This window comes from Hibiscus syriacus, unplaced genomic scaffold, assembly GCF_006381635.1.
Source record: "Hibiscus syriacus cultivar Baekdansim isolate YM2019G1 unplaced genomic scaffold, ASM638163v2 tig00110209_pilon, whole genome shotgun sequence".
NCBI lineage: Eukaryota > Viridiplantae > Streptophyta > Magnoliopsida > Malvales > Malvaceae > Hibiscus > Hibiscus syriacus.
The window spans coordinates 406,944-479,032 of NW_024062628.1; the positions used below are offsets into that span (position 1 = coordinate 406,944).

Sequence of the window (72,089 nt, forward strand, 5' to 3'; positions counted from 1 at the left end):
CCCATTCATTTTTCAAGTATGGCAATAGCATCTTGATTTCTTTATTTTCATCATCATTGCTCCAATACTCCTACAAGAGACATTTATTTGGATTTAGGTATCCAAATTGCTTTGGATCCTTGGACGTTAGTTTCAATGCCCCTTGTTCCCTTGGGAACCCATACTTGTCTAATTTTAAAATGTTTTCCTTTCTTCAAATGACAAGTATGTTCCTTGTGACCATGATAATTACAATATGAGCATTTTGTCATTACAGAACTAGATGAATTATTTAAAATGATTTCTTTTTCTTTTGTTAAACATTCAAGCTTAACTTTTAAATCAAAACATTCTTTTTCAAAACTTTCAATTTTCGTTTTTGACAGCTCTAAATCCTTTTTCAAAATTTGATTTTGGTTTTCAAAATCCATTTTAGCTTTCAAAAGAAAATCATTTTCAACTTTAAATTTAGAAATCAATTTTTTATATTTGGAGTTCATGGTCTCAAACTCCGAAAATAATTCATCGTATACATCTTGTAACTCACTAAAAGAATATGAATTTAATCCATTTGAGTTAGAAGATACCCGGGCTCTTCACGAGCCATTAAGGACACTATAAGTTGTTCAAACTATCTCTCATGCATCGAGATCATTGGATAGTATGAATAGCTTCATTAGTTTCTTCCAATGAAGGTGGTTGACTCCATTGAAGTATGGAGGCTTGTTGATCGGTTAGGAGTTGTCCATGTTGAACGAGCCAGAGGTGGAAGCCATCTTCTCGGTTGCTTTGAAAATCGGTAGAGCTTCTTCAAAGATCGTTTTAAGGTGGTTAAACCTTCTAATGAGTTAAGCTCTGATACCAATTGTTGGGATTATGAAAAGGCTCAATTGAACAACCGAAAAAGTGCAAAGGGGGTAAATGGATAAAATTGAATTTAGGGAGTAAGGAGAACATAAAGATAAGACAATTTGGCACAATGATTTAAAGTGGTTCGACTTATCAACCAAGTCTACATCCATTGTCTAAGCTCATCACTAAAGATTTTCTAACAAATTCACTAATTTGTTCTTTCTTTTTTAAGGACAAAGAGATAATATTTACAACTCCCTATCTTTTCAATTGGCTAAGATAGAACCAAAAACCCTTTACAAGGAAAAAGATTGTAAACAAATAAAACATCTAAAGAGGAAGGTGTTTACAAATTAAAAAGCTCACAAGAACAAAATATTTACAAGGGAATTGGAATAAAGAGTGAAAATACTTCTCTTGTGTTTAATTGTTTGGATAGGTGTTTTAACCCTTCTTCAAGTGTCCACAACTTGTATTTATGTGTTGGAATGTTGTTGTGGTCGTTTCTAGCCGTTGGAGGTGGTTTGGAGCCGTTGGGGATGAATTTTCGTGCAAAATAAAACTGCCCAGACCAAGGGGTATCAGTACTCCTAAAGGGAGTATTGGTACTACCTTTGTTTATTTTTAAATCAACTAGCCGTTACTAGCCGTTGGGGCCTGATGATATCGATACTATTGCAATGGTATCGGTACTACTATACAAAGTAGTATTGATACCCCTTTGGGTATCAGTACCATTTTTGCATTCTGGAATTTGAGCAATGCTGGTAGTATCGATACTACCTAGTGAGTATCGATACTTTCCTTTACTTTGGTATCGGTACCATAAGAACAATATTGATATTGTTCATTAGGTATCAATACTGTAAGAACAATATCAGTACTACTTGTACAGAAAATTGTTTTGTGCTCAATTCCAAGCTTTAAGGACTTTGAATTATTTTTGAAAACTTTGAACAAATTCAATTCAAGTCCAAAAATATTTTGTCTTAAATTGTTATATCAAAATATAGTTAAAAAGTTTTCTTGGACTAAGTTGGAACACATTTCAAAGCCCAAACCAAGAAGATGAAAAATGAAAAAGAAAATTGAGCTTTTAAATATCATACACATAAAATATATTTGAATTAAATATATCATAATAATTACAAGAAATATTATACACCAAAAATATGTTAACATGTAAGTTGAGAAAACATAGTTGAACGAAAAGTAATAAGCACATGTCAAAACACTAATTGAAAATTCATTTGTGAATAAAAAAAGTGTCAGTACTACTAATTGATTGAAAAAATAATCGAAGATTATTTATAATATTATATTTAAAGATAGACATACAATTTTACGTTATAAGTGAATTTATAAAACTTTACATGAACCCATAGAATTTTAGAAAAAACGAAATTATATTATTAACAAAAAAAAATTGAAAATATATGAGAGTTCAAAATTTTTAATAAAAATAATAATCTCGTCAATCCTTTTCGGTTATCTCTATTTATATTTTTTTAACATAAAAAAATTCGTTTTCTTCTAATCTTAAAAGGATAGGAGACTAGAAAAGGCAAGTACAATGTAAGAATTTAAACAAAATTAAAGTTCAAATCATATCTCTAATTACAACTTTTCTTTTTTGGACATTTTCTCCAACAAGTCTTTGATTAGGAAAATGTATAATGTATGTGACCCCACGCGTTTTCAATTTTTCCACCTTTTATTTAAAGAAAAAGGTAAAAGCAAAATTCTCAAATGATTTATATGAAGGGAAAAAACATTTTATTAATAAAAATAAATGAATATTTCAAATTATAATGCACTGAAATATATACAGAGAAAAACATAAACAACAGACAAAAAATATATAAAAATAAAATATTAAATAAATATATGGAAAAAAATCAAATAAAAATGTAATAAATCGTGTCAAGTAATGAAGACCGAAAAGGAGCGCTTGTTCAAATGTTGGCAAAAAGAGAAAGCATCATTTATATTCTTCCCAAGTATTAAAATTTAAAGCGACCCTTACAAAAAGAGAAAGATTAAACGCATTAAGGTATTGTTTGTTTTTACTGTGTAATGTCTGCAAAGTTCCTATTTTAATGTGTATATATTGGGCTTCGCAGACCGTTTGTTTTTTATAAGACAGAAGCTCTTCTAACGTCTGCGCGGCGCAGACGTGGTCTTATGTCTGCATACGTCTTCTAACCTCTTCAAAGAGGTTTTATATTTAATTTTATATTATAGATATTAATTTTAATATTAATTTTTTAATATTATATTATAGATATTTAATTTTATATATTATTAAAATTTTATATTTATTTTAATTATTTTGATTTAAGTTTAAATATAATATTTTTTTGGATTTGTTATTTTTAAATTATATTTAAATTTTTTATACGAAATGTAAGTATTTAAACCACATTGTTTAATAAAAAATGATTTCATTGTTTGATAATTAAGATTTTAAAATATAAAAAATTATAAATTATGTTTTTAAAATTTTAAAATATAATCACAATTAAATAAAAAATAATCATAAAATAATTTGATAAATTAAAAAATATTTTCTAAAAATCATAATTATAAAAATAATTATGAATATATATTTAAAAAAATATTAAAAGTATTACATAATTGCATATTTAATAATAGTTTAATGATAATTAATGTTTAAAAAAAGAGAGGTGTATGATTCATTGATTAATAATAGTTTAATAATAATTAATGTTGTTGTGCCATATGATAATAAAATTCAAAATTTAATATTATTATATAACTTTAGATAATTTAATGTTTAAAAAATCATATAATTTAATGATCATTTATAAATTTTATTCTATAAAACTTATAAAACTAATAATACATGTGATTATGTGAGACTTATAATAGAATTAATAAGGTGGTGTTTGTGTTTCTAAACAATTTATTATTGTAGTTGTATGAATTATTTAAATTTTAGTATTGTAAAACTAAAATTATTTAAATCTCGGTATTGCAAAACTCTTTTAAGTTTAAAAAATCAGTTTATTTATATTTCAATTTATTTTAGCAGTCTGCAGACGTTAAAAAACAAACAGTCTTCTTCTTGCATACTGCAAACTTTTGGTCCATCTCTTCTGCTGCAGATGCCTGCAGATGTGGTCCGCAGACTGCAGACCTTTTACCTTTGCAAAATCAAACACCACCTAAATATTTTTCTTCTAAAAAGATAATGTATATAGAAATATAGATTAATTCAATTGACAGTTCTTAAAACTATCTCTTTTGTTATAAATCAGTCCAAAATTTTAAAAAAATTTAATTAAATCTTTTTATATATAAGATCATACTTTGAGGGACCAAATTGAAACGTTGATAAGAATTTAGGAGTTTTTCTGAAATCAACGCTTAGTATATATGTTTATATATAAAGAATTTAGTCAAGTACTTAGTAGACAAATAGATGCCAGAACGAAACAAAGCAAGATTAGGGGTATGCGTTCCATCAAGTTTAATAAAAATATTTTGAGTTATTCGAGTTGATTAATTTTATCTTATAACTTAAAGTTAACTTAAATATTTTGAGTTAAGTCGAATTTATAAAATTCGAGTCGAGTCGAATTTTTGAGTTTGTATTTAAATTTAATTATAAATATTTATAATATTATGATATTATTTGATTTCAATTTAAATGGTTGTTTTATGATTATATATATATATATATATATATATATATATATATATATTCTTATGTGATTTTTGATTAAAAATACAATACATATAATTTTTTTTATATGTGATATATATATTCATACATAATCGAAAGATTTGATTTAAATTTAAAAATACATCCACTGATTATTAAAATTTTCTAATTATTCGAGTATTATTTTACAACCCGATTTGAGTTTAAATTATTTTCAAATTAAGTGTATGAAATTATAACTCAAAATTATTTCGAAATCAAATTCCTTCTAATAAAGTCTAATTGGGAAAAAATGTTTGAACTTTACTCACTCACCCTAAGCAAGATAGCGTAAATACGAAACCCGACAAAAGCGGGTCAAGTAATCCAGGAACATTTGCCGAGTTTATAGACTCATTTATTTGTTTCATTTAACTCGGTCAGTAACTCACTTATCACTACTCTTTTTTCTCTTGCTCTCTCTCTCTCTCTCTCTCTCTCCCATTGAAGCTCTTTCGTACTCAGATCCAGGTTTGTCTCTTCCTCATACTTCTCTTTATCTTTTGCTTATTATTATTAGTAGTAGTATTATTGGTAGTTTATTGTTTTGTCTGCTATTGGGTACTTGAGATACTAAGTGAAGGCCGACACTTCAATGTTTGGGGTTGTGTGTTTTTTGGTTATTTGTAACTCAGCATCTAGCTGAGCAGTTTACTGGGTTGGCTCAATAATTTGTTCTTTTTACAAAGAAATAGCTGTTTCAATTTTAATTACTAAAATGTTCATGTTTTTTCTCCAACTGTTCATTTCTGGAGTGTGTTCCTGCATTATTTTGTTTAGTTATGGAACGGAGTATGGTAAGTTTGAGTTGTTTCAAGCAGACAGATAGTATGTTCCCAGGAGGGAGATCAAGTGGATAGTACTTTGTTTTGGTATGCTGGCAAACATATTGTATTGATGTAGATTAGTGGATTACTGTGATTCTGAGCTATTGATTTCTTGTTTTTTGATTTTGTGCTCCATTGAAGGTGTTGAATTTTATCTATTATCTCCATGGAAGTTGAGTTTCTCTTGATTTTGGTCGAAATGATGAACAATCTTTTGTTTAATTAATTCCTCCTACTGAATACAGGCCGTGGTTTTCAAACTAGAATACCTTTTTTTTTCAAGTAAATTTAAACTCTAACACACTTAATATTAGCTTTTAAGCTTTCTATTTCCTACACTACCTTCTTACATATTTCAGAATCATTGCTTAATAGTTGTTTTCATTTAACAGGTGACATAATGTGGACGGTACAACAATCATGTGTTCGGTTTTGAATTAGTCACATCCCTTAATTATTTAAGTGGGGTGCTAAGAAGCTTCCCAAATATTTTCCAGGGCTGCTTCTACAATTGGAGGAGTTTTAAATGGAAGAAATACAGTCTCAGGCAGACAATTATAGGTCTTCTTCCTCTTCCGCCAGTAGTCCAGCAAGTAGGGTGCCCTCAAGTAATTTTTTCTATCTGCGGAAACCTGGTTCTCTCCGGCAACCTATCTCATTTGAGGATTCACCTGAGTGGGAAGATACAGATGCCGACGTCAGGGTGGAGGAAGGAGGTAATTCTATCAATGCTGCAAATACGCCAGTCTCACCATCTCTCTCAAAACTCAATAGTGGGTCCTTTCCATCACCACAGCTGGCAGAAGGTGCAGCTGTTGTTAGAAAAACTGCTGGTGCGTCAATTGTGTGGAAAGAATTGTCTGTTACTATCAAAGGAAAACGGAAATATTCTGATAAGGTTGTGAAGAGTTCCAATGGTTATGCATTACCTGGCACGATGACAGTAATCATGGGTCCTGCCAAATCTGGGAAGTCTACACTACTGAGGGCTATAGCAGGTCTTTTAGCCTGACACTTGAATTGGCTACTTAAATAACAAGAAGTCTTTTTATGCTTCTGTTGTTTAATTTCAGACTTTAAGGACTAAAATCTTTTTTTTTTGAATATAGGAAGATTACATCCTTCAGCTAAAATGTATGGTGAAGTATTTATTAATGGGGTGAAAACGCGCTTGCTTTATGGTTCATATGTGAGTTTCAGTTACATTTTCATGGAGGGTCAAGTTACTAGATGTTACTTTTTGATGCTTCCTATGGTTCTTATCTTGACAGAGTGATTCTTGTCTGCTGAAAGTGATTATTTTTTATCCTTTTTTGTCCAAAATGATATATATATATATATATATATATATATATACAAACACACGTGCACACACACATATGTATTGTATTTTCTCACATGAAATTTTGGATTTGGTCTTTTACAATTATAATATGTTGGACTGACTCTACGAATATCAAAATATACTTCAAATTGTCAGCACAAATCTCATTCCTGTTTTGGATCATAGATTATAGGAAAATTGATTCTATTTTAGTTGACAGAAATTGCAAGGAAGCATTCAATTCTAGGTTGTTTAATTTTTTCACTTTGAAACATCCAATTTGCAGGGATTTGTTGACAGGGAAACTGCTCTAATTGGTTCACTCACAGTCCGTGAGTATCTACACTATTCAGCTTTGCTCCAACTTCCTGGTTTTTTCTGTCAGAAAAAGAGTGTGGTAGAGGAAGCCATCCAAGCCATGTCCTTGGTTGACTATGCTAACAAACTGATTGGCGGCCACTGCTATATGAAAGGCCTTGCCAGGGGTGAAAGAAGGCGTGTTAGTATTGCTCGGGAACTTGTGATGAGGCCACGTATCTTATTCATAGATGAGCCTCTATATCATCTTGACAGGCATAATGTTTTGTTTATTTTCCTTAATTTAATTCTTAGAAGTGTTTTATTGTTATTTATTCCTTTTCTCCTGCATGCTTTACAATGCTGACTTTATGATTTTTTTAATACAATGCCTAAACTCCCAAACCCCAACCAACCCATAAATCTGAGGATAATACACAGTTAAGCGCCCTTGAACCCACATGCACATCCTCTTGCATGTTGCAATAGTAACTATGCTTACCAAGCTAACATTGATTTTATCATTGGTGTGCCATCATTGACTTTCTACGGAATCCAGATCATTTACAATGTTACTAAATTTTAGCGTTTTATTTATTTTCAGTGTCTCTGCCCTTTTGATGATGGTGACACTAAAGAAACTTGCAAGCACGGGATGTACTCTCATTTTCACCATTTACCAGAGCAGTACGGAAGTTTTTGGTCTCTTTGATCGAATCTGTCTTCTCTCAAATGGGAACACCCTGTTTTTTGGGGAAACATTAGCTTGCTTGCAGGTGAATGATAATATGAGAAATTATTTTTGATCTCGTCTTTGTTTTCATTTTCTGTTATTAGCTTATATGGAAGAATAGGATGGTCATTTAAAGGTTCTTTTGTATATGGTTCCTGTAATGTGGATTGAAGAGAAGAAGATAGAATCCATTAAAACATTCAAATTGTTTTTCTCTTAATTTTCCTTTTGAGTGCACATCTTTCCTTCTCACTATTCTAATTTATCTCCCTTTTCTTCATGAAGCACTTCTCAAATGCTGGATTCCCTTGCCCAATTATGCAAAGTCCTTCCGATCACTTTCTACGTGCCATAAATACAGATTTTGACAGGATCATTGCAATGTGCAAAAATTGGCAGGTATTCGAAGATTCTAATAACGTATAATATAGTTCAAGACCTCAATGGTACTTGCAAAGAACAAGTAAGACCCCAAAAGTAAACGAATAAGAATTGAATCTATAAAAATTGTTATTCGTATCTCAAAAGCTATTGGATTATTTGGCTTGATGGTAAATAGGAGGATTACTTGTATGTTTCTTTATATTATTTGTATTAAACAAACTTTTTTTAAATTGTTTTGCTACTTTAAAACTTTATTTTGTATGAACTGGTACATTGTTACAGGATGACAATGGGGACTTCTCATCTGTGAACATGGATACTGCTGTTGCAATTCGTACTCTTGAGCAACATATAAATCGTCAGCTGATGCTGCTGCAGTTGAAGCTATGATACTGAGACTCACAGAGAGGGTACAATATGTATTCTTATTTGTCTTGAACCATCACCATTTATCATTTCTTGTGGCTTTTACTAATAGGATAGTAGGAAGCTTTAACTATATGTGTCATCATGTATTCGTATTTGAGGCATGTGTTAGATTTCAATCCAACGGTACCCCCAAATCCTTAATGTTTTATTATACACAAGTACACAACAAGGAATAATTGTTTTGGTACAAAGTAGGCCAAGGCCTAGGAGAAATCACGAAAGGGAAATCTGCAAGTGCTGAGGGTTGAACCCGAGCCTTGTGGGGATTCACCTAATGGAGGTCGGAAAATCATTTTGGTTAAGCCTGAGGTTCAATCATTAGTTTAACGTGCCTCAAATGTACAGTTTAAAATTTAGAATGAATGAAGGTAAGTGAATGATACAACAAGATCAACTCTAGTTGATGGAATTCTGACATCAAAAGAGAGAAAAACATATGCCATATGGTAAAAATTCATATTCAGCAAAGTAAAATTTAAGATCTATTAAGCTCCAGAGCGGAAGATTATAATATCTAGTGAGAGAAGTTCCGCTTCTCTCTAGGGCCCAGGTGTTTTTAAATTTAAAAGTGTTGTCTCATTGTCTGTTGCCTGCTGGCCGCTGCCGCCGCCGCCGTCTGCCGCCGCCGTCAGCCGTCCGCCGCCACACTCTGACCACCGTTTGACGCCGCTTTTTCCTAGGATGTTGTCTGCTCACGGTGAATACAGATCTGGTCTTGCATTTGCGAAAAACGCTGTCTTTAGTCGCAGATCTACACTCGCCCTCTGCAGATTTTCGAAGCCTCCAGCCGTCCGAGTTCGCCTCCGCCACTCAACCCAGCGCAGTGCCTAACGTGACCTAATCCCGTCTTCTCTTGTGTCGAGCAGTGGTGTACAGCTGAGTATTCACCATGGAACCCCAACCCACGTCTCAACCCAGCCACTTCGAGGGTTTGACTCACTGGTGCGGTGCGAGTTGAATAAGCGGGTTAATGATTTAAAATGAAGGAAAAGCAGTTCCACGAGGCAGTCTTCTCAAGAAATCTGGATCCGCTGGTGCACCTCTTCATCTTACTCCGGTAAGGACAATCGTAAAATTGAGAATGAAAAGGAGGACAAGGTTACGGAAACCGCAAAGAAGAGTTTTTACCAGACCTTGTGGCCGGATTGAGACAGTTTGGTAACTTCTCTATTCCACCGATGCTGCTAAGAACGATGTTTTGGCAGCCTTGGCACGTGAGGCGGTTGGATAGTTGAGTCCGACGGCACCACTTACAGACACTCTCCTTCAACCCAAAATCAACAAAATTCGAGATCAGTTTCGGCGAGGTCGGGTGAAAGTCCACTATCATCCATCCTTTGAAGAATGCTCACAAGAAGGGAAACATAGGAACGGAAAGTTGTCTTTTGTTCACGCAACACCAACGCTTCCAGTCGCTAATGTTGATCATGGTGGTGCCAAGGAGTTCTATTCGAAAGGGTATTCCGATGCAAATTTTCCGAAGTGGTGGGAAGAAGAAGAATGGGTTTTATAATCGGTCGAAAGAAGGCCAACCAGATTTTCGCAATGGGTCCAGAAAGGATTGTTACACGATTTTATCGAAAACCTTCCAGAGAAGATCCATTGGAAGAAACTTGGATCCTATTTGGCTCACATGGTCAAGTTATTGATGCCTTCATTCCCAAAAAAAGAAACTCGAATGGGGTTCGTTTTGGTTTATTCGCTTTGCTACAATTGAAGAAGCAAGGACATCGATTTCTAAGATGAATGGTTATCGTATTTACGGCAACAAAATTAGAGTCTCTTTAGCTAAACATAAACCCCGACAGTCTTACTGGCGAAGTCCTCGAAAGTTGTTCATAGTAAGTCGGGGCTGAAAGTTTTTCCGACGATTAAACACTGTGAAGTTGAGGGTGTTGTGACGCAGATAAACTTCATGTGTTGTAACTGTCTTGTGGGGTGGTGCAAGAACTTTATCAAGATTGGTAATCTTGCTAACCAAATACAAGCCAAAGGACTAGCGGGTTTCACGCTATGAGAGCTGCTGGAAATGTAGTTCTAATGGTTTTGAAGATTCTAATTCGTTGAGATGCGTGAAGGATGAAAAGTTAGAAACTCTTGCGAATGGTTTTCCAGAGTGGAAACTTGGTCTGAGAGCCTTGTGGTGGAGAGCCGGCGCGTTTGGCTAGTTTGCGAAGGTATTCCTTTTCACGCTTGGAATTGGGTACTTTCAAAAAAATAGCTACTAAGTGGGGCAAGTAATAGCAATCGATAACAGTTGTGAGTTCCCTTCGTCTTTTGATGGGCTAAAATCCAATACTCACAAACGCTCAAGTGAGAATTAATGAGTGTTGGAGTTGAAGGTCGGGGATCATTTATTCAAAATCTTGGTGCATGAAGTTGATCCTTCCTTCAAACCTAATTCTGGGTTCCTGAAGATTGCGATATTTTCTTTAGAACTTGATCCTCCAATTGGGTTGTGATTGTTCGGCTGCTATTCAGAGGCGTTTTTAAGTTTGTGGTTGTAATTGTTGGTTTTTTTGTTATGTTATCTTACATCTTGAGTGATTTAGGGGCTTTTTGGTTGACGATGTAGATTTCTAGGTGATATGGGTTGTATTGGTGTTTATCCCGCATGTGGGTTTGGTGTTACCTCATGTACTTAGTATTATATTTAATAAAATATGAGGCACTCTTTTCTCCCTTCCTTGTTCTTCAACATACTTCTAAGTATGTGGAAGAATACGAAGGGAGTTTTTAATGAGACCTCCAACTTCTATCAAAAAAAAAGAAGGTAAGTGAATGATGGAGTCTAGCTGCCTGACATCTATTTACAATGTGTGTTAAGCATTTTTCTTGCATGCTTTCATGGAGCCCTATGGTGGCTATAAGTCACCCCTTTTAATTTTTGTTCACTTCTCAAAAGCAAGGGAAAGGCTGGCAGTGCCACACGAATTGCAGTTTTGACTTGGAGGTCTTTATTGATTATGTCAAGGGAGTGGAAATACTACTGGCTTCGACTTATTCTTTATATGCTCCTTACACTGTGTATTGGAACAGTTTTTTCAGGCTTGGGGCATTCTCTGTCTTCAGTTGTGGTGAGTACAACCATTTGAGCACAAGTCATTATGTCTGCTCTTATATTTAGGTGAATCTGACTGAAGTTGACTTAAACTTGTTTGATAAGCACTTATACCAATATGATGCAAACATCTATATTTACTAAAGCCGTATGTTGATTATTTTCTGTAGATATTTTTCTTATTGTATCTATTTTCTCATCACAGAAAAGAGTTGCTGCAATTTTCGTATTTGTGTCATTTACTTCACTTTTAAGCATCGCTGGAGTACCTTCACTACTGAAAGAAATAAAGGTGATCCTACCTGTCTTTGTTACCTTTTCTTTTAGCTAAAAGGAGGTATCCAATTTGAAATCCCTTCATTTCCCATCTTAACTAAGAAGTAACAGTTATTTTCTGAACTTTTATTGATAAATTCCTTTCACTTTCTTCCCTCCAATTTTGAAAGTTGCGTGATTGGTGTATTTCTATTTTGCAGATATATGCCAGTGAGGATTCAAACCAGCATTCAGGAGCTTTAGTCTTTTTGTTCGGTCAACCTCTCTCCAGCATTCCATTCCTGTTCCTCATCGCCATATCCTCGAGTCTCGTCTTCTATTTCTTAATAGGATTGCGTGACGGATTCAACTTGCTGATGTACTTTGTACTGAATTTCTTCATGTGCCTCTTTGTCAATGAAGGATTGCTGCTGGCTGTTACTTCCTTGTGGCAAAATGTTTTCTGGAGTGTTTTAACACTTGTAACCATACATGTAAGTTATCACTTATTTATTCGCCATTCGTGTGCATTCTCATAATTGTTTTCCTTTCTACTCTTTAACTTTTACCTAGCTGTTGCCAGTCTTACGAACAAAATACATGATGCATCAGGTGGTAATGATGCTAGCCGCGGGCTATTTGAGAATCCGCAATGAGTTGCCTAGACCTATCTGGAAGTATCCATTATCATATATTGCTTTCCACACTTATTCTATCCAGGTTTGTGTGCATTTTATAACGTTAGTCCATCTATTCGTTATTGCAGACCAGATATGTACGGATCATTTAATTTGGTTACCTATGTTTTCATCTCAGGGGCTTTTAGAGAATGAGTACCTCGGGACCAATTTCGCAGTCGGGCAGGTGAGGACGATATCGGGGTTTCAGGCAATCCATAGTGCTTATGACATCTCTCAAAGCAGCAACTCCAAGTGGGAGAATTTACTGGTATTGTTCCTCATGGCTGTTGGATTTAGAATTCTTGTGTTAGTTTTGCTACATTTTCGTGTTAGGAAAAATGTATCCCTACATAGAATTTTCCAGTGTCGCAAATCAACAACCTGAGATGAATGCAAATGGTACAATCAATCTTTAATCTTTGTTGGCGTTTCGAATCATTCATATATGACAGTGAAAATTGTTTTTTAGTTGTGATGTCCAATTGATGCTACTCTTCATGATAAATGTCCCTCTACATACTTAAATTTTGGATTTTTTTATAAATTCTATACATTTTTTATCTTTAGAAAAATAAATAATTAAAATTAACTGTAAGAAATAAAATTGTAATCTAAAAAAGAAATGGATTATCCTGGCATTTAAAAGTATTTTCAATCACTAAACACGTAAAAGAATATGTAAAACTAAAAAAGTTACCTTATTTTCCTCATCTCTCCGACTTTATTCTTATATTGAAACACAAATGATTACTGTTACAAAGACTATTAGGAGATGGGTTTGATTTGACATTTGGCCTTGATTTCCTTGATGAGGATGTCCATCTTCGTCTCTGATGACACTGTAGTTTCCAGTATTTCCCTCGTCTCTTCGACTTTATTCCTATATTGATCCCCTGATTGTCCACTCATCAGACGGTTGACATTATCCGAAACTTCCTCTTTTGTGATGGGTGTTCTATTGCTCAAATTTATCCCCATCTCCCAATCATCAACCACCAGTTTCCTGTTAGTGAATTGATCAGTTAACAAAGGGTAACACAGCAATGGAACCCCACACCATGTATTCTCCAGTATCGAATTCCACCCGCAATGCGTTAAGAACCCTCCAAATGCAGGGTGAGCCAGCACCGCATTTTAACAGCACCACGGTACGATCATCGCACGGTCATTAACCTCCTCTTGGAATCCAACAGGCAAGGGATCGGCAACATCGGAGCTCACAATATCAGGTCGAAGCACCCAAAGGAAACCCACTTTGCTAAGGGCGAGCCCTTGAGCTATCCCTATAAAGCTCGGTTCTTGTAACGTGGGCGTAGCTACCAAAAGAGACGTACAAAACCGAGCCGGGAGGCTTCTTGTCGAGCCATTGGGTGCAGTTAGACTCGGACCAGAGGCTTGTAGCCACACGGCTCTTGGTGAACCCCAGTGGGAAAATAGGTCCGATTGTGTAAAACGGGACTTTGGCATGTAGAGCTGTTATGGTACCAAGCGCAAGTTCTTGAGCCGTGTTGCATAGAACAAAATCTGCATTCTTGACATCTTGGAACGCAGTGAAAATGATTTGATGAACAAACGATGTTGTATCGGCTTCTTGAAGGTAAGACATCGTGTCCCTCTGTTCAACTGCTGCAACTTCCGGTATGTAGTTTACGGTGTCTTCACGACAATCTGAGAAGAAGAAGAAATCAAAGAAAAAGATAAGTATTTGCAGAACCAATATTTTCACCAGAAAATTTAAAGATTACCTTTATTGCCAAAGTGACCATTTTCCGGAGAAGATCCAAGTGATAGTACAACGTAAACACCAAAGCCGGTTCCGTCCAATACGACACATAAAGCAACCCGAACTTCTTTGCAATCTTCGAAGGCCAAACGAAGAAAGTATCGGCAATCAAGAAATTAACCTTCTGCCCCGACTCAACTATCCAGGCGACCAGCTCATCGACATGGGACGAGAAAATATGCAACAACGAAGCCATGAACTGGTCGTGGTTCAACTACCAGTCGAACCCGAGAGGGAGACCGTTTGACACCGCGGTGTACCTTATGTCGAGGTTCGACTCTTTGACGGCAGCAAAGATATCCGACCCTATCTCAGGGTGAGCCTTGGCGGTCTGTTGGTGTACGAACTGTGTATTGACGAAGGTGATGGCGAAGCCTTTGGATGCTAGCTTTATGTCTAAGTTAACGGATGGGATTACGTGGCCTTGAAGAGGGTAAGGAACTAAGATTGCATGGAGCTTTTGGGTTGAATTATATGTCGAAACGATTTTTTTCTTAAAAGGTGAAAAATAAAGGTGAGATTTTAAAAGCCACATTAATTCATAATTATCTCTTTTTAATTTAAAAATAAATGCGATTTAAAAGACCTCTCGTTTCGAAAATTTTTGGATTTCCTTTACGATCGAAAAATACGGTTCGAAGAGTCGCCACCAATATTTGATTAGGGTGTGATTGGGCACCCAAAAATGCTTTATCATTTTAAATAAAAATTAATTTTAATTAAAACAACAAATTGAGGTCTGCGTTACCAAAATCCGAGTTCGGGAGTCGGTTATGTGTGGGGAAGGATTAACACCCCCACAACGCTCTAAATCGGTACCTAGTCGATTAATTAACGTCTTTGCAATGAACTTTACAAATTCGAACTTAATTTAATTTTTGATCCCATAAAACAATGATGTAAATTTAAAAACATTCAAAAGCACTCAAACAAATTAAATTACCAAGTCGTTTTAGAAAGATAAAGAATGTTCGATTATTTACAAATATCGAGACAAGATCTTAAAGATATAACAACATTTTCTCGATATATTTAAATAAACGAACATTTCTTTTTCTCTCATTCCCAAATTTTAGGTGACGAATCAATTTTTTTTATTTCACTTTCGGGATACACTTTTAATTTAAAATCATTAAAAGCGGACTTCAAATCAGTTATGACAGCCCACTTAAAACAATTTTAAATTAAAAGCATATTACCCTTAATCCAATTATGTAATATGCCGAGTTATGCAAATGAGACTATCATACAAATTATGCAAAAAAATGTATGTCATGTAAAAATTAATGGCATCTAACTATATGTGTATGATCAAACATGCTTGCATAAACACTTCCTAGACCAATTAATTTAATAACATGCCACAATCGTGCTTAACACACCAAAATACAACCAAGATAAATCACATACAAACTAAAGAAAGCAATATAATGGCTAAAATAAACAGAACAAAAATTAGAGGTTACTAACATGAAATGAAGCAAAATATTATGGCCTAAAATCAACTATTTAAAAAAAATATAGGCATTACTATTAAAAAAGGAAACTATGAACATCTAAGGCCAGAACGAACCTATATATAAAAAACGAGTAATAAAAAATGAAATTATAAAACAACAACAAGTCATGCTCAAAAGACTAAAATACACAAGAAATAAAACTAAAGGTTAAATACGGAAATTCATACACAACCCAAAATAACTTTGCTCCAGGACTAATATACAAATTCACAAAATTACAGCTTAAATGTAAAAACAAAATAGAATCAAAGACAACCTAATCTAGGATGAAAAAAGGAAATACATAAACCTAGAGGACACGAACAGAAACCCAAAAGAAAACAGCCTGAGGACTAAAATATAACGTGCGTAAAAGTACAAGTCAAATGTATAAACAAGCAGAAACTAAATACATTACCATTTAGGACTGAAATTAAATACGAGTAAAATACAGAGACAAAATTAGAAATATGAAAACATCGATTTAAGGACGAAACTACATGAAATTGAAAATCTAGATGGCCCATATTAAGAATAAACCATGCAGAAACAGGAAACCCTAAATCCCCTAAACGACACCATTTTAATTCGCTAATATATATGTAATTTCATGTGAAAACTAAACCTAGCTTACTTCATCTCTACCAGCCGCATATCTCTCTTCTCCTTTGCCCTCTACTTCTTCGAACCGGCGACCACACAAGGCCACCGTGGCCTCCGCCCTATAGCCACTCCAACGAAGAGCTAAGGTTCCTAAAGAAATACAAGTGAAAACCCCAACTCAAAAAAAAAACTACGCGACCACCTTGAAGAACCCAAGCCACCATGTCTTCTCCTTCTCTAGCCCTCAACCAAAACGAACGACCACCACCTAGAAGCTCTGACGAGTTTCTAAATCCGTGTAAGATTTACCTAAATAGCCAATAGGACACCATCTAGCCCTATATCCCAACCTAGCCCCGAAGATACAACCCTTGACACCTAACAAAACCCTCGGCTGAACATTAAAAGTATTACCTTTAGGTGGTTGGATGCTCCCTTAAAGCCAAACGAAACCAGCGACAAATCTCACGCAATAGAGGCCTCGAACTCAGGTAGTAACGATCGAATTCCTCCCTCTTCAATTGTGATGTGGATGATTGAGGATGATTTTTACTGTTTGTTTCTGTTTGATTGTTAAGTTTACTCTATTTTGTTGATCTGTGAGGTTTGTGTTGAGAAAGAATTTCAAATGGAATTATTCTTCAATGCTTTTTGTTTTTTTATTCATTCATGAAAGGAAAAACTCCTTTTACAATAATCCCCTGTTTACAATGCTCTCCTTTGATAATGGTTGATCTCCTTTTTTTTTTGAAAATTCCTCCTTGTGTTTTCTTTTTTTTTGTCTGTCCTCAAAAAAACCGACCCCCTTCCTTCTGGTGGTTAATTCCCATTAAAACCAACCCCATTTACAGTTTCTTTTTGCTCATGATCATGACCCCATGTTTTTATAACTCATGATAACTTCTTATTAACTCCTCATAATCGGTTCTAGTTTCCAGGAAATCTTCATGTGATAGAAGCTGTTCTGTTAGATTTGGGCTTCTAAATGGTTTGGGTTTTTTCGACTTAGCCCCGGATAAATCGAGCATCTACAGCTGCCCCTTTTTGCTCATTATCGTGTAACGAGAATAGGGCAAAGATCAAAAGATGATCGAATTTGTCTAGTCATGAGAACCTCAAAAGATTAATCCGTTTCTCTGCTACTTCAGGATAAGCAAGACTTGAAAAATCTTCGAATGACGAGTCCGCTCCCTATTCGTTCAGGGAGTATAAGACTCGAACAATATTCCGTAAACGTGTCTGCTCTCTATTCCTTTAGAGAGTATAGAACTCGAACAATCTTCAACGAACTTGTCTGCTCCCTATTCCTTCAGAGAGTATAGGACTCAATCTTCAACGAACTTGTCCGCTCCCTATTCCTTCAGAGAGTATAGGACTCAATCTTCAACGAACTTGTCCGCTCCCTATTCCTTCAGAGAGTATAAGACTCAATCTTCAACAAACGAGTTTGCTTCACTACTCTTTCGTGAAGGCTTATAGATTTAATTGCTTCACTGCTCTTTCGTGAAGGCTTAAAATTTACTTATTTTGAAGGTCAAACCTGAAAATCAAACATTATCAATCATGAACATATGCTTGCAAATATTATATTCAAAAATTTAGAATTTGAGAAAATTTCTAAAAATTCATCTTTATCATGAAAACTTGTCTGAAAGCCATTGGATATTTGATTCTGCTTTGACTCCATTTTCGTATGAACATCATTCTTGTCAAAATCTCAAGACCAGTTATCTTTATCTCGATACTTCAATATCTTCAATCTTCAACTATCATTGAGAAACCTACAAATGCTTAAGTCATCATGCAATTATGAGTGTCATGATCCTATTCATGCCTAAATGTATGCAAATATGCAATTTGATGCATTTTCTTCTTCGAAGGAACTCTATCTCCTTTTGATCTTGATGGAACTCGGCTTCATCTTGGGCACAGAACGTTTGACCAGTTCACTCCAGTTGACAATCTCAATTCCATATCTCTCGGCTTAACATGACCTTGACTCCTTTCTTTCTTGAAACCCGCCAGTATCCATGACCAACTTCTCGATAAACAACAATCTCTTAGGGTCATCTTTTAATGGCTGAAATTTTCTATGAACTCCAAAGTTTTAACCTCCCATAACCACACAAGCTTACATGTTAGAACCATTATCAGCTTCAGAATATCTGCATTTTCCAAAACCTTTTGCACAATAATACAAAATGATCTTATGTACTTCAAGTTAAGCTATATGTTTTAACCTTTCAAGATAAGATGCTTGCAAAAGGGAAATTAACAAGAAAATACATCTCTTTATTTATATAATGCAAAGAATTTTTAGGTAATTTCATGGCAAACTTTTAACTGGAAACATTAAAAGAACAAAAGAGTAGGCGTCTTCAAATATCAATAATGCAAATGCTTTTGAACTGGCACGCCGTTAGAATGTCTCGAGTGTAGCTTCTGTCAAAAGGATTTCCAAAATTGTGATGCTTAAGAGTATGAAGCTACTTCTAAACTCCCAAATCTCTATCATTAGATGCCCTAAACCAGTATTGAATCTCATGTGCATTCAATTTCTCTTGGTTATTTCAATCGAGACTCATTAATCTTTAGTCTCATCCCTGATCACCAACTGTCATTGTTACTATCCATATCAGGAGCTCTTTCCACTTCCAAAATTGATTCAGAACCTCCATCATGCATGAATTCTGAATTTCAAACTCAACTCAAGTCGCCCTTTGCGAGTTTTCAACTTGAGACATCATTTGGTTCTAAGACGCCCTTTTCGGGTTTTCGTCTTGAAACCTCCTTTTATTTCTTTTTTTTTTCATTTTTCTCTTTTTGTTGTTCTCTTTCATTTTTCTTCCATTTTCTATTTTTTCCTTTTTTTTTCTTTTCATTTTTTCCATCATTTTTCTTTTTTCTCATTTTTCTTTTCTTCTTTTTCTTTTTCTTCTCATTTTTATTATTATTATTTTTTTCTTTTTTTCATTTTTTCTTTTTCTCTTTTATTTCTTCTTCAAGCGAAATATCTCTTAACAGCGTCGAAATTCACTGGATATGGTAATTCTGATCCGTCCATTTCAGTTAGGACTAGAGCTCCCCCAGAAAAGGCCTTCTTGACAATATAAGGTCCTTCCCAATTGGGCATCCATTTTCCTCTGAAATCCTTCTGAATAGGCAAAATCCTTTGAAGCACCAAATTTCCCTCATGGAAATCTCGAAGGCAAACTTTCTTACCATGTGCCCGTATCATACATTTTTGGTACATCTGACCATGACAAATAGCTTTCAATCTCTTTTCTTCAATTAAATTCAACTGGTCATACCTAGCTTGGACCCATTCTACCTCATCAAGCTTTACCTCTGACAAAATCCGAAGTGAGGGAATTTCCACCTCAATAGGTAAGACAGCTTCTATCCCATAAACCAAAGAAAACGGAGTTGCCCCAGTTGAAGTCCGTACTGAAGTTCGATAAGCAAACAGAGAAAAGGGCAACTTTTCATGCCAATCCTTATAGGTCTCAGTCATTTTCTCTATGAGCCTTTTGATGTGCTTATTGGCAGCCTCTACTGCCCCATTCATCTTTGGGCGATAAGTGGTGGAATTATGATGCTTTATTTTGAACTGTTTATAGACCGAGTCCATCATCTTATTATTTAAATTCAACGCATTATCAGAGATAATCCTCTCGGGCAAACCATATTACAAATGATCTCATTCTTCAAAAATTTGCATATTGTAGACTGGGTAACATTTGCGTAAGAAGCCGCTTCTACCCACTTGGTGAAATAATCTATGGCTACCAGGATGAAGCGATGACCATTTGAAGCTTTGGGCGAAATTTGTCCAATAACATCCATGCCCCACATTGAGAATGGCCACGGAGCTGTCATTACATGCAACAGATGAGGAGGAGTATGTATCCTATCTCCATAAATATGACATTTGTGACATTTTCGGGCATAATTGATACAGTCTGTTTCCATAGTTGACCAATAATACCCAAATCTCATAATCTGCCTGGCCATAGCATGCCCATTAGCATGGGTACCATATATTCCCTCATGCACTTCTTCAAGAATCAATTTGGCTTCTTTCGCATCCACACATCTTAACAAAACCTGATCCAGACTTTTCTTGTATAGAGTCTCACCATCAAGCATATACCCTGATGCCATTCTTCTAATGGTTCTCTTATCATTCTCAGTGGCCTGTTCTGGATAACTCTGATACCTTATATATTGCAAGATATCATAATACCAGGGGTTTCCATCTTCTTCCTCTTCGATATTAAAACAATGGGCTGGATATTCATAAGCTTTCATTTCAATGGGAATCATATTCGAATGCTCACTCATTTTAAACGCTACTGCCAGTGTAGCTAAGGCATCTGCCATTTGATTCTCTTCTCTGGGGAGGTAATTGAAAGTTACTTCTTCAAATTCTTCAATAAGTTCCATAACCAACTTACGGTATTCTACAAGCTTAGGATCTTTTGTCTCCCATTCTCCTCTGAGTTGGTAAATTACCAAAGCTGAATCCCCATACACTTTGAGCATTTTTATTTTGCGATCAACAGCAGCTCTAAGACCCAAAACACAAGCTTCATACTCAGCCATATTGTTTGTACAATCAAAATTAAGCCGACTGGTGAAAGGATAATGCTCTCCCTCTGGTGATACCAAAATCGCCCCGATTCCATGTCCCAAGGCATTTGAAGCACCATCGAAGTTCAACCTCCAATATTTGCTAGTGAATGCAACTGCTTCTTCTACCGAAATAGCCATTAAATCTTCATCTGGGAAATCAAAGCTCAACGACTCATATTCTTCCGAAGCCCTGCTTGCAATGAATTCCGCTATAGCACTTCCTTTAATTGCAGTCTGGTTTACAAACTGGATGTCAAATTCGGACAATAGGATCTGCGAACGAGCTAATCTTCCAGATAATGCAGGCACACCCATTAGATATTTCAAGGGATCAAGCTTCGATATAAGCCAAGTAGTATGATACAACATATATTGCATAAGCCTTCGAGTAGCCCATACTAAAGCGCAACACAACTTTTCAATGGGTGAGTATCTAGTCTCACATTCAGTGAACTTCTTGCTGAGATAATATATAGCCCTTTCTTTCTTCTCAGTTTGGTCACGTTGCCCCATCACACACCCCATTGAATTTTCATAAACCGATAAATACAAAATCAATGGTTTGCCTGAGATGGGTGGCGCTAAGATTGGAGTACTCGACAAATATCTTTTCACTACTTCAAAAGCTCTTTGACAATCCTCACTCCATTCCCCTGAGTTATTCTTACGAAAAAGGCGGAATATAGGATCACACTTTTTTGTCAGCTGTGAAATAAACCGAGCTATATAATTCAATCTCCCCAAAAATCCTCTGACTTCTTTTTGTGTTCGTGGGGGTGGCAAGTCTTGAATAGCTTTTACTTTATCTGGGTCTATTTCAATTCCTTTTTGGCTTACTACGAATCCCAATAACTTCCCAGATGTCACCCCAAAAGTAAACTTGTTTGGGTTGAGTTTTAGCTGGCATCTTCTTAGTCTTTTAAAAAGCTTTCTCAAATTCCCAATATGTTCTTCCTCTGTCTTAGCTTTGACAATCATATCATCGACATAAACTTCTATCTCTTTATGCATCATGTCGTGAAATAACGTCACCATGGCCCTTTGATATGTTGCCCCGGCGTTCTTCAATCCAAATGGCATTACTTTATAACAAAGCGTTCCCCACATGGTAACGAACGTCATTTTTTCTATATCTTCAGGGTTCATCTTAATTTAATTGTAACCAGAGAAACCATCCATAAAAGAGAACAAAGAATTTCCAGCAGTATTATCTACTAGCGTGTCTATATGTGGCAAAGGAAAATTATCTTTTGGAGTAGCTCGGTTGAGATCCCTGTAGTCAACACACATTCGAACTTTCCCATCCTTCTTCGGTACTGGGACAATATTCGCCACCCACTCAGGATATTTAGCCACTTTAAGAAACCCGACATCAAATTGTTTCTTCACTTTCTCTTTAATCTTGAGTAGCATCTCAGGTCTCATTCTTCTCAATTTTTGTTGTACCGGTTTACATTCAGACTTTATTGGCAGTTTGTGAACAACCAGTTCTGGATCTAAACTCGGCATATCCTCGTATGACCAAGCAAACACATCCTTGTATTCTTGAAGCAATTCTATCAAATCATGTCGACCTCCAACTGACAGAGTGGTACCAATCTTTACTTCTCTCTTATCCTCATCTGTCCCCAAATTTAAAATCTCAGTAGGCTCTTTATGAGGCAGAATCTGCTTATCTTCATTCTCCACCATTTTCAACAATTCAGAAGGTAGTTCATATCCCTCATCATCATCACAATCCTCGATTTCTCCTTGACATATAGGCTTCTCGAAATCAATCTCCGGGTCAGAGTCATTGGCATTCATATTATTGATATCTGAGCTCCTGAAAAAATAATGAAAGAAAAGATATATATACATATATACATATGGGAGGATCTTTTCCCATATAAATAAATAGAAAGAAATAAATACATACATATATACAACAAAGAATGAATGAATGAAATGCATGGGAGAATGTTTGCCATTTGGAACTAACAGAATGCATCTTTTATTGAATGCAAGAAAAAACAAACAGCTTAACCCTTTACATAAAATCACCTATTGCCCCAGGGTATGAACAACAGGGAGAAAGTTCCAGTGCATTACTCTTTAAAAGATTTGTAAACTACAGGCAGTTCTTCCGCGGTCCAATTGTTCAACACGAAGCCCGGCGGTGCAGGATAAATGCCCATAACTCTCATTTCCTCAAATTCATCATCAGTTATAGCGTTAACGCCTAAATCTCCCAAGGCATCCTCAGCCATCACCTCATGTTCCTTGAATTCCCTTGAAACATATGTACCCCAGATATGAAAATGTTGCCCAACGGCGGGAAGATCATGGGTTCCCAGCTAAGGTCTTCACCAACCAATCTGGCCTTTCTCATTTCCTGACCCTTCTTAATTCCCCTCAGCTTATCCCTCGGAGTTGGCTGATACCCCAAACCAAATCGGTCTCTTTTAATAATAGGGCATATTGGATTCACCAGTCCTTGCAATTGTCGACCTAACCCCTTTCCAACTTTCGCTCTTCTTCCAAGAGTCAATTTGAGCCCCATTTTGGTATAGGTTGACAATCGAGGCTTTGGTATCTTCTTGCCTTCGGCCACAAACGTAGCATTGACAAACTCCAACGATCTGAAAGAACACTCGACGGTTTGCTCATAAACTTCAATATACGGAGCAGTAGTAGAAACAGAAGCAATAATGTCCTCTTCAGCATGAATACATACCAACCTTCCATCAATCACAAATTTCAGTCTCTGGTGCAATGTGGACGGAACTGCACCGGCCTGATGAATCCAAGGCCTTCCCAACAAACAATTGTACGTAGGCATAATGTCCATTACGAGAAATTCCACTTCATAAGTTGCTGGACCAATATTCAGAGGAACATCAATCTTGCCCAACACTTCTCTTTTAGTCCCATCGAAAGCTCGAACCACACTTTGACAGGTTCTCATAAGTGTACTATCTAATGGAAGCTTCTTCAAAGTCACTAAGGGCATCACATTCAAAGCCAAACCATTATCAACCAAAACCCGGGACAACACATGCCCTTTACATTTAACTGTAATGTGCAAAGCCTTCTGACTACCCATCATCCCAGAAGGGATTTTATCCTCAGAAAAAGATAAAAAATTATCAGCTTGTACATTGGAAACTAACCGATCCAACTTTTCAATGGGCAACTCTTTTGGAACAAAATTCTGGTTCAAAACCTTTAACAGAGCATTCATATGGGCCTCTGAACTCAAAAGTAATGATAAAACAGAAATACGGGCAGGCAACTTGTGTAACTGTTCCACAACATTGTATTCACTATGCTTCAGAAACTTCAAAAATTCTACCACTTCACTCTCGGTTACTGGTTCATTGATAACAGGCTTATCTTCTTCTATCTGCACATCAACCTTTTTCCCCTTATCAACTGCAACCTTCTTCTCAGACTCTTTAGGTGGATTAAGATAATAACACCTACCACTTCTAGTAAAGCGTCCCACCTCATCTACTTCCTCATTCTCTTTTGTTACATCTCCCATCTGGCAATCATATCTCCAAGGCACTTGTTTATTATCCCGATATGGGAATAGAGATGGAGGTGTAATAACCACTTTCGGGGCTACCTTCTCAGTAACTCGATTTTTGGGAGTAATAATTAGGGGACAACTGGCATTGTATACCCCTTTAGACGATCCTTCTGAAGCGCAAACTTCCGCTTCCTCTTCTTCAGCAATCTCTCTAAAGAACTCAATTTCTTTACTGTCCATCATGTCTTGTACCAAAGATAGGAAGTCATGACATTGCTGAATATTGTGTCCTTCACTGTTATGATACAGACATACCTCTCCACTGTTAAACTGTTCACCTGTCAAACTGGGCTTCAACAATCCTACCTTGACCATCTGGCACCACACCCAACTCATGGGTGATACCACCTCACTAACATTATTTACAATTCTCTTTCTCTTCTCTTCAGTAATTGCGTTAACTCCTGCCCCTGCATGGCTTGGCAACGGATTCTGAGCTATATTCGGCTGCTCACTGTCACCAAAGTTGATGACATTCCTCGTTCTTAAAGCTTGGACAACCTTCTTAAAAGCAATACAATTCTCAATGGAATGCCCAGGGTTCCTTGTATGGTACTCACACTGAGCACTAGCATCATACCATTTGGGAAAAGGAGGTTGTATTGGTGTCACGTGATACGGCGAAACCACATGCCGATCATACAAAATCTGAAACAATTCCTTATAAGTCATCGGAATTGGATCAAATTGAGGCCTCTCTCTCCTCTGGTCCCTTTCCCCTTGTCTGTTATCATTTTGTGTTGACGACCCTGCTCCTTGAGGACGGGAAACAGTGATGTTATTAGAGTCGTACTGCCTCACATTACTGACTTCGTTTTTCTTTTTCCTCGTTGGTGGCCTCTTACTAGACTCTCCTCCCTCGAGCTTCCCACTCTTAACATCCATTTCAATCATTTCTCCCGCCGTAACTACATCAGCAAAACTTCGATAAGGATTACCGATAAGATGCGAGAAAAAAGGAGCCTTTAAGGTGTTGACAAAAAGCATATTTGTTTCCTCCTCTTCCAATGGCGGGTGGACTTACACTGCTACATCTCTCCATCTTTGAGCATATTGTCTAAAACTCTCGTTAGACTTCTTTTTCATTCCTTGCAATATCATCCTGTTGGGCCTAACATCTTTTACATGTTTGTATTGCTCAAGAAAAGACTTAGCCAAGTCTTTCCATGATTTAATATTAGCTCTACTCAGCTGGTTATACCACCGGATTGCCGAGCCAGTTAAGCTTTCCTGAAAACAGTGTATCAACAATTGATCGTCCCCTATCTATCCGGTCATCTTCCTACAAAACATTGTGATATGCGCAGAGGGGCACCTGGTACCATCAAACTTCTCAAAGTCAGGAACTTTAAACTTTGGAGGCAAAACCAAATCCGGAACTAGACTTAATTCCTTTGCGTCGAATCCATGACACTAGTATCTTCCTTCATGGCTCTGACCTCTCTTTCTAACTGCTTCTATTTCTCTTCCAACAGATTATTTTGGTCATTCTTGGCTTCTTCATCAAGGTCCGGAACTTGATGATATTGATTTTCTTCCTGATACGAACTAGATCCAGGCTGTACGTTAACAGAAGCACCGAATGGATTAATGTGCACCTTCCCGACATGAACAGGGGTCACTTGAACATTCTGAGATTGTTCTGGGGTTAACCCTAGATGATGAAGTGGGTCTTCAGTTACACCTTCTGGCATAGGGCTTTTCCCATGTTCTGGATTTCTTCCTTCCAACATACTCGCAAACTTGGCAAACATCTCCTTTTGGGCATTCATCATATCTTCTTGCATTTTCTTGATATTATCTTGTAACTCCAACTGAGCCTTCTCAATTTGGGCAAGTTTGTCTTCTATAACTTTCTTCCTGGTTCTGTAGATATGCTTGGGATTTTCCAGTATTACTATGTCACAGAGTCATTTTGTTATCACTGATATTTATTAATGAATATGAGATATATGATTATGAATGAATAAAATGCGATGCAAAAATTAAATGCATTAAAAATGCATATGCAAAATGCAGGGTGTTGATCTTGGAACGACTCCTTAGAACAACTCTTTATATTAGAACGACGTTCAATTACAAAGTTGAAACATATCACAAATAAATCTGCACCATCTCTCCTATTTGTTATACATGTGCTAGTAACTCCACGATCTTCTGGTTTTCTTCAGCCTCGGGATCCAGTTCTTCAGTCACATCAGCAGCTTCCTCGGATAAAATGACCAAATATTGAGCTATTCTCCGCTCGTGTCCTAAGTAACAAGCAATAAGGTCTTCTCTTTGCTTAACTCTCGCCTGAGCTCGCTCCCATTGAAAACGCCATTGTATATCCCCCTCATAAGGAACTATCGATAGCTCACTTGATTGCCTCTGAAAATCTCGAACCATGGCTTCAAGCTCACTCACTTGTTTTTTCAAACTTTCAACTTCTCCATGACTTGATCTACCTTCCCTGTTTCGGTATCGTCGTAATGCGGTCTCTAAACTTGAAATTTTCTCCTTCAACTTTTCATTCTGGGCTTGACTCTTTTGTAACCGCTGCTATAAAGAATCCTTTTCTTTCGATAAAATTTTCACTTGGTGCTTACTTTGCTTGAGCTCTTCTTGACTCTCTCCGGCTACTCTTTTGAGGCTCGCCACCTCTTGCCTCCATTCGACAGATGACTTACTCGAGCTAGAACCTGTCTGAGCTTTTACCATTCGCTGATAAGTTGACCGAAGATTGTCAAAGTCTAGCCGAAGTTGTTTCTTTACTTTTTCAATTCGATCTGCTCTACTCTTCTGAATGTCAATCTCCAATCCCTTTTGATACACTTCATCTTCTAGCTTCTGTAAAGTCATTCTCCATTGTCTCCGTTCTGCTTCGAAATCGCGCTTGGCTAAATCTAATGGAGATGGCACCACTCTCAACTATTCCTCCACCGGCTGAATATTTTCAGGATTCACTATTGGGATGTTGTCGTTTACTCGACCGCTTCTCCACTGCTCATATTCTTAAGATAACTCGAGATCATAGGTGAACAAATTCACGCAACGAGTTTGCTTTCAGGCCTCAGCAACCCCTTTAACTTTACCCTTATACTGATCTCCTTTGAATGCAAAATCCGATCCTACTAAGTCCCACGTGGCTGGAATGAACTGCCTCGATCCATACTGTCTGGAAACTAGTAGCGGTGCATACCCAACAGAACCCCATATACCTGACAAAGGAACCCAATCTCGCTCTCCACATCGGTAAAGTATATCCGAAGAGGTATTCCACGAAGCTCGCCACAAAATATCTTCATCTCTGATATCCTTGAAGATGACCATCCATTTTTCTTCGGTAAAACCCCCAGGCCACTCTTTAGAAAGAAAATCCTTCAAAGGTGAGAAACCGTCTAAAAATACTTGTCCTTGTGCCCTTTCAACATGTTTGAAATGACTCAGAATCCACACTAGCAGCAAAGGCGCACATCCTATAAAGCGTCCTTCTCCCTCGCGCCTACAAGAACTCAAAGACCGGAACGTCTCAGCTAGAATAGCTGGAACAGGATCCACGTGCTTGTCTAATCTTTCAAACATGTCAACAACTGATACGTCTACATATCCTAGCACTTTTGGAAAAATAACGAGCCCATAAATCCCTAAAGCAAACAAGTCAAGCTTCTTTCTCTTATCAGGATGATGAGCAATTACTTCTTTCAGAGCAGCCCAAGAGATGCACTCACTGTCTCCCTTTTTCTTAATGTTTCTGATTACCCAATCTTCACTTATTCCGGTCATCAATAGTAATTTCTTCTTAAATGAAGGAGTGACTGGCAGCTTGGTATATATTCTATCTATCTGGGACCTCGGACAATGGACCAATGCTTGATACTCCTCTATTGTTGGTGTTAAATCCACTCTACCAAATGTGAAATAGCCATAAGCCGGATTCCAGAACTGCGCCAATGCTCTAAAAAGATTTCGGTCAATAGGAACATCCAGAAGATAAGGAATATCGCCGTACAACTGATAAAACATCTCCTTATCGGTTGCTTCCCATCTTCCCCATATCTCTCTTAGCTCACTCAGATCATTCTGACGTACGTTGATGTGAGTGTAACCAAATAACTCTGACATATATCCAGGCATCACGCTGTCTCCATTGGTCAATTGGGACTGTTTCGACCACCTCAGAACATCTGCATTGTCCTCAACCTCTTTCTGAACCGTTCGTTCCATATTACTGGCCTTCTATATGGACATCGACCCCAAATCAACACCATGTAATGGATAATGCAATGCAAAACAGAAAAGAAACAAGGCAAAAACAACAAAAGATCGGTTAGTAAACATGAAGCAATTAATTCAGGATAATAATTTATTCAAAAATCCTACCCACATATGCTGACTACCCCATCATGCTTTATCATATCCTACTCAACATGATATCTACCCCCATGCTTTGTTATCCACAAAACGAAATCCTAACCGCATGATATCTAATTCGCATGCTTGTTCAAAAAAATAAACCTAACCGCATGATATCTAGTTCGCATGCATTTATTCGAAAAAACAAAAATAAATGACTCAAAAAAGCTTTTCCTTGTGTACCCTCCTCACGGGATTCTTAAGGTTCGGGTTTGGCTCAACCTAAGTTCAGGCTCTACGTTTACTATATGCCGAGTTAGGTTCTAAAGTAATAGGTTCTCGAATTGTTCTTGCCGGTGCCCCCTTGAGCTGTCGAACCCTCAATCCTGGCCCATCACAGGCTTTAGGGGATCGAGTTCAATTTCGAGGGAACACACCTCCTTATGTCCATGCGGAGGTGATTACCATCACGAGGACCATAAGGCGTGAGCTCCAGGAGCGATCCACTATCCCATGCGGAGGTGAAAACCACACGAGGGCATAGTCTCTCACTCCTACTTAATTAGGACGGAGCGGGGTTTTAGCTCATGTCATGAAAATGCAACTGTGCAGTGTGTGAGGAAAAGCGAAAAAACACAATAAAAACACTCAAAATTTCCTAAATTCACACAATTAATCTGAAATCATTAGCAAACAAATTAGTACAACTATTTAATTGTTAATTGAATTAAATTAAAGAAATCAAAATACAAACGAAACTTATTAAAAACCAAACAAGGGATCAAAAACCAAATTAAAACGAATTTGTAATTTTCAATTGCAAAGACACTTAATTAATCGACTATCGGCCTGACTCTCTAAAAAAAAAAGTCCCTAGCGGAGTCGCCAAGCTGTCGAAACGATTTTTTTCTTAAAAGGTGAAAAACAAAGGTGAGATTTTAAAAACCACATTAATTCTTAATTATCTCTTTTTAATTTAAAAACAAATGCAATTTAAAAGACCTCTCGTTTCGAAAATTTTTGGATTTCCTTTACGATCGAAAAATACGGTTCGAAGAGTCGCCACCAATCTTTGATAGGGTGTGATTGGGCACCCAAAAATGCTTTATCATTTTAAATAAAAATTAATTTTAATTAAAACAACAAATTGAGGTCTGCGTTACCAAAATCTAAGTTCGGGAGTCGGTTACGTGTGGGGAAGGATTAGCACCCCCACAACGCCCTAAATCGGTACCTAGTCGATTAATTAACGTCTTTGCAATGAACTTTACAAATTCGAACTTAATTTAATTTTTGATCCCATAAAACAATGATGTAAATTTAAAAACATTCAAAAGCACTCAAACAAATTAAATTACCAAGTCGTTTTAGAAAGATAAAGAATGTTCGATTATTTACAAATATCGAGACCAGATCTTAAAGATATAACAACCTTTTCTCGATATATTTAAATAAACGAACATTTCTTTTTCTCTTGTTCCCAAATTTTAGGTGACGAATCAATTTTTTTTGTTTCACTTTCGGGATACACTTTTAATTTAAAATCATTAAAAGCGGACTTCAAATCAGTTATGACAGCCCACTTAAAACAATTTTAAATTAAAAGCATATTACCCTTAATCCAATTATGTAATATGTCGAGTTATGAAAATGAGACTATCATACAAATTATGCAAAAATTGTATGTCATGTAAAAATTAATGGCATCTAACTATATGTGTATGATCAAACATGCTTACATAAACACTTCCTAGACCAATTAATTTAATAACATGCCACAATCGTGCTTAACACACCAAAATACAACCAAGATAAATCACATACAAACTAAAGAAAGCAATGTAACGGCTAAAATAAACATAACAAAAATTAGAGGTTACTAACATGAAATGAAGCAAAATATTATGGCCTAAAATCAACTATTTAAAAAAATATAGGCATTACTATTAAAAAAGGAAACTATGAACATCTAAGGCCATAACGAACCTATATATAAAAAACGAGTAATAAAAAAATGAAATTATAAAACAACAACAAGTCATGCTCAAAAGACTAAAATACACAAGAAATAAAACTAAAGGTTAAATACGGAAATTCATACATAACCCAAAATAACTTTGCTCCAGGACTAAAATACAAATTCACAAAATTACAGCTTAAATGTAAAAACAAAATAGAATCAAAGACAACCTAATCTAGGATGAAAAAAGGAAATACATAAACCTAGAGGACACGAACAGAAACCCAAAAGAAAACAGCCTGAGGACTAAAATATATAACGTGCGTAAAAGTACAAGTCAAATGTATAAACAAGCAGAAACTAAATACATTACCATTTAGGACTGAAATTAAATACGAGTAAAATACAGAGACAAAATTAGAAATATGAAAACATCGATTTAAGGACGAAACTACATGAAATTGAAAATCTAGATGGCCCATATTAAGAATAAACCATGCAGAAACAGGAAACCCTAAATCCCCTAAACGACACCATTTTAATTCGCTAATATATATGTAATTTCATGTGAAAACTAAACCTAGCTTACTTCATCTCTACCAGCCGCATATCTCTCTTCTCCTTTGCCCTCTACTTCTTCGAACCGGCGACCACACAAGGCCACCGTGGCCTCCGCCCTATAGCCACTCCAACGAAGAGCTAAGGTTCCTAAAGAAATACAAGTAAAAACCCCAACTCAAAACAAACTACGCGACCACCTTGAAGAACCCAAGCCACCATGTCTTCTCCTTCTCTAGCCCTCAACCAAAACGAACGACCACCACCTAGAAACTCCGACGAGGGTCTAAATCCGTGTAAGATTTACCTAAATAGCCAACAGGACACAATCTAGCCCTATATCCCAACCTAGCCCCGAAGATACAACCCTTGACACCTAACAAAACCCTCGGCTGAACATTAAAAGTATTACCTTTAGGTGGTTGGATGCTCCCTTAAAGCCAAACGAAACCGGCGACAAATCTCACGCAATGGAGGCCTCGAACTCAGGTAGTAACGATCGAATTCCTCCCTCTTCAATTGTGATGTCGATGACTGAGGATGATTTTTACTGTTTGTTTCTGTTTGATTGTTAAGTTTACTCTATTTTGTTGATCTGTGAGGTTTGTGTTGAGAAAGAATTTCAAATGGAATTATTCTTCAATGCTTTTTGTTTTTTTATTCATTCATGAAAGGAAAAACTCCTTTTACAATAATCCCCTGTTTACAATGCTCTCCTTTGATAATGGTTGATCTCCTTTTTTTTTTTTTTGAAAATTCCTCCTTGTGTTTTCTTTTTTTTTGTCTGTCCTAAAAAAAACCGACCCCCTTCCTTCTGGTGGTTAACTCCCATTAAAACAAACCCCATTTACAGTTTCTTTTTGCTCATGATCATGACCCCATGTTTTTGTAACTCCTGATAACTTCTTATTAACTCCTCATAACCGGTTCTAGTTTCCAGGAAATCTTCATGTGATAGAAGTTGTTCTGTTGGATTTGGGCTTCTAAATGGTTTGGGTTTTTTTGACTTAGCCCCGGATAAATCGAGCATCTACACTATCCGCCATTGTTGAAAGCTTGAGAATAAATCGGATAGAGAAAAACGAAAGGCTTTCTTTATATAAAGTTTGAGTTATTGACGGTAGTCCGCTCGTCGACGTCGTAACTAATTTCGCGGTAAATAAATATGTAAATAACCGACTTTTCATTGTTTACGGATATGTTGTATAGTGTACATTATACACCTTTATTTTAGTAAACGAAAGGCTTTTTTTCTTTCTTTCTATGTTTAGGCTTTCTTTTCTTTTAGTTTTGAATTTAATAATTTTAAGTTTCTTCGTTGATTTTGATTTCTTTATTTTTTATAATTTATTTTTAAATTTTTAGTATTTTTTATATTTACTCTCTTAAAAATTTGAATTAGACTTTTAAGTTTAAAATAACTTTTATTAGAAAAAATTGAATTCGACAAAATAAAAATTAAACACTCAATCATATCATCTTTCATCGTATACTGTCACGTCATTATTATGAATCATTATATTAGTTCCTTAACTTTACATTTTATTCAATTTGAACCACATGCTCATATACCACTATAGAATGCTAATGTAAGTTTAATTCTTATATTTTACTAAAAATGCACTCTATTTTAATCCCTTAACTTTGCATTTTACTCAATTTGTTCTTTTTACTGCAATTGTTTACAAATTCTTTCTTGCTATCAATACACTGACTCGTGTATATTCTCATCAATATTTTATCCTCAAAATACTTTCTTTAAAATAGAATATTATTAATATATTTTATAAGTTTAGATTGAGTTTGATATATTAAATAACATTATAATGTGAAAAAAATGAAATATATATCTTATAGGTTAGAGAAAGTCAAAAAATTGAAATCAATTTTTACCATAATGCTATAAATAATTATAATAAAATTAGTGTAAAAACTCGAATAACTCAACTCAAATTTCTTAAACTCGACTCAACTCAAAAAAATTTTAAGTTAAGTTCAAGTTGTAAAATACGACTTGTCAACTCAAATAATTCAAAAAAAATTTACTCGACTCTATCGAATGCTCACCTATGTTAGCATTATAACGGTCAATTTTCAATTCTGTAATAAAAATATTAAATTATTTTTTTCTAAAAATAATTAAAAAATCATTTTATTTTTTAAAAATATTAAAGATTTTATTTATAATTAAATCAAAAATTAAATATTATTACATGCTATCTTAATGGAATGGGAGTAATAGTGAACTGACAATGATATTTTTTTTTGCTAAAAATATTTTATGATATTTTAATCATTTTTATAATTTGTTTTGAATTTTTAAAAAGTAAATATTATTACTAATGGAATAGAGTAGTAGTGAACTAACAATAATCATTTTTTGCAACTTCGAGAGAAAAGGTGATAAAAAAAATTTCTTGAAGGGCCCAAGTAATAAAAATGGACAACTTCAGGTGTGTAATATTCATTTTACCTAATATTTTAAGAAAGTGGGTCCCACGTCCAACGAATTTTGGCGTCAACAAAATGCTACTGGTCTCGGTCTCCGCATTTAAAATAAAAAAAGAAGCTTATCTAATCCTTCTCGTGTAAATTTCCGATTAATCCTCTCCGATCTCCGATGGCGATCTCTTTGGCGAAGGCGATGAACGGAGAGAGAGCCGTGGTTTTCATCTTCGTCCTCCGTGTTATCTCTTCGCTCCCATTCGCCCTCCTTCCCCACGCGCTCTCACTTTCTGTCCTCTCCCTTTTCTCTCTCGTCGTCGAGATCCGCGTCGACGATTCGGCATCCCTCTTCAAAACCAGGTAAGAAACCCACAAAAAAGGGAAAAAAGATTCTCAATTGGAGAATTAGGGTTTTAGAGAATCTCAATTCGTTAAATTTTTTTTTTTTCGTGTTGAAGTTTGACTTTTTGTTTGTTTTTTAATAGGCCGGGTGCGTCATCAGGAATAATGTTAGGAGCAGTTACGTTACCAACGGTAATGCTCTCCAAGTTGATTCAGCTTTCAAGAGCTGTTTCTTTGCAACAAATTGAGATTGGAGGTACTTCATCTCCGCCTGGAAAAATTGTCTCTTACTTATATTAATAACATGTTCTTGATTAACTAATGAATTCTATAAAGAATTGTAGGGGATATATAAGAAAAGTATGGATTTATTTTGATCTTTGTGTCTTTTAAATATTGTTTATAGAGTTTGAACATATGACAATGCAATTTTGGGCCGCATCGGCTTGTAGCTGCGGTGTACTTATATTCCTCTCCATAGTTACATGGTTTGCTGCCAGCAATAAGAATCCCAGTTTCTCCTGTAGTGTTTGGGATGCGAAGTTTAGCTTAAGCTGTGTCATCTTATATTCAGTGGTTTGCTGTATTTCACTTGCCACAATTTCTCATACTGGTAAGTTAGTTCTATGTTATGAATGTGTCATTGTTTTTAGTTTCATGTATTGGGAAAGCTGTGAAGGTGAAAATTAGCATCAATTTCTTGCATTAACTATTGGTTCCGGTTTTATGCATACAGGATTTAACACAGCTTTAAAGTTACTGTGGTTGCTATGTCATGGATTTGCTGCAGTGAAATTAATTCAACATCTTGTCCATACTTTCCCGTTTTGTGCATCAGTTGGTCTGTTTCATTCTACTTTTTCTTTATCTCAAATTTTATCACCCAAATGCTTCTTACTGAGCAAATGAAAATGTTTTTTTATGTCCCTCCTTATTGCAGGGGAAGCACTTTTGGTGACTTCAGGTCTTGTACTCTATTTTGGTGACATGCTGGCATGTACTATTTCAAAGGTTAGGGCTGCTTTATCACAAAGATAAACCATGTTATGGCAGAAAGCTCCAGCACAATTAGCTTTCTAATGTTAACAACATTGTTAGAACAGGTTTGTAGACTGTTGATTCCACCAGAGATGGTATCCATACGATATGGAATTAAAAGAAGTGAGATAGGCATTATTATCCAGGTATGTAATTTCAAGTGGTGAAATTTTCATAAATGGTCTAAGCTGGATAGTGAGAGATTTGTTCTCTTATATGCAGGGTGTGCTGCTTGGACTTCTTATTTTTTCAGTACTCTTTAAATTTCTTATCTGGTTACGGGAATACTTCTGGGGTGCTAACGATTCTGAATCTAAAGAAAGAAAAGAAATTAGGAGGTCTCTGATATTCTTTACATCCCTTGTGTTTATCATGATTGCCATTGCGCCATCTTGGATGATGATCGTCCTGGATTTTGATGTACATCCTGTATTATGGTAACTTTTCTCAATGGTTTTCTCAATTTGACTTTTAGTAAATTGCTATCTATTAGTATCTTGTTTCCTTGAATTTTATCTATCACCTTTACATTTGGTTTTTGTAATCTAATCTGATATGGAGGTAAGTAAGTGTATGAAGAGGTTTATTTGTGGATATAGATGTTATTTATGGAATTGGCGTTTTTCTTTCATTGGTATTAGATGATACTATGTTGCTCTGGTGCTGGATAGAGAAAAAAAACTGACTATGGCTAACATGTGACTTTAAAGGAATTATTGTTAGAGATGTAGATGGTTTTCTTACTATTCTACCATATTTGGTTCACCTGTTCTGTCTGTTCTCCCATCAACTTTCCAAGCATCTTGCACATCTTCTTTTACAGGATATGCCGGTTTATTTTTTCTGAACCATTTAAAAGACTTTCACTATGTGTATACTGGTTGGCTTTGATACATACATCTGTCTTGAGATTCTACAACATTTCTAAGAATAGTAAGATCGAGAGGATTCTTCTTCGAAAGTACTACCATCTGCTGGCTGTTTCAATGTTTCTTCCCGCCCTTATTTACCAGGTGATTATAGACTTGAGTATCGCATGTCAAACACTTTGCAACCTTTTAGCTCCTTCATTGTGGTAGTTGTTTGTTTAGATATTACATTGACTTCATCTGATCCTGTTTCCAGCCACAATTTCTTGATCTTGCATTTGGTGCAGCTTTGGCTGTTTTCTTGGTATTAGAGATTATTCGAGTAAGTTGGCTAAACTTTTAGATATTTTGTAGATGTTGACAATATATCAAGTAATCATGTTGAGTGAAGTTGCTCTACTTTGTCCAAGTGTTGACTAGTTAAGCATTTTAAAGGATGGTATTTTTGCAAGTATAACAACAATTAATGACCATATCGCAATGATTACAATATACAGGCTAGGTTTATGTTCTTGAATGTACTGGAGTAGTGCTCATTTTTTTAGAAGTTTCTTGGTTGATGTTGCTGAATCTTTCCTTTGTATCCAGGTTTGGAGAATTTGGCCTTTAGGGCATCTTGTACATCAATTTATGAGTGCCTTTATAGATCATCGTGACTCGGATCTTATTATTGTCAGGTATTACATTTGGGCCATTGCTGGAAACTAATATGCATATAATTATTTCAAGCAATTCCAATTAAGGTCCCTGTTTTACTTTTGTAGCCACTTTTCACTCTTGTTGGGATGTGCACTTCCTATCTGGATGTCCTCTGGGTTCAATGATCGACCTCTTACCCCTTTTGCTGGAATTTTAAGCCTTGGAATTGGAGATACGATGGTAAGTATGCTTATTTTTGCCTTTGTGGCCTAAATTTCTTGGATTTGTTCTTTTCTACTTTGTCTTCCATCTCCCTTTCCAATAATTTTGCTAGAGGGCCCTTTACCCGTTTTAATAAAGAATAAAGAAAAATTCACATTATGATCTTAATTTTCACTGTTTGTTGATACCGTGCTTCATGTCACAATGGTTATGTTTTCACTTGCTGCTCTTTCAATTTTCTTTGATGTCAAAAATGGGCGATGTTTTTAAACCTAGACAAGCATTATGAATCCCATGGGAGTCCAGCTTATGAACCAAGCCAGTCCAGAAAGATTGAGAAGGGTGAAGTCTTAGGCTTTTAGCTATTTTTGTGTATTAAGGATTAAAAAAACAGACATCACTCCACCAGTAGTGCCATTATGAACCCCATTGGAGTCCAACTTATGATTGCTGTATTACAGAATAATCTGAAACACTGAATAATTGAGAACTAGTAGTGGAATAAATATGAAAATGTCTACAAAGTGTGATAGAATTGGCCGGCTGCCTGTTACTCCTTCCAAGTGGCTCATAAAGTTGTAATAATCTTGCTTTTATGCTAGGCGTCAATGGTTGGTCACAAGTATGGTGTCCTTAGGTGGAGCAAAACTGGCAGTAAGGATTTTCCTGTCTTCCTTTCTTTCTGTCTACTTTGATTGATCTTTAAGGCTTAAGCTTTCCTTTGAGGACATACCTGCTAATTCTAGCAAATTTCTTACACTTCAGAGAAAACTATCGAAGGCACTGCAGCTGGTATAACATCTGTCCTCGCTGCTTGCTTGGTTCTGGTTCCACTTTTGGCATCCACTGGATACATTCTAACTCAGGTCTCTCTCTCTCTCTCTCACACACACACACACACACATCGCATACACGCACACACATCGCATTCTTATGTTGACTGACATATTCATCATTAGCACGTCTGTGAGAACTTAGCCTATAATGAATTTGTTCACTTAAACATCCTATGTTGGTACTTAATGTTGTTTCTGTTTTTTTTTCTCGTTTTCTTTTAAACGATCTTGTTAAGTTATTTGAATTGGTTTCGTGGGCCTAATTTAATGTTTGGATTATTGTTACATCGCATGTATTTGATTACGTAAATCTCAATTTCCGCAGCACTGGCTCCCTATTTTAATAGCTGTGACCACAAGCGGTCTGTTGGAGGCCTACACAACGCAACTTGATAATGCTTTTATACCACTTGTCTTCTACAGCCTTCTTTGTTTGTAAATGCACACTTCAATCCTTCCAGAAAGATTATTACACGGATGAGAATTCCCCCTCACATGCTTTTCCATCTAGAGGATTTTTTTTTTCTTTTTTATTGTTTTAGTGGATATGTTACTAACAACCATCAGGGAATACAGAGAGCCTGTTGTATACCATGCCAATCGTAGTTTCGAAGAATTGCTTGTAAGACGAGCCTTGATGTTTCATACCTTGTTGTACGTGGCTGTTATGAGCCCTCAAAAAGAGGTAAGATTGTTTAATGTAGTTCATTACATGAATGGAATTATGTTCATTCTTAAGTTGTCCTTGTAATCATATTCTAACATTACTTGAGTAATTCATCTTGCGGTAATCTTGCTGGAATCTACAGCCATTGTAGTAAATCATTGTGCAATGTTATTCATAACATGTATGAAGTTGTGTTTTCATTTATTTGAATCCAACTTTTGCTTCGCTTCCTGCCTTCCATTGGATATCCAAGATGTGCGAAGCCCTGCATCGTGGCATTGGCATTTCACACCCAACCCCTCCATAATAGAGGTAAATAATAAGTCTCCCGTTAACATGAATGCACAAATTTAAATAGCAAATAGCGAATGATTTTGTACGACTTCCGCTGTTCTTTTTATTAAATTAATACATTATAGGATAAACCACTAATTATTTAAAATATCAATTTTAATTTATTTTAGTATCTAAACTTTCAGTTGTTTTAAAATTATATCTAACGTTTAATTTTTGTTTCATTTTAATACTTTAGTGATTTACACGTGACACATTTTTAAGGGTTAATTGCATCACTCATCACTCAATTTTTTTTTCTTATTTTGGTCACTAAAATTTAATTTTTTTTAATTAAATTACTTAACTTTCAAATTAGTCCTAATTCAATCATTATAGCTTTCAAATTTTTTTAATTTTATATTAACAAAACAATAATAAAAAATGTTGTCACAAAATTATTAATAATTTAAAGTAATTAAAATAGGAACAGTTTGAAAATTGAATAGTTAAATTGAACTTTTTTTAACTTTAGTACCGAAATAAAAGAAAAATAATTAAGTGGTGAATGATGTAATTTACTCATAAAAACTATAGTGAAACAAAAACTAAATATCATATATATTTTAAAAAATTAAAAGTTTAAATATTAAAACGAACTAAATGAAAAAAAACATTAGAAAAAATTTTAAAAAAATTAAAATTTTAAGTATCAAAACAGATATAAACATTTAATTAACCTCAAATCATATGATGATAGATAATGCCTACGTCACCCTGTCAAAGTTCAAAATGTTTCAGATAATCTCTAAACTAAATTAGTTTTTTTTTTATCGAACTTCAATCTAGTTTGTCTATAAACGCCAAGACATTGCATTCGTCTGAAACAACACCAAAGTTGAGAATAAAGATAATGAAAAAGAAGCGACTGCAAAAGTAAATATAGATCGAAGATGGAATTCAAACACTACAGAATTTAAAGAGCATAGATATTTTTTTATTGTTCAGAAAACTAGAAACGGTATAAGAAACGAATGAAAACTCGAAATACAGCTTAGGAATGTTAAAAAAATATATGTATGGATCCGACCGACTCACCAGCACAAAGCCTCTATAAAGCTTTTTAAACCCCAAAACAAATAAACCCTCGGTGAACAGAACCCCGAGAAGGTTAAAAAAATAAGCCACGAACACTGATGGCTTCGAACAATAACAAAAGCCCCTCGCTACCCCTGGCTCCATAGGTAGGCTATATAGATTACTCGGCCACCACCACAAGAGAGGTGGCAACTATAAATTGAAAGACATGCTTTTAATTAATGCTTGTTTCAATCAGATAAACCAGCTTTACTCTTGAGATGCTGCTTGAAGTCCATAATGTCACCTCCCCACCGTGTTACAGCTTGATTTTCACACACCCAAATCTCCTCAGCTACCTGGTTTATCAGCCGGAAATCATGACTCACTAGTACCATGCCACCATCCCACTCATTCAATGCCTCGGCCAGCGAATCTATTGTCTCAATATCCAAATGGTTAGTGGGTTCATCCAGCAGCAGTAAGTGGGGTTGTCGAAACGCTAACCATGCAAAGATGACCCGACTCCTCTGTCCATCAGATAGGTTCTTCATTGGCATCACTTGTGCTTTCCCTGTCAATCCAAACTTCCCGATTGAACCTCTCATTTTCTCCTCCTCATTTCCAGGGTACTCTTTTATCATGTATTGGAGCGCAGACATTTCCATGTCGAGTTTCTCTGCCAAATGCTGATGGTATTGTGCAATTCGGAGATGATTATGGCGTCGGACCATACCATCAGTGGGAGTCAATTCACCAGTCATCAGTTTCAGCAGTGTACTCTTCCCCGCTCCATTAGGCCCAACTAGTGCTATCCTCGAGTCCAAGTCTACCCCAAAGTCCAAGTTCTTGTAGATGAGACTATCAGGTGTATACCCAAAAGCCACTTCCACAAACTGCAGTACAGGTGGAGGAAGTTTTCCAACATCAACAAATCGAAAGACCAGAACCTTATCCCTGGCTACCTTCTCCGTGAGTCCACCTCGTTCCATCTTTGCCAATGTTTTTTCTTTACTTTGTGCCTGTCGAGCTAGTTTTGCCGACCCATGACCAAAGCGAGCTATGTACTCCTTCATTGAAGCAATCTGTTCCTGCTCCCATTTGTACTGTTTCATCTGGTTCTCCTCCAACTCAGCACGAGTTTGAACATACTGATCATAGTTCCCAGTGTACAACTTAAGAGTTTTGCTCTGCATATGGATAATATTTGTACAGACTCCATTCAGGAAATCCTGGGAATGGGAGATCACAACAAGGATACGATCAAATTTCTTCAAATTTTCTTCCAACCAGACACAAGCTTCTAAATCTGTTTCAATCAAGGCAATTGTACACATCAGAGTTGAGAAATATAGAGAAAAAGTTCTCTATGTCAAAAAACTTCAATAAGTGAAAGTTGAAACACGGCGCTAAAGACCTACATAAATTATTCATGGGCTATGAAGAAGAAAAAAAAAGAATAATGGGAATCATGAATAATGTCCATGAACTAACCGTATAAATATACATATAAACATAATTTGTACAAAATACATACCTAAATGATTGGTGGGTTCATCAAGGAGAAGAATGGTTGGATTAATGAATAGGGCACGTGCTAATGCAATCCTCATTCTCCAACCACCAGAGAAATCTTGTGTTTTCTTTGCCTGCATCATCTTGTCAAAACCAAGACCAAATAGGATTTCAGCAGCACGTTTCTCAGCAGTTGCTGCATCCAATGCATCTAACCGCTCATAAATGCGTTCAAGTTGCTCTCCACCACCATCATCCTAAAACAAACTCAACATAAACAAGGAAAATGTTATAAAGCTATGTTTTTTATGAAAAATATCATGATTAACACATGGTTAGCTGAATAAACCTGTGCTGCCAACATTTCTGCTTCTTTCTCCAATTTCAACCTCTCTTCATCACAACTCATGACAGCCTCCAAAGCAGACATGTCCGAAGCTTCAATCTCCCTCGTGAGATGATAAATATCCATGTGCTCCGGAATCGGAAGTTCTCGCAATCCTATTGCAGTCAGCAGCGTGGATTTCCCACAACCATTTAATCCAAGCAAACCATAGCGCCTGCAAAGATCATATGAAATAGGAAGTGATATCATGAGATAAAACTCCCAAACCGAATTATACTACGAATATTCCTAAACGAAATGCGAAGGTCATCATACCTGCCATAGTTAAGCTCCAGAGTTGAATCAACAATAAGATCGTGTCCATGGAAAGTAACTGATAAGGACTCTATCTGCAACAAGAAAATATGTTCAACATCAACATAAACTATTCTTTTTTGACACGGTCCCACGGACAAATGACCTTTTACCTCCTACAACGGAACTCATCAAAGATACCAAAAATGTTTACTAATTTGTCTATATTCATAAACAGAAAATCAAATATAAAAAATTCATTCCAACAAAATAAGCCAAAAAGACGAGCTTTACACATTTTTCTACCCCTTAAAATAATTTAGCATAAAAAGAATCAAATACTAACACTTATTCCAATAATCAAAAAACAAATAATTAAAATAACATTTAATCTCACAGATAATGTATCTTTCGACTTACACGAATATCTCTGGAAAGAGGATGCGAGCAGAGAACACCGGTACAGGTCCGATCAGATATCTGGAGCATACTAACTTTATCAGAAACCTTATCAACGCCGTTGTCTGCGATCGCGGTTGCCGCCGCCTTGGAAGATGCAGCGGCTGCGGCCGCCTTCCCACCTCTCTTAGCAGCCGCAGAAGCCTTCTTCTGAGCTGCCTTCTTCTTGCTGGCGTCCGAGACCATCTTCAATCTAACCAACACAACAGATCAAGAGTCACGTAATTAAATGAAATAATAAGTTAAATCTGGAACAATATATCCGTCAGTTGAGGGAAGAAAGGAGAAGGTGAAAATAGATCTGGCGTTTGAACTTACGTATTTTTGGTGCTACAGTGCGTTGCTGGATAGAAACAATTGGATGCTAAAAAAAAATAAATTAGGGTTTGATAGATGGTGAAGCTTTCGGAAGAGAACAGCTATAAGTAAGGTATAGGGAAGGAGCAGGGGACACGTGTACGGTGTATTGCCACCGACTTTGTTTTTAAGCCGACCAGAATCTGCCTCTCATAGCTTCTACCAAACGTTGTCGCTTCAAGGTTAACAATTTCAGCACGTTTTTAGGTCTCACTCTGAATTTAGACGCTTGCTTTAAGTTTATTTGGTATAATGGCAAAAGGCCCTAAATGTTTGTCATATTTTTCAATTACACTCTTTAAAGTTTTTACTCTACTAATTTGAACTTTAAATTTTAAATAAATTCTTTGTATATGGTCAACTAACAGTAAATATTTTTTACTGATTCATAATAAATAATAACATAAAGGATGCAACTGAAAAAAATAAATATTAAGGATTTTTTAGTACTAAACATTATTTGTTAAAATAATATATGATGATTACAATGCCCTAGTATCTATCTATTCATAATCTTTAGGAAGAATATTACTTTTTTCAATATTAATAGTATACACTTTACAAATATAGTTATTCGAACTTATAATCTCTCGAGAAAACATCACTCAATGGATTCAATGATTAAAAATTTTATAAGTAAATCTCTTGCCAATCTACTTGCACAATCTAAGTTCATATTATCTAATAAATATAATGTATAATAATTTTTTTGCGCACTTTTCCTCACTAAATTTTAAAAAAAAACATAATATTTGGTTACTTACGTTTTTATTTAATTAATATGTTATCACTTTTATTTAATTTCTTCACTAACGACAGTTGAAATATCAGTGACTACAAATTTAAAAATTGACAAGGTAAGTGACTACATTTTAATAAATAAAAACAAACATGACACATCTTAATGAAATAAAAACCAAAATGATCAAATATTATGTTTTTTGAATTCAGTGAGGAAAAATTAAAAAAAAATGAAAGTGACTAATCATATAATTTACCCATAAATATATGAGATGTTTGTTTAGATTTTATGTAATTTTATAAAATTGTGTTAGAAGAATCCTCCCTATAATAAACCTCTAACCTATTGCACAATCAAATCTAGATTACTCGACAAATAAATTAGATATCGGTGGTTATAAAATATTATAAAAATGAAGGGAATAAGTCATGTTAAATTAAAATCGAGGGATTAAATCTAAAGTTTAAGGATAATAGATGAACTATACTCAAAATTAACTTCTCTTTCTTGGGCTTTGGAAAGGACATGTTGGACCGGCCCATTGATCTGTTCTCTCTCTTTTTCGCAAAGGCTATAATTGCTATCTCAGTTATGTCTTTCGGATTCTTCTCTTGGCTTGGCCTTTCATTTTTGTGGTAAGTTTGATTTCTTTTTCATATTTTTTGTTTCTTTTGGGTTTTGAAGTTAAAACATATTTTGAGGTGATCTTCATTTCTCCGCTGGTTGAATCTGCCAGTTTGCATATTTTGTCAGAATGTAACATGTTTGATCATTTGCCTCAATGAAAGTTGAACCTTATCTAGCTGTGTAATTTTATATTCTTGGTAAGCCCAAGTTCTATTTTTCTTCTTAATGTTCTGAATTTTGAATCTTTGGTTATTCAAAGTGGTGTTTTCTTTTGATATATTTATATTTGAACATATATTATCTTATATTTATCTCAGATTAAAAAAAATGTGATGTTTTCTTTTGGCTTAATATCAAAGTAAGTGTTCAAATTATACCGTTTTTTCCGAATAGATGCCTAAACTATTTTTTGACTCATCCAATTGTCTAACGTTACAAACGTTACCTCTTTAACATCTAACGCTATAAATGTTATCACTTTAAGTGTTTCGGTTCTAACGTCCTTTAAGTGACTCACAAACTTAAAATTTTAAAATTTTTATTTTTAAAAAATAAAAATTATTATTAAATAATAAAAAAACCTTTCCCCTGTTCCTCTCCCTCCACGCGTGCCCCCTTCCCTCCGTTAATTACCATGGCCAAAGGTCAAACGTTTGATTAAACGGTCAACCAAATGGCCAGTTTCTACGGTAAGCTAAACGGTCGATTATCACGATCTATCAAATGAATTTAAGAGATTGTGTATTTGAGATTTTAGTGATTGAAATTTAAGGATTTAGGAATTTTAGGTTTTAAGATGATATTAAGAGTTGTAAGCGATTAGTAGATAGTCGACAACGTATGGGTGGTCCGTCGTCGGCGAATGGGTGGCCGGAGATGACCAACAGTTAGAATAAATGAGATTAAAATAAGAGATTTTAAGAGAGTGAGTTTTTTTTTGTATTTTAGAAAAAAAATTGAGGTTTTTTCGAAAATAAAATATTTTTAAAGTTTTTTAAAATAAATTTTAAAAATTATCAGATTGTGACACGTGTCATTTAATGGGTTTTTTAACGGCTATTAGAACCGAGACACCTAAAATGGTAACGTCAAGCACCTAAAGTGGTACCATTTATAACATTAGACACCTGGATGTGTCAAAAAATAGTTTAGACACCTATTCGAGAAAATCGATATAGTTTGGACACTTATTTTGGTATTAAGCCTTTTCTTTTATCTGATAAAATAGTGAATTCGTATTTACTTGTGGGTCATTGAGTTTCTGCTCGGGTAACGCCTTGTTTTTCTAAAGGGAAGATATTTTACACGAGGGACCTTAACTGAAAATCTAATGGAGTATGGTATAAAGAACTGATAGCTTTAGTTTATATGGAAAATCGATGTTTTAGTTCTCTTCTTGTGTTGTTTACAATGTTTTGTCTTCTGCTGTTCATTTTGTAGTAGTTCTGAGTTGGAAGATCTCAAACCATGGTGACATAGAATTTGAGCACTTAGGTCTTTATAAGATAGCTTAATTCATACTTGAGGTTAGCATTTGCTTGTTTCTTCTCACATTTTCTCTTCTTTAGGCAAACAAACTACTCAGAGCCATCATTGTATTTCAATCTTCATGATATACTTGTTAATTGCTAGAATTATTCATTTTGGCCAGCAGTAGAGAAAATTGAAGTATTATGTGATTGTTAACTTCTGCTATAATATATAAACTGCAAACTTGATCTTGTTTTATTATGTTAAACAGAATGCCAAAGAGCTCAACAGGATGATAGTGCTGAAGAGGTATGTGCTGAGGCTGTTTATCTCACTCAGCACGTCACAGCAAATGTGGTAGACAGAAATAACGGACGGATAGTTGCAACGGCATCGACAGTCGAACATTCCATCAAGAACTTGTTGGAGTGTGGCCGGTCTTACAACGCCAAGGCAGCAACCATTGTTGGTGAGGTATTGGCTATGCGACTCAAGGTGGAGGGCCTTGAACAAGGACAGGGGAGAGGGGTTCATGTTGACGTAAACAAGGAAGTCGATAAGAAAGGCTTTAGGAACCGATCCAAGGTCTCGGCTGTTGTCGACGATAATGAGGATAATCCATCCTGACCAAGTTTCTTATATAAATAAATGATACTATTCCTCCCTTCTCTAGTTTGATGCAGTAGAAGGAAAAGAAACACATGACAAAATTCTATAAACTATGAAGATCTGACTTCCATAAAAGAAAGAAACTTTAACATTCCTTTTTCTTTTAGTTTATAAGAGAATATCCGTATAAAATTGGCTCTTCTCATGCATGGAAAATGAATCCTTTTCTCTTCTCTTTAATCCATCTTTTCATGAAATCTACTTGTTGCACATGGGATTGAGCTCATGCAATCATCTCTTCTTTTAAAAGGATTCAAAAGACCCTTTAATCACATGGATTCGGAATCTTTAAGTAAATTTCTTTCTCTTTTTATACTATAGAAATTTCAAGGAAGAACCTCATCCATTCATCCATCAAATGATCAAATTCATTTCTTTTTTTTTCTTTGCAATGTCGAACATTATCTTAATAAAAAAAAGATGAAAAGTAGGCAGTAATGAACATGAAACTTGTATAAAAAAACACACACATTAAGATTGCTACATTATCCCACTCTTTTTGGGGTAGGGTCCCCTTAATTTCACAAAGGGAGGCAAAGTACAATTGGGTGGCCATTGGAAGAATGGATGAGACTGCTATATGCTGCATGAAACGGCACATTTAGGCAACATCATGGGATTCATGTACATGCATGACACACACAGCATGACTTTACATGTGCACATGCAAAGAGATAAGCTTTGGGGTTAACTCTACATGTCACTAGATGATGAGTTTCATTGAAAAAGGGGTGAAATGGAATATGTTTGCAGAAGGAAATTGCTTGGGAAACTTGAAGCTCAATACAGCCAATAAAACATTTGATTGAAGGAAAGAAAAAAAGGAACACTAACCCATCATGAACTTGGCTTATAAACAATATACTAAATTGTACCATAGCTTACAACAAGCTGAAGCATTGGCTTATTGGACACTTCCTTGGCGCTCACTGACTGGCTCGTTTGTTTCCCTTTTTAGCCATTTTATTACTATGGTTGATTTACATCAAAGCTAAAATAAAATATTGTTTTCTAGGATTCAGTCCAAGCAACCATGTTTGCAGAATGTATACGTTGTCAATAAATTAAGAATTTTTTTTGAACATATAATATCTTATAATTACATAAAGGATTAGAAAGAGTCGGTTCATATTCCAGGAAAATGATGCAAATTGCCCCTTATCTTGTACATAATTCCTAACCAGGACAGCGAAGAAATTGGTTAACAAATGCCTTGAGGCTGATGACACCTAATAAGAACCACAAAAAGTTAAGGGGTTGATTAACAATGTTCGTAGGCCTGTTTTTTTTTTTTTTGGAATAATGTGGTAGGTCCTGCCCTATGATTTAATGCCAATTTTTATGTTGTGGACTCAAAACTGGCGGGTCTGTGCCAATTCATTTGCCTTCACTATCAGTTACCAGCCATTTATTGGTTCCATAATGGACAAAAGCTTTTGCACTTTCACAAAAACCATGCACATACCGATATTGTTCAATCTTGGAAATTTCTCATATTCTTATACCTTAGCTATTATCTTCAACTAACAAATTTATAAAATTATTTAACATTTTTACTGCAAGTTTGTTAAAACTATACAATTATGATATGAGATTTGACAGATTTTGTATTGGATTGCTTTTTATCGACTCAGTCCATGCTTTGAATTTTTTAAACAATTTAAAAATGGATATTTTGAGTTTTACTCATGTAAGTATACGAAGGTGATGTTTTCAAATTAGGTCATCTCGGCTTCAAACAATACAAGTCATTTCGATTTTAAACAATCTTAAACTCGGATAATTTCTTTATAAAGAAGTTGACATATCTGTAGCAGATGCATGATTATGTAGCAAAAATTGCGTGAAATTACAGTAAGATGATATAAATCCTGAAACTATTAAGTTTCAAAGAAGGCAGACTCCTGAAGTTGCAGACATTGACTGCAAACTGCAAACCTTAATTGTTCATCACATTGAATTGGGTGATGGGTAGGTGTGTGTTATTATCAGGTTTTTTGAAAACAAAGAATCTTCGAGCTCATCAAATTTATGAGTGTGCATTTCAAAGTGTTGCTTTCCATGGATGGAAGCAAATCCCATCAAATTTTTGTAGGATGAATATAATAATTTAAAGTTTTCAAAAAGCAATTATCCCGTTCAATTCATCCCACTGTCCCTGGGGTCATTTTCCTTTCATTTATGCCTTACATCTCATAATCCATGCACGTGTGTTTCCTCCTCGTATTTACGTAACATATTGTGCCCAGAAATATTAACGGAGACATATCCGATAGTCATATTAAAAATCAAAAACCCTAAGATTCAACATTTATAAGAAAAAACCGAACAGGCTGTTGGAGCAACAAGTTTAACCCAAAATGTACCTTTCCAAGTAAAACTCTCTTCTCTATTTCTTAATTACACATTGCTTTGATTTACCTTCACCTATTAATATCACTTGCCATAAACCCCATTTCTCCTTGGTCACGTAATGGAACAAGCATTAGGGTTCTCATCATTGAATAGGTGGTGAGGAGGGTGAACAGAGACAGGGTAACCGGGCACGTAGCCGGAGTAACCATGCCCTTGCTGGTGCCCGTACCCGTATCCATAAGCCGGGTGCCCGCATCCGGGGTAACTAGGCATGTACCCAAATTGAGGTTGAACAATAAATTCCATCCTGGCCCCTTCCATCTTGCCATTACGATCACCAGTAGTAGCTGCAGCCTGATTTCCACCATCTCCGGAACCACCATTGCCACCTTTGTTGTTCTTCTTCTTCCCTTTGCCGCCATCACCACCACCACCACCACTATCCTCGCCACCCTCATTTTTTCCATCTTTCTCTTTCTTAAGTGGCACGATCTCAACATTCTTCTTCAGTTTCTCCTTCAAAGCCTCAGCCAAGGCATTTACATCCATAGTCCCCTTAACCGTGACCATCTCCTTCACCTTGTCTACTTTCAACTCATGCACGCCTACAATACCGTCAAAAACCAAAACCCAGAAATTAAAACAGGATCTAAACGCTATTATAGTGACCGAACAGTCAGAAATTAAGCTAGCTTAAGAGGGTCATCACCTTTGGTATCGGCGACAATTTTGCGAATCTTAACAGTGCATCCCCAGCATTGGCAATACGGTTGCACCTTCAAATCTGCCATCGTTATTGGAGCCTAAATTGAAATTATACAAAAAATAAATAAATTAAGTTTTGAGAATGACAAATACAAAATGGGAAAATGTTTACCTCTTTGGGTTTTTTCTCTGGATTTTTACCATTATCATTTCCAGAATCTTGATTTTTCTCTTTATCAGCTTTTTTCTCCTTTTTCTCCTCTTTGTTATCATCTTTCTTCGGTTGAGGAGAAATGAGGTCAACTTTCTTCTTGGTTTTCTTCACGAGCTTCTCTTTAATGGAGGTCGGATCCACAGCTCCGGTCACCGTCACTTTGTTTGTGCTGCTCTCTGTTGTAACCGTCTCCACCCCTGCCATTAGAAAAACAGAGAAAAAAACCCAGAGTAAACAACCAAGTAATAAATGGGAAATTTAAAACGCAAAAGCAATGAATCATACCTTGAACTTCACGAATGCATTTGAGGACTTTGATAACGCAACCGTCACAAAGACAATCAACTTTAAAAACAATGGGCGATGAACCCTTTTCCTTGTTTTCTCCATCCCCTCCTTTCTTGTTTCCATTCTTTTTCTGCAACAGAGACAGAGAAGAAAGCAGAAACAGTCGGTGGAAGATGGAATGAAAGTTATGAAGCAGAAATAGAAGAAAATGAAACGGCAAAAAGAGTGTTAAATGTTTATAATTGTTTATTTTTTTAAATGTTTTTTAATTTTTTGTAGAATTATTTACTCATTGTTTTTTTTAACATTTACTCATTTATTTATTATTTTACAATATAAAAAATAAAAATATAACAATTAAAAGTGAAACCAAATTTTACTTATTTATCACATATAGTAATTGAACTAATTTTATTGGCAACGCTTTTGCCAATTATTAATATATTTTTATAAGTAATTTAATATAATTATTTTTTGATAAAATTTATATAATTATTTAAATTTAGCAGGAGAATGATTATATCATGATTTATTTTTTGATTTTTTATATGTATCTCGATATTTTTAGAATGACCTCTTTTATATTATTATTAAATATTTAGATCAAATTGAATATATAAGTGTCGTAATCGAATGCATTTAATATGATTACGATAAGCCTTATACAGTTGGGTATTGACCGTCTTAATAATTTTTAGAGAAATGTGTAGACCGATCAATCTTAACAAAAACGCTATGATGAATGCATTATGCTTTTATAATTGTGGCGTTAGAATCAAATATTTGTTCTTCTTTCATATAATGATGTCTCCATCTCATTTCCTCTTGTCCTCCGATAATTTAATTTTTTTATGAGTTAGTAAATTATTATTTAAATAAACATTTCCGTCTCATTATCTCTTATTCAAGTACAATTTAATAGTTCCATTTACGAGTACATTATCTTCTTCATCGACTAAATTATTTAGATAATACTGTGGTAAAAAAATTCTTTAAGATAACACTGGTTTGACATTACTTGTTTATAAGGAAAGTCGGAGTCGCATTACACTCCTTACGACACCACACTATGTCGCATTGGCTACAATGCTTTTCTCCCGACTCCAGTGCATCTAACTATGCATCTTCCAAGCATTTTCCCCCACATACAATGGAAAACACATTGTACTCGAGCGTTTTTTTTGGATAAACTATATAGAAAATAACTTCAGTGGCCAAAAATGCCTTATAATATACGATTTTAACCAACTTTTTTGGATTTACCAAAATGACCAACAAAATCGCAATGCGAAATAAAAATCGCAATGCGAAATAAAAATCGCAACGCGATCTCCAGAATCGCAACGCGATTATGAAGAATCGCGCAAATTAGCATTGCGATTTTCCAGAATCGCAACGCGAATATGAAAATCGCAACGCGAACATATAAATCGCAACGCGATTCTGACTATCGCAACGAGTATCCGTAAAATCATAACGCGTATCCGTAAATCGCAACGACAATACGTAAAATCGCAACGCGTATCCGTAAATCGCAACGAGAATACGTAAATCGCAACGCGTATCTGTAAATCGCAACGTGAATACGTAAATCGCAATGCGTATCCGTAAATCGCAACGACAATACATAAAATCGCAACGTGATTTTTAAAGCGCCATTAGAATCGCTATGCGTATTTTATTTTCAAATTCCAAACACGAATATTAATTATCGGAATACTGAATCGTCCACAGTATATCCCGTAATTGCAACTCAGAACCTAAAACCTAAAATCACAACTCAGTCCCATCTCCATCTCTCACTCTCTACGGCGAAATCCGTCCTCATCTCCGAAGATTTCTGTCCCCATCTCCGGTGAAATCCCTCACAACCATTCACGGTCAGAAATCCCTCACAATCATTCAGAAATGGAAAATCAACCTCCGAGGGTTAGTTTTTTTAATTATTTTTATTTTGAAATTTTTGCATTATTTTAGGTTTTTCATATTGAAATTGATGATAAGTTTACTGGTAATTTCAATAATAGATTAACCATTTCACTTAGATTTCTTATTAAATTCATTCGATTGCTGCCAATACTGCTAAACTGTTTAGTCTTTAACCCTGTGAAGTTAGTAATTGTCTTTGTTTTGTCTTTTGGTTGAAGTAATGCAATCCATTAAAGTTTCAATTTGCAGAAGAATAATAGTTTCTAAACTTAAAATCGCAACATGAAAATGAAAATCGCAACACGAAAATGACTATCGCAACGAGAGAAATGAAAATCACAACGAGAAAATCGCAACGCGAAACCAAAATCGCATTGCGATTCTCTCGTTGCGATTTTCATTTCGCGTTGCGATTCTCTCGTTGCGATAGTCATTTTCGCGTTGCGATAGTCATTCTCTCGTTGCGATTTTCATTTCAACCAAAAGACAAAACAGTGTTGCAAATTTTAGTTTCAAGAATAAACTACTACTCTTTATGTTTATTGTTTTTGGTATATCTTCACAGTGTAGTTTTTAGTATATCTAACTTGGTATGTTTATTGTTTTTGTAAAAAAAAATTTTGGCTTCATTGACATTAAGGAATAAAGTTAGCCTAGCCACTACAATTGCTTCGAAGCTTTCACCTGCACAAAGAAAATTGTTTGAGGAAACCTGCTTCGGGCCATGGCTGAGAGTACAACATCCGGGTGGAGATGCTAATTTGACCCATTTGTGGCTTCAGACCATGACTAGCGATCTACCCGACAGTATACAACGTGGTGAGGAAGAGATATGGTTTCATTTTCCACCGGCGTATACTTGTTTTGGGCGGAAGGAGTTCTGCTTAATCACTGGTCTACGATTCTGATACGATGATGTAGGCCGGTACACTCGTTATATCACCCGCCCATCATGGTTTTCCCGGGTTTTTCCTAATGAGTCAATAGAGAAGCCGAACTTACACGTCGACGACCTGAAGAAATTGTTTAATAAGAAAGATGGTTTTACTCGGATGAATGACGTCGATGTTGTCCGAGTATGCCTTCTAGTACTTTTTTATGCCGGCTTTTTAGGCAGAGAGGCCAGACAACCTATTCCTCAGGAGCTAATATTATTGGTAGAGGACCTAAATGCATGGAATTTGTTTCCGTGGGGTTCGTATATATGGAAAGCTACCTGGACTAAGTTGTCGTCTGCCTTTGATGACCGTAAAAGTTTACGTGGCGATGGGTCGAAATACACTTTGTCAGGCTTTGTTTGGGCCTTTAAGGTAAGAATTTATATATAATGTTTTCAAAATTTATAATTAATTATTTAACAATTACTAATGTTTGTTATTATATTGTTTGTAGATTTGGATATTCGAGACTTTCCCCAGCATGCGGACATATGCATTAAAAACTTCAAATGATATTCCTAGGGCTATTTCCTGGAAGAGGAAACGTATGTTGGATTGAGAAGACTTAATACCATATGCGACAATAAATAATGTAAGTTAACACAAATACTATCATATATAAACAAGTTATTAATAGTAGACGTTTAACTTTGTTTGAGTTTTTATATTTTTAGGAGGCCAACACTCCATTACAGAGACTGACACCCACAGAGGCTGAGCTTGCCACTGATTGGTGGCAAGCTAGTCAGCGTTTTTTGATGGCACGAATGATGAGCAGCCTCCACTTCCTCCACTTCGAGAGCCATCACCTCACCCAGAGCCATCACCTGATCGACTCGACTATACACCTCTACAACGAGAGCCATCACCTATCCCGTCACATCATCGAGCCTCTTCTCCACCATCACCTCATGATAGGCGACCGACAAAGATGCCACGACTTCTATCTCCATGTTCTCCACCTCCACCTCCACGGGATGAATCAAGGGAGTTACGTGATGAGGTCAATGCCTTGCGTGAGGAGATCGGTACTCTACGCGATAACGATGGTGCATGGCGTGTGGAGGTGTCTACTTTACGTGGTGAGGTTGCCGCTCTACGTGAGATGGTAGTATCGTTGCAGAATAAGGTTCATACTCTACGCAACGAGGTAAGTTTAAGATTTTCCATATTTAACTTGATGATAAATTTACTCGTAATTTCACTTAGATTAGCCATTTCACTTAGATTGCTTAGTAAATTTATTCGGTTGCTGCCAATACTGCTAAACTGTTTATTCTTTAACACTGTGAAGTTAGTATTTGTCTTTTGTTTTGTCTTTTGGTTGAAGTAAATTTATTCGGTTGCTGCCAATTCTGCTAAACTGTGTATTCTTTAACACTGTGAAGTTAGTATTTGTCTTTGTTTTGTCTTTTGGTTGAAAGTAAATTTGTTCGGTTGTTGTCAATTCTGCTAAACTGTATATTCTTTAACACTGTGAAGTTAGTATTTGTCTTTGTTTTGTCTTTTGGTTGAAAGTAAATTTGTTCGGAAGCTGCCAATTCTGCTAAACTGTGTATTCTTTAATACTATGAAGTTAGTATTTGTCTTTGTTTTGTCTTTTGGTTGAAGTAATGCAATCCATTCAAGTTTCAATTTGCAGAAGAAGAAATAGTTTACTTTCGCAACACGAAACTTAAAAGCGCAACGTGAAAAAGACTATCGCAACGTGAAATGAATCGCGACGCGAAATGAAAATCGCAACGCGAAACCAAAATCGCAACGCGAAACTATAATCGCGTTGCGATTTTCATTTCGCGTTGCGATTCTCTTGTTGCGATTTTCATTTCGCGTTGCGATAGTCATTTTTCACGTTGCGATTTTAAGTTCCAGAAACTATTCTTCTTCTGCAAATTGAAACTTGAATGAATTGCATTACTTCAACCAATAGACAAAGACAAATACTAACTTGACACTGTTGCAAGTTTGAAACATATTTGTCTTTGTTATCTGATGCATTTTGTGAACTATGATAGAATAATGACTTGGGTGAATACAATGCAAGTTTGAAACATATTTGTCTTTGTTTTCACTGTTTAAATATCATGTCTGTTTATTTATTGATTTTTGTATTTAATTATTTAGCGGTCCGATAAGGTGGATGCTTTACGTCGGGTTTTTCTTGCACGACGGAGTTCACGCATCAGATGGCGTGCACGTTCTATTAAGTCTCCGTACACCCCAATAGTGCGAAGACACCGCAAGAAGAAGCCCGACTCGCCTGTCATCCCTCAAGAGTCCACTCCTATCGTTGAAGAGGCCCCTATCATTCCTCGAGAGTCCCCTCCCACCGTTCAAGAGGCCACTGTCATCGTTGAAGAGGTCCCTCCCACCATTCAAGAGCCCGATTCACATGGCGTCATATGTAAGATTCTTGAAAAACCCTCTGACGTGCTGGACATGATGGATGAGAGTTGGCTCTCGTATGAGTTACCGGCCAGTACCATTTCGGTATCTGAAGTGGAGAGGAGACAACTACCGGATACAATTCTGGATAACACCCTTTGGGCTAAGACCGCAGTTGATTTTTATCTACATGAGCGGAGCCAGGGGTGTTTCACTGACATATGCAAGCTCAACGATGATATCTATTTGTTGCTTGATCGGTCTTGGTGGGGCGTATTATTAGGGGTCGAAGACAATGGCTATTTCGATTGAGGGGTAAGTCTTATATTTTTCTTATATTTCAATTTGATTATTTTTTTTAAATTTATGTAAGTCACTAATATATGTCTTTTTTTGTAAAACAGCATATCGATACGTGGGTGTCACGTCTTCTAATAATTAGGAAACTTAAGAAAAATAAAAGAAATACACGATATACAATTATGCCGACGTCTTTTAACGCCGTTCACTTGAAGAATCAACGAGATGAATCATTTGCGTTAGGCAATGGACAAGCTAAACTTTATCCTGCATGGTGGGAGGTCGATAAGGTTAGTATTTATTTTAGATTGAGTTTAAAGGTATTCATAAATAAGTGCGCAAATGAATGAATTATTACTTATGATTGCAGGTGTTTATCCCTGTTTTGGAACGTAAACATTGGCTTCTCGTCGAGCTTCAGCTCCCATCCCTTAAGGCAATAGTATATGACAGCATGATAAATTACATATCATTGGCTGATTTAAGAGATATTATTAAGGGATGGAGCTCTCATTTGGCTAAATTCTTGGATGCGATAAATTATTGGACTCGTTCTGGAAACAAGAAGCCAAAGAAGCTCAATATTACAGTTAGCAGAGACGAGACCGCACCACAACAAACGGAAGGAGCCAGAGGGGATTGTGGTCCTCTCGTATGCTTGGCGTTGGAGCGTTTGATCACAGGAAGTATAAAGTATCTACCTCTCACCGATAGAGATAGAGCTGCAGTAGGCTTGTGGTTTCGGCATTATATGGCTAGATCGATATATACGAGACGCTGCCTACCTGCATCCGCGTTATAAAAATGTCCATAAACAATTGGTAAGTTTATAGGCTTTTGGTTTGAAAATGTTTGGTTAAGTACCTAGAATTCAATAATTTGCTGTTTGTAGGTTTTAGATGTGTAGAAAGTGTTGTTTGAGCAAATGTTTGGTTTCTGCAGGTTAATCTCAGAAGTGAGCTGCGTGAAAATGATGTATGGCTGCAAAAGTTGATTCAATAGTAGATGAGGAAATAAGAATTATTGCTTATTTTTTGATTGTTTAATTGATTTGTAAAAGAAGATTTGTAAAAGTTGATTTGTTTAATTGATGTGAACATAATTCTTATTTGTGCTTGTTTAATTGATTGAAATGTAATGGTTGATTTTGTTGATTTCAATCTGCATTATGTTGAAGACAAAATGACTATCGCAATGCGAAATGAAAATCGAAATGCGAAATGAAAATCACAACGAGAGAATCGCAATGCGAAATGAAAATCTCAACGACAAAATCGTAACGCGAAACTAAAATCGCAACGCGAAACTAAATTCGCGTTGCGATTTTCATTTCGCTTTGCGATTCTCTAGTTGCAATTTTCATTTCGCATTGCAATAGTCATTTCCGCGTTGCGATATTCATATCCGCGTTGCGATTTTCACGTTGCGATTTTTATTTCGCATTGCGATTCTCTCGTTGCGATTTTCATTTCGCATTGCGATAGACATTAAGATGATTGCGAACAATATTTCCGTGTTGCGATAGTCAAATGAATGCCTAATAAGTGATAACAACTGAACAGATCATAGCAATTTTCAAACTCAAGTTACTAATACATGCCTAACTGAAAATGTTAAAAGTTCACACATAAAATCCATATAATACAACGTTTGCATTTAAAAATCACCTAAGTTAACAGTCCCAAAAGGTGAAGCCGGTTGTGATTGGGATTTTAAAGATGATTGCAATTTTGATTGCCTTTTGCTTGACACCATATGAGCTTTGGATTTTGATGAGGATCCATATTTTGGTAGAGGAAAAGATGATTGTGATGGCACTGGTGATCCACATGTCAACCTTGTATGACCATTTTCCTTGCACCGACTACATGTCGATCTCTTCTTTTCTTCACCCTTAGACGGTATACGATCGTGACTTTTTGGTCGGCCAGGTAGCCTTCTGTCCATGGCTGGTGGCAAAACTATTTGTAAGTCATCTGGTATATCCCACTCAGAAGGATGTGGAATAGGGTAGACAATCTCGCCATAAGTCTGTCGATATACTTCTGTAGTTTAGAAATTCATAGCGTATGCGCTTGAATCATCTTGGTTTAGATGAAGAGAAACTTTTATAACATGGCCACACGGATAACCAGATGTTTGCCATTTCATACAACTACACGTCTTTCCATTTAGATCGACAAGCCCATTTAAGTTATTATCCAGTACTTCAAACAAAGTGTTTGAACATGGTTCAACTCTCCATGACGTTGACTTCACAACACGTTTCGTTATCTTTTTTTCTGTCCATGGTGTAACACGATGTTCCAATGTTCCTGTAAATTTAAATAAATAATACTTAATAAAATATATGATAAGTTACGAATTTAAAGAAATAATACCTGCATGGTTTCTTTTCTTGTAGTACCACTGTTGAATAGAGGCTCGAAAAAACTCCATTAACATAGTAATGGGTAATTTCCGGGAATGACGACTTAGAGCGTTGATTGATTCTGCACTATTAGATGTCATGAAACCATATCTTGCTCCAAGTTGATGTACTCTTGACCATCTTTCAAACCCGACATCTTCTAGTGTTTGAGCACACTGAGGCAAAACACGTCTTAAATAGTTTATATGCTTATTAAAATCCACTTCTCAATAAGCTTTTACAGCCTTCCAGTATGTCCATTTGTGATTTTTATACCAACAAACCTTGATTTTAGATTTCTATACAAATGAACACCACAAAGTCCATGAAAAGCATCTGGGAAACACCTTCTAACATCGTTGTCATTTGAGTTTACCCTATCGGATATGATTGTCAGATTGCTAATAGGACCTATGCAATCCCTAAGATGCCCCATAAACCATGTCCATGAATAAGAGGTTTCAGATTTGCCAACCCCGTAAGCTATTGACAGTATCCCATTGTTAGCATCCATGGCTACTGCTAATAAGTTTACTCCAAGGTATCAACCTTTTAAATGTGCTCCGTCAACTATAATAACTGGGCGCATGCAATTAATAAACGAACGAATCTACAAAATCATATACACAAGAAATATAATCATTTAAATGTGAAATGCATGTAACTAACAAAAATGAGTCAACAAAATTATATTGATTTACTAACCGTAACACCAATGGCGATAAACAGTAACTCAAAGCGTCCATCTCTATTTGTTTTGATATGAGTTACCGACCCATGATTTTTCAACTTTAAATTGTGACAATAAGCCGACAGTTGGGCAAACGATGCTTCTGGCGACCCCCTCAACAATTCCAAGGCATAACATTTGGCTCTCCAAGCTTGAGAATATGAGATACTAATCTTGAACCGAGCATTCATGTCAGTCATAATTTCATGTCCCCGATATACCCTACCATTCAAAAACATTAACTCAGCCAGAAAACCACCAAACACCTTTTTGTTTGCCTGTCTATGGTGAGGAAAAACTTGGGTTCTTGAACATGTATGTTTATCAATAAAAGTCCTAACTTGAAACATTTCGCAATCTTTTATCCTCTTTGCAATCATACGCCACATACAGTTTTTTTCAATCATACACCTTGTTTCGAAACGATCTTTGCTTGATTTGTTAACTTTTAGTTGATAGCCATCTTCCACACATTTCGTATACAAAGCTATCTTCAAGTCTTCCTTTGTATCAAAACAATCATCTATCTTGATACGAATAATTTTTGTGTAACAATTAACTGCTATCTTTACCAACTTTTCTTCCGGTATCTGAAGTAATTCTGGCATATTCCAGTTATACTCCCGTGGCATTTTCTTTGGGGATTTCTTCTTATTCTTTTTCTTCTTCAGTGTTATATGAATTACAGAATAGATATTCAACATGTTCATTTACAGTCGTAACTTCCTCCTCATTATCATCAACAACATCTTCCTCGGCAACGGCTGTTTCATCATCAAAATTTGGGTATTGACCAATATCAAAATCATTACACGCAGGGTCTGTTTCTTCTTCTGAAAAATCATCAAAATTCGAGTATTGACCAAGATCAAAGTCCGGGTATTGACCAAGATCAAATTTCGAATACTGACTAGTACTCACAATTTTTTCTGTTGGCTCATCATCGTCTAACTGGTCAATACGAAAACCAGAATTTGGTGCTGAAAGTTGATTGGGATTTGGATTAGGGAAATGTTGTGGGTTTTGAGATTGTGTTTGGTATTGGAAATGTGGTGAAACAATATTTGCTTGGTGATGAAATTGTGGTGGAACCATTAAATTTTGAGCACCATAAACTGGGGTTGAAAAACTTAGTTGATTACTACCCGCTACTGACCCAACTTCACTACTTCTAGGTTTAACAACATACAATGTAACATCATCACTTGAAACACTAATGTAAGCAATGAATCGTTCAACATCTTCATTGTCGGTTAACAAATAAACTTTACCATTTCTCTGATAAGATAGCCTAAATCCACTTAGGGGCTCTAAATTCAATTTAGTTGCAACACGTAACATTAGAGTTTCATAAGTTAACTTTTTTAATGACAGTTTTAGTTGAAGATTCATGGGTAAAGGCATATATTGTAAAACACCATGAACATTCTCCCATGACCCTCAAAAACACAAATCTATCCAAACATGATCAACATTAGATGATTTCATTATTGTAAATTAATTTACTAAACAAACGAGCTGCGAAACTAAAACCTGTTGCCGGATGGGGAAGGATGTCGTTGGATATAGGAACAGATGTCTCCGGAGAGAGTGATAGATGGAGATGGAATGAGTTGCGATTTAGGGATTTAGGTTATTATGAGTTGCTTCTGCTGCGTAGTTATATACCCAAAACATTTGTGTTGCGAAATTAAAACCTGTTGCGAATTCAGAAATCGAGTTGCGAATTTGAAATTCAGTATTGCGATAGTCAGAATCTCGTTGCGATTTACGTATTCGCATTGCGATTTACGTATTCGCATTGCGATTTACGGATACGCGTTGCGATTTACGGATACGCGTTGCGATTTTACGTATTGTTGTTGCGATTTACGAATACGCGTTGCGATTTTACGGATACTCGTTGCGATAGTCAGAATCGCGTTGCGATTTATATGTTCGCGTTGCGATTTTCATATTCGCGTTGCGATTCTGGAAAATCGCAATGTTAATTTGTACTATCGCATTGCGATTCTTAATAATCGCGTTGCGATTCTGGGAACTGATTTGCGATTCTGGAGATCGCGTTGCGATTTTTATTTCGCATTGCGATTTTGTTGGTCATTTTGGCAAATCCAAAAAAAGTTGGTTAAAATCGTATATTATAAGGCATTTTTGGTCATTGAGGTTATTTTCTCTAAACTATATCAGTGAGTATCTAACTATAGCCCCTTTCATTTTGATCATCATTTTGAATTTTTATCAATCAGGTCATCCAACTATTTAAATTCATTCAATCAGACCAATTGTAATTAACATTAACGAAAGTATTGACGTGGTAGTTAATAGAATTGGTATAATTACACATTTGATCACTGATACTTATATATCATATCAATTTGGTCATGATTCTATCATCCCACCATGAAGCAGAAACAACACAAATGGGTGATAGCTCAACTCAAGTGTTTGATGATTTTGCTATTCCGACTTACGTACCCTAGTTTATGTAGCCTTAGCCACCACAGTTTATGCATCATCAGGCACTCATCTACGTTTCCACCAGAGATGGGAGAGGAGAGTGATAGATATATATTTACAACACCGAATCAGATGTACACGTGGCATGATCTGATTTAAATATTAAGTTTACTTTAATTTATTAAAATTAGGACAAAAATGATAGAATATATTAGTAACAATGATCAAATGTGTAAACGTCAACACTTTCGTTAACTGTTAACGGCAAGTGACATGATTCAATGCATTTAAATAGTTGGATGACCTTATTGAATTTTTAAAAAAAATAATAATCAAAATGGAAAGAGAGTATAGTTAGATTGTCAATGATATAGTTTACCTAAAAGATTTTGAAATTTTGGAATACAATGCGTCTTGCATGAATTTTTTGTTGTTGAAAGTTTGACTACAAATCGTCTTGCTTGAAAACGCATGGTATTTCATGCGAGTTAGGATTGTACTATAGTAAATATATTATTTGAGAAATTAATTTCAATTCACCATTATTCGAGTAATTTTTTTCGGACCATTATCTTAAAAATTTTGCCTTCATCATATGAAGATTATATTTAAGTTTAAGTTCAAAAACTTTTATCTCATATACGATTTTTTATGAGAGTAAGTAAATGCATGTAACTTTTTCTTTTTAATCGAGGTTCTATCTCATTAAATTTTTAATAAAATAACATATTACGCGTAAAAAGATTGTCATAACTATTTTTTAATTAAATAATTAAATTTAAAAATAATTATGACTTTATTTTATAAATTTTAGATTTTTACTTAATTTAAAATTTGGAGTCGTCATCGACTTTTGAGTTAGGTAGGTCAAATACATAAAAACGTCTTTTAAAATAATTTTAAAAAATATCATTTTTGAGAAAAAAAATTGGTATGCGTATCACAATATATTTGTTTTTAAGGATTCGAGAGTCGATTACGCGTGGAGAATAATTAGCACCCTACAGCATCCAAAATTGATACATTTCGATTATATGTAGTTGATGTAGTGGAACTTTACATATTCGAATCCAACATTTAAATTACAATACTTTTTATTTCGATGAATATTAAATAATCAGCGAATATATATTTTTTTAAAAATTTGAATCGATAAAATATTTAATTCACTCATCTTTATTAAAAAATGATATTCACATTACTACGCAAATTAACGGAAATTGAAATCCAGTCATGTTGGACGTAATTTCGTTAATCCACGATGCAAGACAACACTGCCTTTAATCATTTTTAAAAACGAGAAAACAAATGAATGATTTATGAATGCAACAATAATATGTACATGATGAATGAAATATCAACCTGATGTGATAAATAAATAAATAAAATATCGAAATATTGAAATAAATGAGCACACAATAAATATTTATTTATTAAAATAATTTCATTATTAAAAATAAATACATATAAAAAGATATCTTAAAAATGAAAAAACGTTTATATATATATAATACAAACAAATATTGAATAATAATAAAATATCAATTTTATTCGAATAACCCTCATAAGGACACTTTAGGATTTTAAAGGTCTTTCATAGATTAGTCGAATAATTAATAAATAATCTCATAAATTTTTTATAGTATTTAACAATAATATTTTCATTAAATATAGGAATATTTTATAATCTCACAAATATTAATTTAATATATAAACACGGATATAAATGGAACTAAAATAAATTTAATATATATATATATAGAAAATATGATAACGTAGGCATAATGAAGAAAATAAAGAATAAAAAAAAGAGAAAATAACCTCAGTGACCAAAAATCCCAGATAATATACGATTTTGACTAACTTTTTTTGGATTTGCGAAAATGACCAACAAAATCGCAATGCGATCTTTAATTCGCATTGCGATCTCCACTATCGCAAATTCGCGTTGCGATAGTTGAAAATCGTGTTGCGATTTTCCATTTCGCGTTGCGATTTTCCATTTCGCGTTGCGATAGTCTACAATGTCGTTGCGATTTTCCAAATTCGTTGCGATAGTCTATAGTTGTCGTTGCGATTTTCCAAATTCGTTGCGAAAGTCTACAGTTGTCGTTGCGATTTTCCAAATTCGTTGCGATAGTTACAAAAAAAGATTTTGTTTCTTAAGAATTTTCTCTAAAAAGACAGTATCCGCGCGGACGTGTCGAAGACACGTATGACCACGACCACGACCACGACCACGACCACGACCACGACCACGACCCGACCCGAGACGAGACGAGACGAGACGGACGGCGGCGGCGGCGCACGAGAGTCCCCCTTGTTCTCTATCACTCAACAAGGAAGTGGGAAAGCCAAGCCTTAAATACCATTCCCAATAGTGTTTCCAATACTATGTGGGATTTGAGCATTACCAACACTTGTTCCCAATACTATATGGGATTGAGCCTTAAATAGTGATATTATTTTTGAATGTTTTACTTAAAATTGCAATAATCGCGATTGATTGTAGATTGACTTTTAATTATGACATATTTAATCGTATAATACTAATGCAATTGGTTGCTGATTCAGTTGTTTTAAGGTGCATAATTGTTAATTGTTTCCTGAATAATCACATTGTATTGGAAACAAGTGTTGGTAATGCTCAATCCCACATAGTATTGGAAACACTATTGAGAATGGTATTTAAGGCTTGGCTTTCCCACTTCCTTGTTGAGTGATAGAGAACAAGGGGGACTCTCGTGCGCCACCGCCTCCGTCCGTCTCGTCTCGTCTCGGGTCGGGTCGGGTCGTGGTCGTGGTCGTGGTCGTGGTCGTGGTCGTGGTCGTACGTGTCTTCAACACGTCCGCGCGGATACTATCTTTTTAGAGAAAATTCTTAAGAAACAAAATCTTTTTTTGTAACTATCGCAACGAATTTGGAAAATCGCAACGAATTTGGAAAATCGCAACGACAACTGTAGACTTTCGCAACGAATTTGGAAAATCGCAATTAATTTGGAAAATCGCAACGACAACTGTAGACTATCGTAACGAATTTGGAAAATCGCAACGACATTGTAGACTATCGCAACGCGAAATGGAAAATCGCAACGCGAAATGGAAAATCGCAACACGATTTTTAATTATCGCAACGCGAAATGCAACGCGAATTTGCGATAGTGGAGATCGCAATGCGAATTAGAGATCGCATTGCGATTTTGTTGGTTATTTTCGCAAATCCAAAAAAAGTTGGTCAAAATCGTATATTATCTGAGATTTTTTGTCACTGAAGTTATTTTCTCTAAAAAAACAATTATTATGTATGGACGCATAATTACATAATACAATATATATGAATATTACAGAAGACTAAAACGTGAATATACAAACAGGGCAGACTGTGATATAAATAGGGGAAACCAAGTAAGCTTTATAAACATGTGACTAAAATGGAGAGAATGAAAATTTTAAAGGCGGAGTATTTTTGTGTTCGAATCTCGTTCGGATCTTCTCTTTTTTTTTCTTGTTCTCTTCCTCGTTTTTTTCCTTCATTTTTTTGTTCGGTTCCCCTTTTTTCTATTTCAAATGGTGGTTAAATGATGATGGTTTGCATGTTTGGTGAGACTATGATAGAGGTGATGATGGCTTCACACTGGGGTGGGTAAGTCACCGGAAAAATCGGGGTTGAATGATCGGGTTGTTGTTGTTTATTTTTTTAATTTGGATTTGTTTGGATTTGCTATTTTGCATATTTTATGATAAGGGAGAGTGGTTGAAACTGTGGTGAGCGTGACAGGTGCGGGTAACCGGCGACAGCGACAAAAACTGATGGTAACCCTAGGGTTTCAAAACAAACCCCATAATACTTAGGCTAGGATTTTGTAAAATTTGGCCGGTTTTGGTCTTGTAATTTGGACCAATTTTGGTCTTGTAAATTGGACTGCACAAAAATGAAATGTAATAAAAATATCAAAAGTAAAATAAAAATATTAATAATAATAAAATAAGTAATGATAAAAAAAATTCGGACGAAAATTGATGTCAATAGCTGCCCCTCTTTGTCCATTGGTGAAGACACGAATAGGGCAAAGATAACAAGACAAGTAATTTTCATTCGTTTCCAAAATTTTCTTTGAAATTTGACATTGTCTTATAAGAGACTGAAAATGATCTTTAGCTCAAGAGAGATTGTTTTGAAATTATGTTTCAAGGGAAATAATTTCAAAAGGCTTAACATTTATAATGTATAAAGATGTACTTTCAAGAGAAAGAAATTTGAAGTAAGAAAAAATTGGTTTCAAGCGAAACGATGTCGATGCTTTGGGTTTCAAAAGAAATTGTCTCGAGAAAAAATTAGCTTCAAAAGAAATTCTTACGTGAGATAAACTTTTTTCTTTTGAGATAAAACTACCTCGAGAGAGGCAAAACTTGTTTTATGTTTCAAGAGAAATTGTGATAAGCAAGATGAAATTTTACTTCAAGAGAAGCAATCTTTCCTTCTTGTTGAGGAAGTTTAGCCAGTGGACGACATTGTTCCTACTTGATGAGGACATCTAATCGTATTTGAAATGATGTATCTGAAGACAACATTGTTTCTTCTTGTTGAGGAAATCTTATTGCCTAGAGACATTTTGATGTTAGAAACGACACAACTCCTACGTGATAAGGAGAAATTGGTCATTTATGATGACATTGCTCCTTCATGTTGAGGAGGTCTAGTTAGTGGACGACATTGTTCCTACTTGATGAGGATCTCTAGTCGTATCTAAAGATAACATTGTTCATTCTTATTGATAAAATCTGACTACCTAGAGATAATTTGATGTTGAAAACGGAACTACTCATCCACGATGAAGAGAATCTGGCCACCTTTGGGGTAATTTACTCAATATTAAATTGGGTATTGACATTACTCCTTCATGTTGAGGACGTCTACTCGTCACCAATCTTTTCTTTCCTAAAAAGCTTGTAAAAAGTTGTACATGTATGAATGCAACTACCTTAAGGGGTTCCATGAATGACAATATGAAATTAATTTTTGGTAAGATGTAATTTCAAGAGAAAATTTTAAAGGTATCCTTATTAGAGGGAAATCAAAGCTTCTTATGCATGTGATGATGAATGTTTGATGGAAAGATGCAAATTTATGTAACATGTATGTCTGCTTTGGTGGCTTTGGTCCTTGCACTATTTGGCATTGGTGGCAAGTCCCTATACTATTTGACGCTTAACTATGGTAACTAATTTGCTTACTGCTACCTTTTATTTATCTTTTCTAACTTGATTAGAGTACCATGTCTTTTGCGAAAGTAGAATCTTCTTGAAACGAGTCAATTGATTAAGATCCACATGGGGTATCCCTTGCAATTCTTTACTTGGGTCAATTTGTTCTTCTTGCCCCAACAAGTTTTACCCCAAAATTTTGGCTTTTCTTGCCCCAGTTCTGATAACGAGCTTCTATGTCTAAGATACATTTATCAATTGCCAAGATATATTCCAGAGAGGTTGCCTTGTTTGAAGATGTTTTTCTTCCTCTTTTTGTCTTTCAAAAGGTAAAAAAATTGATGAAGAAGTTTTGAAAATGCTTTATGAAAGAATTTTAAATAATGGAAGAATTTTGAATAATATTTGATGAAAGAATTTTGAAAAATGTTTGATGAAGTTATTTGAAAAATGGCGCCCTTACTTTAGGTTCACAATTGAGACAAATTACAAAACAAGAGTTCATTAAATATCAAAGAATTAACTACTCTCTTAATCTTTCAAAGTTATGACTCTTTGACAAGTGTCAAGAGTTGATGGGTTGATTTTAGGTTAACTTCCTAAATTATATGGTTTATGTCATTGAGCTGCCTTATTTGCCTTTGTCCATGTGAATATTGTGAGGCGCCTTTTCTCACAACTTGGTATTTTAGTCAGATGCGGACAAAATGATATAACTAGCATACTCAATGGCTAGATTTTTTCGAACACTTCTATTTTTATTCTCTTAAATCTTCCATTTGTTCAAGCTTTGTAGACTTCTTTAGTAGAGGCAGTTCAGAAATGTCGGTCTAAAAAAAATTCTGAGCACTTGTGTGAAGTCGACTATAACAGGTGTTTCTCAACTCCCTTAGTCTATCTTCACCGAAACTCCTTATTCATTTAAACCTCAAACTTTGCCACTTACTTGAATTTATTAAATTAAATTTCATTTGCCTTAATTCGAAGTAGTTGAAGGGTTCATCTTATCACAAAGTCTTTGACTTGACAACCACAATGGAGCACACACAGAATTGTTAGGTATTCGATCAATGTCATGGTTTGAAAGTAACTTATTCATAAAGCCAGAGCTTTTGAGTTACCTCTATAACCAATTGGTTTAGAGGAATAGCTCAACTTTATTACATATATAATTATATATAATTTCTTGGGTATACATATTTAATTTCTTAATCTCATCGAGAAGAACCTGTTATAGTTTAGGTGTCGTTGAAGGTCAGAAAATATCATCTTTAGAGTTTAATTCTTAACGAGATTCATCTACTCTACTATTTCATATGTGAATATTAGAATCATTATTGAATATGCTCAACAAAAGTGTAATCTAATCTGCTTTGCTACCTCATATGAAATATGCCTCATTTTGTCCGCTCCTATACATACCTGAATGTCAAGTCCTCAGATTGTTTCTTTGTGAGATGAGAAGGATTATCTTGATCCTTGCAAGAGAAGAGTATGATGTTCGGGTGTATCTTCTGGAGTATGATCAAGGGTCCTTATTTTACAAGAGTTTAATCTTGCCACTTGCCAATATGTCATAACTTTGATTCTCAAGAGAGCATCTAATTCAATTGATATTTAAATAATTTCAAGATTTTTTTTTCATTGTTTGTAACCTCAAAAGGTAGCATTTTATTTAACATGTTCAAAAAGCCCAATAACTTATAAACTCTAAAACAGAGGAATAAATAAAGACAAAAAAGTTCAAACAAGATGAAACGACTCTTTCATGCAAGTGCAAAAAGCTTCATGGTGAATCAAATGTCTTCTCTTGATTTGCACTAGGATACCCCATTACTCATTGAATGTCCATGCCGCTGAATCAATCAGATTTTGGACCTTGCGCTTCAATGTCTCACAGTTAGTTGTGTGCCCCGAGCTTCCTATGTGGTAGCTTCATATGACATCAACTTTGTAGCCCTCAAGGTATGGTGGTTCTTTTGGCTCAGATTGGACTAGTGTCATAAGGTTTTTCTCAATTAGGGTTGGGAGAAATTCTTCATATATCATTGGAATTGGGTCAATATGAGTCATTTCTCTGACCATCTTGTGAGGTTTGGCCCCATGATTAGTTGAAAAAGATCATACCACATTGAACTTAACTCATATCTCAGTGTCAGTATCGTCAGTATTCCCGAGCTTGCCATTCTTGATAGCTCTTTCAGTCATCTCTCCACATATGACGACATCAGAAAATTTCTTTGTGTCAATCCCTAACATATGGTTGATATATGGAGATTTCAGTGTGTTGATGAACATGGTGATGATCTCCCTTTCGGTCATTGGTGGGTGCACTTGGAAACCAATATATCTTCATCGCTGCGCATATTGCCAGAAGGTCTCGTTATGCCTCATCTCCATGTTTTGCAATGTTGTTCGGTCAAAGACAATTTCAGTCATGTTCTTGTATTGACCTAGAAATGCATGAGCTAAATTATTCCATGAGCGAATCTGAGTGCATCTCAACTGATTATACCACTTAGAAGCGAGTCCGATCAGGCTACCTTGAAAGTAGTGGATTAACATTTGATCATTATTGGTATGTCCAATCATCCTCCAAATAAACATCTAGAGATGAGTAGAAGGGCAACTGGTTCACTATATTTTTCAAAATCAGACATTTTGAATTTGGGTAGTAGCACTAAGTCAAGAACCAAGGCTAACTCACTTACATCCATTTCATTTTAGGAGCTTTGTCCTTTCAATCTTTTAAAGTAGTCTTTGCACCATTCCTTCAAGTACTTAGAGATTTCATTTCCACCATTCTTCATTTGATCAGAATCAAATAGGCTATGATTAGTGGGGCTATACTATGGATTTTTCATGGCTGCTCGAGTCTTAGAGGTAGATAAACTTGCTTGGTGGCTTTGAAGCCTCCCGGGTGAAATGATTAGCTGTGGAGTAGCATGTGTCGTCACACACTCAATGGTTTCCAGATTCGGGGAAATCTTGTCCTTTCCTTTTTCTTGTTGAGCCTAGCCAATTATCAACTATCTCATCAACCATGTTGGCACGATTTTCTAAAATATAATATGTAACAGTTTTTTGTGTTTGCTTTAATTTGGATTCCCAGTCTGTTTGCATTTTCTGCAGACCACTATCATGGAATCCCCCACGAATTAAACTCATGTTTTCATGAATGGTGCATGCAAAAATGTTTAAATAAATGCAATGTAGATGCAAAATGAATAGATACAAAGACAAATGAAAATGCAATGCAAAAAAGGTATTGATCCCAAAGATGAATATCATAAAACAAGTTTCATCAAAGACAAAAGTCTTCATTATTCAGGATAATCCATTTTCACATACATGTTTTTGCTTGTACACATGATTTAAAGTAGGTCGATGATCTTCCTCAGAGCTTCGTTTTAAAAAATTATACCCTCAACTGTTCTTTGTCCTCTTAGACTTGTATAGAAGTTCCATTCAAAATATAACCTATATCGGATGATGCCCATATGACGTTGGAGTTGTGCATTAGGTCTTGATAACGAAAGTGGAACCTTTGTAGGCAATTCTCTGTGACTGTATTATTGCTCTGATCAAGGGATCATCTCTCAAATCTTGGATGTTGCTCTATCGATCAACTTTGATGTATGATCTTCAAGTGAACTTCCTCATAAGCTTTAATTAACCAATAGTGCATGTATATGTATATGAATATGACTACTTTATGGATAAGCTTTTTCTCAGTTCATGAAAATTTTCCAGTTAGAGAGTCATCTGTGGATGAACACCTTCATGTTATACAATGATGATTATGCAATGCAAAAATGTGCAAAAAAAATGACAAGAAGAAAATAATAATAGAGATGAAAATGTTATTCAGAGATGAATATAACACCCCCGTCATGCTATCTACCTAAACATGCTTTTAATAAAATATCACTTCTACTCGGACATGTTCTTACCCGACATGATTTATTTCACAAAATAGTCTTAACCGCATGGTATTTGGTTCATATGCTTTCGTTCGGAAAGAAATTTATTCTATGTAGCAAAGAGTAAATGTGCAAAGTCATTCCTCCTTTGTGTACACCTATTAGGGTGACTACTTTCGGACAACATTTCGACATGGCTCTACCTAAGATTATGATTTTATGGTTCATTATATGTATGGTTTCGGCTCTAAGGTAATAGAGGTACTCGAATTGTCCTTAATGTCGATGACTCCTTGGGTTACCAAACCCTTAATCCTCGTCCATTATAGGCTTAAACAGATCGAGTTCAATTCGAGGAAGTACATTCCTTATGTCTACACGGAGGACTGCTCACGAAGATCATAAGGGTATGTACTTCGGAAGTGATTCACTAGTCTGTACGTAAGGCTACTCATGAAGGCACTAGAGACCCACTCCCACTTAGAGGGATAAAACTCGGGTATAGAGCTTTATGGCATTCAAATGCATGTGATGTGTGTGAGGAGGAACTCACAAACCTTTTCACAAAATAAAAAATAAAAACTCACTTTCGAAAAATTTAACAAGTCTGAAAACAATAAATCAAGCATCAATGCAACTATTTACAGGAGTAAAAAATGACACATAAAAAATTGAAATTAAAGGATTGTAACTTAAATAATGGTTCAAATTTGTAAAATTTCATTAACTCGGACAACTTATAATCGAACAAGGCTTGACTCTCAAATGTCCCCAACAATGTTGCCAAGCTGTCATAATTATTTTTTAAATAAATAATTAAATTTAAAAATGATTATGACTTTGTTTTGGAAATTTTATATTTTTACTTAATTTGAAACTTAGAGTCGTCATCGATCTTTGAGTTAGGAGATCGAATACCTAAAAAACGTCTTTTAAAACAATTTTAAGAAAAATTATTTTTGAGACAAAAATTGGTTTGTGTATTACCAGAAATTCTTTTTTAAGGATTCGAGAGTCGATTACGCATGGGGAAGGATTAGCACCCGACATCGCCCAAAATTGGTACCTCTCGATTATATGTTGTCAACGTAATGAAACTTTATATATTCTAATCCATAATTTAAATCACAAATTCTTTTTACTTCGATAAATATTAAATAATGAGTGAATATATATATTTTAAAATATTTGAATCGATAAAATATTTAATTCACTCGGCTTTATTAAAAAAATGATGTTCCCTTTACTATGTGAATTAACGGAAATTGAAATCTAGTCATGATGGACACAATTTCGTTAACCTACGATGCAAGACAACACTGCCTTTAATCATTTTAGAAAACGAGAAAACAAATGAATGATTTATGAATGCAACAATAATATGTATATGATGGATGAAATATCAACATGATGTGATAAATAAATAAATAAAATATCGAAATATTGAAATAAATGAGCACACAATAAATATTTATTTATTAAAATAAGTTCATTATTAAAAATAAACATATATAAAAAGATATCTTAAAAATGAAAAAAATGTTTATATATCTATAGAATACAAACAAATATTGAATAATAATAAAATATTAATTTTATTCGAATAACTCTCAGAATGACACTCTAAAATTTTGAAGGTCTTTCATAGGTTATTCGAATAATTAACAAATAATCTCATAAAATTTTATAGTATTTAACAATAATATTTTCATTAAATATAATAACATTTTATAATCTTACAAATATTTATTTCCAAAAAAGAAAGTCACCGGAAAAACCAGGGTTGATTGATTGGGTTGTTGTTTATATTTTTTTTATTTGGGTTTATTTTGGATTTGCTATTTTGTAGATTTGATGATGAG

General features: G+C 35.3%; 3 protein-coding genes and 2 pseudogenes across 4 annotated transcripts; 2 read left to right on the forward strand and 3 right to left on the reverse strand.

Moving 5' to 3' along the window:
- Positions 1–4,843: 4,843 nt before the first annotated feature.
- On the forward strand, positions 4,844–12,986 carry LOC120113509 (annotated as a pseudogene).
- Positions 12,987–13,313: 327 nt separating this feature from the next.
- Positions 13,314–31,717, reverse strand: LOC120113471 (annotated as a pseudogene).
- A 2,318-nt stretch (positions 31,718–34,035) lies between these two features.
- On the forward strand, positions 34,036–38,624 carry LOC120113510 (dolichol kinase EVAN-like). 2 transcript variants are annotated; one of them, XM_039134651.1, is made up of 14 exons: positions 34,036–34,300; positions 34,426–34,538; positions 34,689–34,895; positions 35,019–35,123; positions 35,223–35,293; positions 35,386–35,466; positions 35,543–35,757; positions 36,144–36,333; positions 36,446–36,511; positions 36,778–36,866; positions 36,954–37,068; positions 37,653–37,704; positions 37,816–37,916; positions 38,212–38,624. In XM_039134651.1, exons 1-14 carry the CDS (start codon positions 34,116–34,118, stop codon positions 38,323–38,325), a joined length of 1,704 nt encoding a protein of 567 aa, XP_038990582.1. In that variant the 5' UTR covers positions 34,036–34,115; the 3' UTR covers positions 38,326–38,624. The 2 variants fall into 2 exon arrangements, with proteins under 2 accessions (XP_038990582.1, XP_038990583.1); XM_039134652.1 differs by lacking the exon at positions 36,446–36,511.
- A 1,226-nt stretch (positions 38,625–39,850) lies between these two features.
- LOC120113511 (ABC transporter F family member 1-like) lies at positions 39,851–42,944 on the reverse strand. The gene is made up of 6 exons (XM_039134653.1): positions 42,836–42,944; positions 42,479–42,710; positions 42,080–42,153; positions 41,768–41,978; positions 41,441–41,675; positions 39,851–41,212 (listed from the first exon to the last, which is right to left on the reverse strand). The coding sequence occupies exons 2-6, from the start codon at positions 42,701–42,703 to the stop codon at positions 40,155–40,157; spliced, it is 1,803 nt and encodes a 600-aa protein (XP_038990584.1). The 5' UTR covers positions 42,704–42,710; positions 42,836–42,944; the 3' UTR covers positions 39,851–40,154.
- A 5,878-nt stretch (positions 42,945–48,822) lies between these two features.
- Positions 48,823–50,146, reverse strand: LOC120113472 (heavy metal-associated isoprenylated plant protein 3-like; the record flags this gene model as incomplete). The annotated part of the gene is made up of 4 exons (XM_039134626.1): positions 48,823–49,342; positions 49,447–49,540; positions 49,615–49,853; positions 49,942–50,146. Coding segments are annotated over 4 exons (1,032 nt in total), but the record flags the coding sequence as incomplete, so codon positions are not given.
- Between the last annotated feature and the right edge of the window lie 21,943 nt (positions 50,147–72,089).

Excerpts from the sequence above, each read along its gene's own strand:
- LOC120113510 (XM_039134651.1), top strand. The coding sequence starts at position 34,116 with ATGGCGATCTCTTTGGCGAAGGCGATGAACGGAGAGAGAGCCGTGGTT. Across the intron at positions 34,896-35,018 it reads TGCCACAATTTCTCATACTG|GATTTAACACAGCTTTAAAG; the intron begins GTAAGTTAGTTC and ends TTATGCATACAG. Across the intron at positions 37,705-37,815 it reads TAGGTGGAGCAAAACTGGCA|AGAAAACTATCGAAGGCACT; the intron begins GTAAGGATTTTC and ends CTTACACTTCAG.
- LOC120113511 (XM_039134653.1), bottom strand. The coding sequence starts at position 42,703 with ATGGTCTCGGACGCCAGCAAGAAGAAGGCAGCTCAGAAGAAGGCTTCT. Across the intron at positions 41,676-41,767 it reads CAGAAATGTTGGCAGCACAG|GATGATGGTGGTGGAGAGCA; the intron begins GTTTATTCAGCT and ends AGTTTGTTTTAG. Across the intron at positions 41,213-41,440 it reads TGAACCCACCAATCATTTAG|ATTTAGAAGCTTGTGTCTGG; the intron begins GTATGTATTTTG and ends TGATTGAAACAG.